Source organism: Lytechinus pictus, chromosome 3 (assembly GCF_037042905.1).
Source record: "Lytechinus pictus isolate F3 Inbred chromosome 3, Lp3.0, whole genome shotgun sequence".
NCBI classification, from domain to species: domain Eukaryota; kingdom Metazoa; phylum Echinodermata; class Echinoidea; order Temnopleuroida; family Toxopneustidae; genus Lytechinus; species Lytechinus pictus.
The window spans coordinates 59,649,912-59,722,000 of NC_087247.1; the positions used below are offsets into that span (position 1 = coordinate 59,649,912).

Below are 72,089 nucleotides of genomic sequence, written 5' to 3' on the forward strand. Positions count from 1 at the left end.
CTTTTTATCAAATTCATATTATAAAAGTGCATGTATTGCTATTCCGGTCATACTTTGATGTATAACTCATTTAGCTTTCTGTCAATTTTCTAATTATGCCACGTGAACGCACAAATTTTCAATCCAAATATGGAAGCAAGAGAGAGAGAGAGAAAGGGCATGGAGACAGAAGTAGAAATCGTTAATAAAGAATTTGTCTTTTGTTAGTGAATAAATTATACGGGGTAATTACTGCTCAAGGTCTAGTATTGTAGCTTGAAGTGTTTCTATAGCAAGAGGTCAGATAGAATTCTACAGCTTGACCCGAGGTCGGTCTCTATTCTTCTTCCTAAGCCCCCTTTCTTTTCTTCTCCCCATAGACTTGTGAGTGGTAGAAAAGCTGCCTTTTGTGCTAGCTGCCATCTTAATAGCGGCTCTGGAGTGTAAGTAACACTGGGCAGGATTGCACTATTATGCTACTTCATATTTCAATGTATTATCATATTATGCTCAACCTTCTTTGTTGTATAGAGGAGCGTAGCCAGTGGTACTGGGGCAAGCCTGTAGAGCCTCCCATCAAAATAATAACCAGAAACTTTAAAGATAGGGTGTAAACAGAATATCCATATCAAGTGCAATAAAACCAGGTCTCATTAAAATACAATTTGGGTTTTTATTTAATGAATATTTAGACAAATCTACGTAGAAATAATTTTTGGATATTTTTTTCTAGTATTGGATACCAGTGTATAATTCTGTTATAGACACTTATACAGCTCTACATTATACATGAATTTTTGTAGACTTAATTTAATTTATCTATTGTCTCTGGTAAATTTGAAGAAAAATCATGGAAAATTGTTTAGCAAGAAGCACTTATATGCTTTTCACACTGCATTTCCTTAACCCCATACTATCCTTAACCCCATACTATCTTTTTTCGATTCACACTGTCTTTCTTAACCCCATACTATTTGCTTAGCCGGGGATAACGCCTTATCCCCGGGCAATCACACAGCTCATTAATATTGATGATTTTACCATACAGAGCGTGATTAACGTGCAATTTCGACTTCTGTGATTGGCTAATGCTTAGCCCCACTTTTCTTTAGCCCGGTTTCGATTCACACTGCATCTCTTAGCACCGCAATTGTGGTGCTAGCACCGCAATATGCCGGCTAACCCTGCTTTTTTGCAGGGACAGATAATACCGTACTATTTACCGTGCTAGCCCACTTTGCTAAAACGTAGTGTGAAAACGAAGTGGGCTAAGCTTAACCCCGGGAAATTGGTGGGGCTAAGACCCCCCCTTAGCCCCACCAATTTAGGACAAAAAGTGCAGTGTGAAAAGCATATTACAGTATGAATTGATTACTGTTAATTTTGATGTTCAATTTTCATTATTGGAAATTGTACCATTTAAAGTACACGTAGGTTAGTGGCTAAGAGTTTTATGATATGCACAACTGAAAACTGATTTTTTTTTCTTAAAGCATTTTAACCTTGAAATGGACCTAAAAGAAAGCTTTTACCCTGTATGTTTGTCTGCATAAAGATATTAATGTATTTGTGCAGAGTTGAATTTCAAATATTGTGCAATACTGCCTTTTTTGTACATTACTCTCCTAAGTTTTAGTTAAATGAATTTACTGTAAAAAGTATGTCATTTTGCCAGTAGAAATGCACTTTTATTTTTAAAGATATCTGTAAAACTACATCTCCATTTCATATTCTGCCAAAATTGCAATTGTGCTCATTTGTGAAAAATGTAAATACTGAAGAACATACATTTCAATTAACTTTAGATGCGCACATCAAACTGATGGATTTTTCCATCAATATTTTAAAATTCTTTTTAATCTTGTTTATTATTCATATATATTGGTGTTTTGAATGTCTTCAATATATATGATTTAAGTGTCTTATACTAGATTTCTCCCTATTTTTGATTATCAAATTGAGAGCAATACATTGTAGTAATACAAGGGGCCAAACTGTGTGTTGCAGCTTGATTCTCATTTTTTAGAAAATCATTGGAAATTAATATATAAGTGTTAATAAAGCCTGATTATTGGATGTCTGTAATCCTATTGACTATACACCCCAAAGAGGGTGTATTGATTAAGTGTGATAATAAAGAATAACTCCATTTTGGGGTATGTTAACATTATTAGCCAAATATTTGTCTACTAATTGAACCTGATCTGAACCCATTTTCAAAGGTATTTATGCATTTGTCATGGTATTACATTTCTCATCTAATTTATTAACTTGTATATTTGTTTTGTCATTGTACAAATGAATTGTTAAGTTTATTACTTTGGCTGTTTTGCAAGGTACCTTTTTATTTTTGTATCACATGACGCGTGTTTCTAGTGCTTATTGGACCATTTATTGATCTCCTGTATATGATTTCAGAGTTCAACTATTTCTAATGTTTAAAAATCATGAACAAATAATTCAGAGATGTATTGAAATACATTTTGGTTTTAGTACATGTATATTGGAGGTGAAATCTGTCTCAAATAGTAGCTAAATAGTGCTCAGTCATTTGAGAACACCATTGCCAATTATTGAGATGGAGTACTGTTCACAAATTATTATTTTTTGACTGTACAGTTTCATATGATTGAAATTAGAAAAAAAAGACCAAACATGTACTGTATTTATTAGTATTGTTACATCAAATGGACATTTGGTACTTCTTTGTGTCACAATGTTCAAAATGTATGTTTGTATAAAATCATGGAAAATCAGATGAAAACATTTTGAAAGAAATTGTATGTGGACATAAAGAATGATTTTTGTACAATTTTAAGTGTAGATTCTAGTGAAATGTATTAGTAGATGTCATGTAGTGACAGTGGATTTTCATGTTTCAGTCACTAAATGATTATTGCATTGTGACATCTACATTGCAACCTTAATGAATGGATATGTGTAAGATTTTTGAAGAAAAAAAATGTTATAAAATGGTAGTGTTTTGGGTAGATGAATATGACATGTGAGTAGGAGTAGATAGAAACATGAACTGGTGTCATTTGTTGAACAGTGATGTGAATATGTGTCAGTTTTGAGCAATATGACAATAAAGAAAAAAAAATGTATCGGTCTTTGTCTGGATTGATTTGATTTGTGTATAAATTATGTAGGTGTTGTGTGATGGAAGGAGTGAATGTGATTGACAAAAACTAGTAAAGCCAAACCAAGGGAAGAGGGTATAAAGTTGCGAGAAGTTCAGGATATAAGCTTTTATTCACAGAAGTAAAATATTTATAATTTTTTTATTACAGTATAACACTTTCGGATAGGGTATACAGTGAACCACCTTGTTTATTTGTTGTTGTGTACTGTAATCATAACTGATTAATTAATTCATTCAATTCATCCACAAAGGAAAAGGAAAAAAAAGTAGATGTTGGCTCTAATTTACAGAAGAAAGACACCATGCGGCACATCTTGAAACCCATTCAATCCCATCCTGATATCATACAATAAACACATTAGTGTGAGCATGAAGCTGGTTTACTAAGGTTTCTTTCTCAGGTTCCTTGTGGAAAAGTATTTTGATGAATGATCAACATTTTTTGATCCAGTTTGCATATCCAATTTTTCTAGTTTTCAGGGGGAAAGTTTCTCCAGGCTTAAAATAATATCATTTGAAAAAATAATATTAGCAGACTTAAATATTTAATAAAATATCAGTTGTTTATTTTTTTCAGTGTTCCTTTGTATGTCATGAATGAACAAGGTGTGAAATGATTTCCCTTTCTTTAAAAAAATTATATGATTTCAATAATTTCAGCTTTTTCACACATTGAATCATCAATCAATCCTATTTCCACATTATTTGAGCAAAAAGTGTGATAATTGTAATATATGAAATCATTTAATAAGTTACAAAAGAAAATGTGGGAGATGATATCAAGAGCTCATCCCATTTCATATTCATAATGACCTGCATAGTATTGTTTCACCAGATTAATTCAAAATTTACGATTGTCATTGGTTTGTTTGGTTTTATAACCAGATAGTGATGAGATTTTTAGTGTTGTGCTTGTTTTGATGTTTTTCTATTTCTTCAAACCTTATCAATTTTAGCCTAGGGATGCCCTTTAAATTCAGAATGCATAAAGTTTGACTGATATTAGTAAACAATCTGACCCTTTTTCTCCTCCATCCTATCTTTTGATCCTTCTACATCTGACCTCTTGTGTTTGTTTCTACCTCTGTCTACAACTCTCTTTCTGTCCCCTCTCTTTATCTTGTCTACCTTCATATTTTCTATTTTTATTAACCTGTCTCTTCTGTCCTATCTCTCTTCATTCCCAATATCTTGCCTTTCCACCATCTCTCTACATCATATCTCTCATCTTTCTACCCCTTCCATTCTCTTTCCTTTTTTCACTCCCTAAGTTTGTTTCCTCTTTATATCTCACCTCGCTCTGTCTCCATTTCTCCCTTCTCACCCTTTCCTATCTCTCCCATGTCTCCATTTCTCCAAATCTCGCTCCTGTCTCAATTTATCTCTGCTCTCTCCTCCACTGTCACTCCTCTATCTTGCAAAATATTATCCTTCACTCCCCCCCCATATATGTCTCTTGTCTAGCTCTCTTTATCCCTTCCCTATAATACATTTCTATCTCCTTTTCTCTTATTTTAAGACTAGGATCCTAAATACCAGAACAACATGTCGCACATCACCGACTTTGTCCCAGGAAGTATATAAAAGTCAATCTGGGAGTGTATGCAATATGTCTAAACTGGGAGACTCATGGAATCATGATTCAGACCTTTGTGTTGAGTCAAACTTTTTTTCTGGTTCTGCCAAATCGCCTTTCAAATTGTATAACTTTCAGTCATTCATTAAATTTTTTTTTATTTTTATGACAAAAATTGATTAAACTCAACCATGCTTTGGACATATTCTAGGGTAAAAACATCCTCTCATTTATCACTGTCAATATCCCTTCCACCTCATCTTCTGTTTCTCTCCATCCTTCCTCCATATATGCTCCATTTTTATCTTTCATCTATTTTTGTCTCACCCCTTTCTTTCTCGTACTCCCTCCTTGTCTCTATCGGTCGTTCTCCTATATACAAATAATGCATGTTTATGAGTGATTTCATCTTTTACCGAATTAAGTATTCTGTTTATTGCACGAATGAAAAGAACATTCATTATTTGGTTTATATGACACCTAAAATAGTTTTTTTCATATGAAATTTATGAATTTCAATGCAAAATATGCTTATGCAGTGCGAGCTCGGTCTGTTGATTATCGCATACATACAACATGCATCGGTGCGCGCGTGCAATGGACAAAATCGTATGGATCCAAAATTGCATGGTTGATGACGTCATTGTAAAATGGGCTGAATGAACGATATCGAACAACCAATCAAATGACATGGATCTATCTAGGTGTCATAGATTACATAATTATATATGTCTCTCCCCTATCTCTCATCACCCTTGGTCCTACCCTTCTATCACTTCACCCCCTACCCCATACCTTCATGTCTTATTTCTCTCTCTCTCTTAATCACACATTACCTTGTTTATTGATAACTTGTGTATCAGACATTCTAAAAAAAATCATTGGTTTTACAAGTATGATTCACATATTTATTTCATTTCTTCCAAATGTACCCTTCCCTAGTAACCCCATGTACATCTAACCACATACATAACCACTAATTAAACAAGACATACATCAGCATAACAATCCGATGCACGAATCACAGTAATTGTTCTTTGGTTATAACAAAGACTCTGAACATGGGAAACATTTATATTACAAAAGCAAAAGTCAAGATATCACACGTATAGATGGACCTATGGTTACCAAAAAGTTCTCTAGAGGCAATGAAAAAGTGATATGTAAAAATCCTACAACAAAATACTTTTTTTTGTAAATACTTCAAATAACTAATAAATCATTTAAAAGGGAATGTGAATGAGATCATTTCATTACTGAATACATTTATACATATTTCTAATTGCAGTCATATTACCAGTATCTAAAATGGAAATTACAATTAGTCATTCATAAATTTATGCTTACTCATGACAGAGAGAGTCTGTCATCAAGAGTAAGATTTACAAAACTATACAAAGAGATATCAACTAAATGATAAGTAAGATAGGTTACACAAAAGCTGAGTGAGACATGCTCTACAAAGAAACTAATACAATATAGACAAGAAAACTGACAGCAAAAACCCAAACGAACTTGGACGTACTAGTTATCTAGGTACTTATTAATTTTATACAAGAAAAATAAATTGTATAGAAAAATTCACTTACACAATTACATGCACAAATAAAATAAATGATTGTTAATTCATCCTGTACAAGGAAGTCTTTCTCCAACAAGATAACAGAAATCAACATCAACATATTTCCCTGGAATGTCTCAAAAGCAGGTGAGCATTTCTATTTCTGGTTAATTTCAGGAAATTGTGATCTCAGTGTCTATTTCTGGTGAGGATGTGGTTTCAATAATATTTCACAAACACATGTCAGAAAGTAGATTTCACATTCCTTGTGTAGGTTTCCTCCTGCCTGACTTTTGGTATGAGATCTAGGACGCTGATTTCATCTCCCTTTGGGGGAAGAAGGCAGTTTGATCCCTTCATATTGTTTTGATTCTTTCAAATTGAAATAGCATGTTAACTGATCATTATCTGAGCTTGTCTCTCTCTTCAGCTCAGGTTAAATTTATCTCTGGCATACCTTGATGGATTTCTAAACCAAGCTTAATATTCAGAATTAATCTCTCTAATCTCACAAGCTTAAATCAGTTCATCACAGGTTAGATCAAAATGTTTTGTTTTCACTAATAAATCATAATTCTATCATGCAGATGAGATAGTACTTTTCTAGTGCTCTATCATCCTTTCTGCTTAATAACTTGTGACATAAGAACATTTTCAGCCAACCCACATATTCTTGACCTCATAGCTTCCTCTTTGTCTCCCTATCTTTACATATCTCTTCTAGAAATTTTATTGAACTTGACAGATTCCCCCACTGTCCTACAATTCATTGACTTAAAAATAAAAGGAAAATTGCAATTCAATATTTTTATGTGAAATATCTTTAAATAATCAACTTTGTATTTATCACATTGAACGATAATATTCTAATTCTACTTTTCAAACTGTTCAACACTTGACAAAATATCCATATGATTAGTAACATTGCTACAACCTTCTACACAACTGCTATTTTGTCCATTTAGTTTGAATTCCAGCAATTACAACGGAAGCTTTAAATTCTTGACAGCATAGCACCAAGTCTTCACATTTTAGCAAAATTAAGTTCATACCATATATTACAGATTAGAAACAAATTCACATTGTATGTATAATCAAATGCCTAAATGTTGATGTATTGTATATATTCTGATCAATCGGATTGGTAAAGATTTAGGACCATTCTGAATTTCAAAGTAATCTAATAATCAAACATCGCGAACACATCCTAGTCTAGAAGAGCATAGTATGAAATATAGACAGGCCATTATCTACAAATGCATATGACTCTTCTCTTGTAAATTGACACCTGGAAATATTAAGGTTTGAAGCAATAAATAGAAGGCAACAAGAATAATTTTGCAGCAGCTTATTCACAATGAATTGTAGCATTCATTCTTGACATTTATACATCCAAAGTGGCATTCTCTATAGGAGGGCTGTTCCGAATTCCAGGGGTTTCACTATAACATAGATAACAGAGAGAGAAAGAGAGAGGAAGAAAATTTAAATTGTTAGTGGGTTGAATCATTGCACATGTTTTACACTGTATGAAGAATATAATGAGTTTATCAGAATGAAGTCTTATTTGAGAGTATGTTTTGTTCTCACCAGCAGACCTGCCAACCTTCTACAACAACAAAAAGTATTCTTAGAAAGGAAAAAAAGTATTTTTTGACAAAAAAAGAGTATTTTTAAAAATTTGTCTCAATGTAACAATCGCCAGGCTATTGCAGTGAGACTGGTGAAAAAACGTGTGAAATGACTCTACTTGAAGTGACCAGTGCAAAGCCAGACATATGTTTCTTCACATCTTTGCACCATTACATAAGTCCCTATTAGAGCCCCATGCCCTATGATGACCATGGATGGACTGTTCTGTTTTATATGTACTTATACATTATAAGTTCACAGATAACACAAGAACTTTTGAGATAGAATCACAAAACAATGGGACAGGAAAGTAAAAATCAATATTTCTTTGTGGGGAAAGCATATACCCAGGATGTCATGTCTACTGTTATATAAAGTGTGAGTAAGTGTTAGTAGGAGAAACCCTGAGCAAAGGCCATGGGACCAGATTCAAATCAATCTTTCCTTCTCTCTTTGAATAGAATTTTATTGTCAGATTATCAAGAACTTAATATCCTTGGAAAGCTTCTTTAATTTTCTGCGCAAAGAAACCTGTAAAATAGTTTCATTTGATATCAGAGCTACCCTTGAAATGAAATAATTGATTACACACTTTTTTCATATCTGAATTCTTTTAAAATAAGAGTATATCACCATATAATTTCATTCTAAAACATGATGGGGATGTTCAATAATGTTTGATGTGTTTTACTGACATTTCCTTTCCATGAGCATTTCAGATTAGTGTGTAAATTTTGATGATTGGAGCAAGTATAATTGATAAGATACAATGCTAGAGTCAAAGTACCCTTTGTCATCTAGGTGGGGTACAATAAGGTGCATTGCAACATCTAATTGTCTTTGTACAGAAAGGGGGGGGGGCATTGTGTTGTATGTATTTTTTTTCTACATGAGTATCCTTTGTAAAGTTCTTTATATTTCAGGTGTAATATGAAATTAATTTGATCAAAGTAATAATCCATTGACTATTTATATAGGCTGTGATATTGATAGGATCTCTGCCACTTACAATTGGAATGCCTTTGACACCTGTAAAAAGTCATTCTGCATGATGTCTCTCATCTTCCAAAGAGCATTGGTAATATCATCATCATCTCCTAACACACCCTGTGCAAACCAATGACGTGGTAGACGTTGTTTCTGATTGTCAGACAATGGTACTGTTTCCTTAGTAGCGCAGAGGCTATGCTTCCAATCACTAATTGTATCAGTCCTGTTATTTAGTCCCTCTATATATCTAGTAGAAAAGGCAAATACATGTTTGTACACTTTTAATAACTTGAATAAAATTATGATCACTAGGCTGTAAAAAATATCTTTTTGAGGATCAAATTTTTCTTGGCAACATAATTTCTTATTCAAAGTTTTTGACTAGATAGATATTATGATAAAATTAAGTATCTGTGTATTTCATTAGACATTGCCAGCTCATCAACAAGGGACATGACAAGAAAGAAAATGACACTTATTTTACATAAATATATTCTAACTCCAGTAAATTCATGACAGAATTTGTATATCTTAAACATAATTCTTAGACTCAAATTTCAAAAGCATAAATAATTTTTCCACCCTGCATTCAAATGTCATCCTTCAGATTTATAGATTCACATTTCAACTAACCCTGATCCTGAAAAATTAATGGTGTATACAGAATTGTAAGTGAAATCTGTCCTCTCATACTACACAGAGCACTAAGATTTCCAGCTACTATGTACTTACTTTATATAAGCCTCTGAATGGAGTAGTCTTTGTGTCTTTGGTGGGGCGGGTACAAACATTGGTTGAGGAGGTGCCATTGGGGGGTACTGAGCTGCCATACTCTGCTGACCATGGGGTACACCACCTTTCAAAACATGACAAAAACACAACATTTTATCACTGGATTTATTAAAAAAATACATGATCAATGGTTATATTGAATTTAAAACCAAAATGAAGGAAACTTCAGAACACACATTTGATTCCATATTGCATTGATAACATTGATAGGTGGAACTAATAATTGTCCATTAGTTTTCAGCTTTCCTTAGAATTGCCATATTAAATTTCAAATTCATTTTATCCCCTCTTTCTTGCATTGCTAAATATACAAAAAGCAATATGGCTGCCTATACATGTTTAAATGAATATTGAATTCAGGGAGCTAAATTAAAATGAATAAATTTCCTAATCTAAATGAATTCATTTATGACTATGGAAAGATTATTTCTATATAAAAGGTGTTATTGATTAATATTAACCTATTCCTAACATAAAAATATGATTTCTCCCTTTACAATTCATGCTCCTTTAAACAAAAAAATCAGACCATAATAACCAAATGCAAAAGCTTTTTCACACTTTCATCATTTTCCTTTCAATTACACATAACAACATCATACCGTCAATTGACATATTTACATCATCATCTCATTGCAATTAGACACGTAATAATAATGATTGAAATTTGGAAATATAGGGATTTTTGCTTTTGCATGATTAGAGAAAATTATGCATCCATTTACACTGAAGTAAAAATAATAAAAAATCAGCAAGGACAATAATAAGACCAGTTCTAAAACATTTTGAGTTTATTAAAGGTGTAGATTGTACTAATGCCAAATCAAATGAAGTTTATTATTTTCTTATAAAATTTTGATGTGGATCCTTGATTAACTGTATTCATCCACAAACCATGACCAGCCATTGTACATTACTAATGACCTCACATCATTAGTCAAGCATTATGAATAATAATTGCTTGGTCACATGTGCAAACAACCAAACCAATCATTGGTGCAGGATTCACTTCACAATCCTATCATTTTTTCAACCAGCAATAAAATGCACAGATAAACACATATGAGCAAATGTAATGGAACTAACCTTGATAATGAGCTGGGCTGTGTGCCCCAGCATGAGGGCTCATAGCCTGACCCCTTGGCATACCATATGGGGGTTGCATCATGCCTAACACATATAACATCAATTTATCAATCAACAAGATAGAAAAAAAAACAATAATAAGCAAACAAGCAGGAAACAATAACACAATTTAGCATTTGAAACAAATATTAGACAAACATACACAAATGTGTTAGGCCAAATGAACACTGAATGCTGATATGGGGCAGATCATTATAATTATCTTATCAAGCATATTATTGTATAAATAAAAGAGTGATCTTAAAGCAACATCAGACTTTTTTCAGCATATACAAAAATGAAAAGCTTTCATTTCTCACATACGATTATCAAGGCCAATTGTGCATGGTAAATCATAGAGGCAAATTTAGGACAAATTCAAATACACACAAACTAAAAAAGGAATCCTCTTTTCAGAGATGCAAATAGAAATAAATATCCTTCCCCTCTCAAATAAATAATCTGAATAGATTCAGACTGGTATGAATATCTACTTTCAATGAATTGAAGAACAAAAAATATCATCATGTGCTGCCAAAACAAACAGTTCTTCAAAAAGATGAGGGCCATTAGTTTAAATGAGCCCTCACCTCAAACCAAATAAATGAATATAATAATATATTTTAACATCGTTAGTATTTACAGAAAAGATGATAACAGAAATTGATATAATAGAACAAGGAAAAGAGAAACTGAGAATGAAAAGGCGAGGTGAGAAAGAGAGCAAAGTACAGATAAGAATGAACTTTGGGAAACAACAGAGGAAAGGAATGAGCCATTTTGAATTTGATTTGATTTGAAATTGAAAACATATTGAAAAAAAAAGAAGAAAATTAAGACTAAAGTGAAATAATGACACTGACAATGATACAGATAGGGTATTGACGGGTATTTCTTAGATAAGCCACAAATATTCCCCTTATCTTTAGCCATCTATATATTCTCCAACCCCGACCCACAAATGAAGTGACTATAAATTGATTTTTTTAATTGAATTAAATCATATATTAAATTTGAAAGATTAGGAGCAAACTCTACAGTGATCTCCACTAATGATGGATGAGTGAATAAAATGAATGAGAGAATGACTGTTTAATTAAGTTAATGAATAACAGGGAGATGGAAGGAGTATTAAGGGGAAATGCTGTGATTGGTCCTATACAAGACTCACCCGGTGTTTGCTGATGAGGGGGTAACATGCCCATATGAGGGGTAGGAGGGGGATGCATGCCAGACGTAGGAGTATACGGCTGGCCTTGGGGATGCATGCCTGGTTGGTAGGGGGGCATGCCTTGATGGTATGGTGACCCATGAGGTCCACCAGGGGGTGCTGGCATACCCCCATTATACATATCACCTTGCATACCATAGCCGCCTGTAAGAGTGTATCAATGAGGGGGAGGAGGAGGTGGGGATAAATCAAACTCAACAAACATAAATGGTAAACCATCTGAACCTATTCAATCCATTCACCTCATTCATACATGAGTCTCCCTCCGCTATAAGTGGATGAATGAAAAACTTAATTTGTTGTCACAATTTATCCTTGTGCTAATTCAGTAATCAGGGAACATGAATTCAATCCATCACCATTTTATTATTTTTTTTCTTTCAACTTTCTTTTTAATACTTCTTTAAAGAGAATGAATGATTTTTCGATACAATTTTACTATTTTAATATTGTAGAGATTGCATATTGTATTCTAATAAAGTCTATAAAGATATTTGCATGAAAATGCAATCGGATTATGAGAGAATAGGAGCAGAGGGTACTTGAAAATAAACAGAACTAAATTAACACGAATCATGCAAATACAAAATAAAAATCAAGCAAAGATATCTTTCAGGCAAATCATTTTGAAAATGAACTCATAAAATTATACAAGTAAATTTGCCTGAATGACAATTATCCCCTTTTTAAAACCAACTGAAAAAAAGCATTGAAGCAAATAGTCAACAAAGATGTTCATGCTGCATCAGTTCATGCATGTGTAATGTTTTAGTTATGAAATATGACTGTCAATACCAAATGTGCACAGCTTTAATATTTGAACTCTCAACTTATCAGGGAAATGTCAATAAATACAGCTCAACAAAACAAAAATAGTGCAAATAATTGTTTGTTATAAAAAAAAATAATGTCAAAAGCTTGTAACTAAAAACATTCACTATAACAAATATTAGAGATATTTTCACAAGTTTAACAAGATCTGGGGTGACAATAATGTACATTTATGTTTGAAATTATAAGATCTGTCATGTCAAAAATTAAACTAAATACAAGAAATGGCTCCAACATTATCAAAGAAACATACTTGACATACATTTTTTTTTCATCTGCAGAAACAAATGCACATTAAACAGCAGTAAAAAAATACAAATATTAAGTTCCTGGTTAGACAAATATTGAAATTAACAAAGTGGAAAGCACATTGAAAATCAATTGATTGTTTATGATCTGATTGTTTCATTCTCCATCTGCAACAGCACATAACAATAATAATCAATGCAAAACAATGAAACAAAAATAATATTTCATAATCTTACACAAAATGCAAAGAAACAAAGATATTACAAAACACATGACAACATTGACATGAGAGAATACTTTACCTCCATATGATTGGTTGATCTGTTGAGTTGCCATGCCAACAGGAGTAGGTGGTCCAACCACACCCATGACTGCACTAGAGCCTGGAGTAGATGGACGTGGAGCATTAGGACCATGTAGAGCAGCATGGGAGTGATAGTTCCTGTTCAAACATTAGGATAAATAATGTTAATTGTTTGAAAGGATGTTAATTTACTCATATCACTTTCAATGTATTTTCAAATGCACCATCATTTCATGAAGAAAACATAATGAACCTTTATCAGTAAACCAGTTAAGATAACAAGCTCCTCTTAAATCAGATATAGCAATCTTCTCATCTGGTCCCATGGGACATTGAGGGGAAGCCCCAGAAGAAAAAGCAGAAGATTGTAGTTTATGTGTATGTACATCAGAAGTAATGCCGATGGAACATTCCATCTTTTAAAAATCCATTTCAGCTGGGTTAATATTGAGTTGCCTGATGTAGCTCAAAAGGAATGTCACTATATCAAATGTAAAACATCAAAGTACATTCAGACAATCTATGTATGATTGATGAAGATGATGCTTACAGAGTACAGTCTCACCAACTGATGTAAATTACAAAAATCTCAAATTATTCAAAGGGTCACCAAAAGCAGACAAAATGATACCTAAATTGACAATTTCCATTCTAATAATTTATATATCAAAGGAATTGATTCATATAAAATGACCAAACTTATGCATACCTGTGTATGCTTTAAACAAAGTGTTCAAATTGCTTGGATATAATCTGCATATAATTAGAAGAATGAATTTTATGATGTAACACACTGTTCCTTACAAACATGAAGAAATCTTACCTTGAAAGTTGATGAGGAAGTACAAATCTAGCTGCATGCTTCATATGAACTTCTTTACAATGCCTTACAAGACGAGAATACACTGGGAATGGCCTGAAATATATCGTAAAAATGAAATTAAATATCATAAAATGTAAATGATCTATTCCGAGACGTACACTAGAGAGAACAAGAGATATATATATTTATCTTGAATTCTAGATCTTGAGTTTCATGTTTAAATACTACCATCATACAATATGCACACTGTGTTATAAAGCAATTGTGATATCTTAGTGACAATAAGAGGTCAATGGCAATGAGTCGTATTGTTAATGATGTACAAATAAAGAAAATATAACCTTTTTCTCAAGATACCATGAAATGCATGGTTGATTCATGTCTAAAATTCAATCTCATATGCGCAGTGGAAATGTTTCATTCATTAAAATATCATTCTTGGATGAGTCTGATCCACTTTGCCTTTTTTTTTTACTTGAAAAATCTCTTTCATATGAACTATTAAAAAAATAGTTCAGTAAATTTTGATCATCCTTAAACTTAACTATTAACCAGCAAAAAGTTATTAAACTTTACTGTTGAGGAGAATGGAATTACTGACATTTCTTACTTAGTTGAAGTTACATATCATCACAGAGTATAATAACATTGTCTATCAACAAAAAAATTACTCACTGATTTTTCTTGAAACGTGTGCAACTCTTCCAACAGCACAGGAAATGAGTTTCACCTGTAGAGATAAAGCATACAATATTGAAAGGACACCTGTAGGAAATAACGCTAAGTAAGAATCCCAAATCAGCTTTATTTATGCTCATGGGAAATCAGGAATATTACTAGTTCTGGGCTGATGTTATCTAAACATTAGTAAATACTAACAATCATCTCAAAGACCTGTATCCAACCATCTGCTTTTAAAGGGATATATACATTTTTATCATCTACATATTCATTCCATATTAGGCTCTATCTCTCTATTTGAGTTTTAATAGTGTTCTGTTTTTAATGTGATTGTGATTTCAAGGTATATTATATATTTTGTTTTCCTCACTGCTTGGTCTCTTACAATGTTCTCTCCCTATTTTATCATAACCTTTCTTATTTTCTATAATTCAATTTATGTCAATTGTTACACAAACATCTATTAGTTTGTAATTTTAACTGTTGATCTCCTGAGGTGAAATAGAATTACATAATTATCATTTATTATTACTATTATCATTATGGATATGATTCTATACATGATAATGAAAAGAAAATTAATTTGCATCATTTAACATGCATAATTTTGTTGAATCACTCCCATTTGCAGTGAACTGTTACTAATAAACTCATGGCAGCATTCAAAATAATAACAAACACAAATTCAATCATTGCATATACTTGATGAAAATGATGTAAGATGGTGAATAATATAAACTAGTTAAATTAAAGAATATTAGAAACCTTTCAAGTCAACAAACATACCATGACTAAATTTGATACCAGCAATGCAAAACTGAAGTTATTTGTTAGTTATTCTGACAGCCAATGTTAATAGCATCTTTCTTCCCAGGAGGTCAACTATACAACATATTAGTTTACAACACTAGGCCACAGATGTGTAAGGTATTCTGAATAAAAATTATGCAAGTCAGATATATGCAATGTAAGTATATATACATTTGAATTGTCGTGAACTGTTATTACTAAATGCAGATTAACAATATGAAGATTATTTCACAATGTTACTGATAATAGGCAATTACTTTGCTTATCATTTAGGGATTAAAATATATGTATAGTATACTAGAGATTGGAGATTAAGGTATGCATAAGACATTTAAGGGATGGTCCGGGCTGAAAATATCTATATCTAAATAAATAGAGTAAAATTCACAGAGCAAAATGCTGAAAATTTCATCAAAATCGGATTACAAATAACGAAGATATTGAATTTCAAAGTTTTGTGAAAACGGTGATATGTACATCGTCATTAATATTCATTAGGTGGGGTGATGATGCCACATCACCACTTTCCTTTTTCTTATGTTATTACATGAAATCATAAATGTTTCAATTTTTTATACATGTGTAAATGATGTGTCTCCATTATGATGAAATATGTTGAGGCAATAAATAACTAATGCACTTAATCAGTTGTCAATCCAATTGTTTTAGTTCTTGGTAGAAAAATTTTGAATTAACCTAATTTCATATAATAAAATACAAAAGAACAAGTGGGGATATGACATCATCAGCCCACTTAATGAATATTCATAAAGACATGCCTAGAACTGTTTCACCGGAATAATGCAAATCTTTAAAATTCAATAACTTTGTTATTTGTTATCCGATTTTGATTAAATTTTCAGCATTTTGCTCTGTGAATTTCACTCCATTCATTGAAATATAAATATTTCCAGCCAGGACCATCCCTTTAAAAACTGGGATAGGTTAATGAATTAGCTTAGTAGGTTTGTGAATGGAAAATTCGAAAAGGGTATGCATTTCATCATCAAGCAACCACTCTCTCTATAAACCTTTTCTAGCCCTTAGTCTTATTTCTCTTAAGTATTCAAAGCAGTCTCTCTCCAAAACAAAAGCCAAACAAGGTACTCTTAAAATACAACATTTTCTCATGGCAAATAACCACTAGTTTAGCATCAATTGTAAGAGTTATTTCACTTTGAAATGAAAATGAAAGCCATGTTAAATGAAATCATAAAGAAATAATTGTATGTCAATTAATGAACTTATTCTTTTAGTGCTGGGAGAGACTTTTACACATTTACTTGATTAGAAATAAAATTGGACAGAAAAGTAATAAGAATCTTTAAACACTCATTCACAATACAACGACACAACTAATTATTTGTCACATTTTACAACAATACAAAGAATCAAACTCAGGATAATAAATACAATAATTTATTAGGGGGCAGAGAGTACAAAGAAGTGTATATTTGTCATGTTGGAGAATGTTACACTAAAACAAACCTAGGTGAGACCTATTAGAATAAGTAATTTGTTTTTGAACATCAATGGATGATGAGATAGACAAGACAAGGAAGAAATAAAATGTGAAGTTTGATAAATCTTTACCTAAAACAAAACAAATTGCAATCTGCAGCATAATTTGAATTGAAAAACAAAACTACCTGCAGAAGTTCCTTCTCAACATTTCAAGGGGAAAATTCAGGGTCCTGTTATGTAAAAATTTACACTATTATATTAACTTTGCCATCCACTGGTACCTTTCATGAAATCCTTGACACTGATTGGCTGTTGAATATTGTTACTATGGTAGTTACCATACTCATTAATTTGTTCAGTAGTCTGTGAAAGGCTCTGTTTTATTTGAGTTTGACAATTGTTGGTTTCGAGTTACATCTATATGAAGATAGAAAAGCAAGGGTGATTATTATTTTTATCAAGTGCAAAAGAAAGTTTAGTTAAAAATTGTATATGGTATTTTTTTAACTTGATAAATTGCATAAATATACATGCATAAGTTTTCATGTTCATCGACCAATCCTATTCAAGGTTTTTACTGCACTCATGCATATATAACTCAGAAGGACTGCGACATGAAATGAATACCCGATACAGTTGTTTGGTCATGAATTTAAGGGACAAGTTAAAAGTCTTTCATTCAATATTTGAAGCATTTAAAAATGTCAATACACAAAGTAGATTATGCAGTTAGGGTTTTTTTTTTAATAAAAGAAAAGAGAAGTTATTCAAGTTTGAGGAATGTGCAAACAGTTATCCATGCAATAGAAAGAGGAAGATTTTGAGCAGAGACAGATCATAACACTTCTGCATCTTAGATGGGTGTAGATGGTCAGAATAATTAACTTTGACTCAAAGACAGAGCTGATTAGCAAAGGAAGGTAATACACAGAGGACACACAAAGGACACAATGCAAAGAATGGTTACTTTAACATGCGACAAGAGACATCAAAGTCCTGTTCGTATTTGACTTGGTAAAGCTCCTCACAAAACTACCTGCAGTATTATAACAGTATATGTTTTTAGTGTCATTTGTAATATCACTGGGGACTACTGGAGGCAGCCTTGACTTTTACAATCTGCCTCTGTATTATACACATAAAGGATATTGGTAGAACCATATTATGTGGTTTATCAATCTAGTCTTGGGGTTTTCTTTGCTTTTTCATCCAAACATTATAAATTCTTCTATTTGGCGCTTTATTGTAATTGCCCAAGTTAATCTGTTTCTCTTTTTTGTCTAATAGAAGCAGTACATTAATTATATGAGGAAATTATGATTTGCAACTTTACTGTAGATGTTTATTAAGGTGGTGTACCAAGTTTTACAGGGATTTAGGTTGCACACAACATTCTCTTAGATGGGATGCACTCACGTTTGGTCTGTCCTTCACCAACTTCAACTTCAACTGTAGTGCCTGGTTCAAAACAATAAATGTCACCATGTAAAATACCAACAATCATGCCAGGTGCATATTCCAAGACTAAACTCTCATTCAGTTCTTCACAAGAACACATCAACCATAACCTCTCCCACTTCAGCATCAATTTGCTACATAGGCTTTACCAATTTTTTTTTCTTACAGAATTAAAATGTTTTTAGAATTAGAATGATATATGCAAAGTATGAAAAACATAACTTTTGAGGTTTCAGTATATAAAACTAATATATTTTTTTTATTCAGAGGAATTGATGATTGAGAATTTGGTGATATTTACACATTTATTTTTCAAAATCGCCTTCAGCCATGTGAAAATAGAATATTTCAAAAGGAAAAATACAGTAATATCTTATTTGTCACTTCAGAGAAAGATTTTTTAAAATATAAATTTCAGATCAACAATTTTCTCTGAAAACTGGCTCATCTTTAGCCATTCATGCTGGACTCTCCATTCATTAGGTAATACAGATATCATAATATATGTCTGTGTATATTATATATGATGAAAGTTAACATAATTCAAAGACAAATTTCTTGAAACCAATACGAATATTAAGGCAGTAGTAGGAACTGTAACATGCATATAGAAATTGATGAGAGTATGGATAATTTTCCCCCTGAAACAAGGCAAACTATAAGTGAGAATGAATGAATATGCAGGTTAATATCTTCTACACGTGGTCATGCTATTATGCAATTTAAAGGTTAACCTGCCATAATCCTGTTAAAAATAAAATTGACCAAAAAAAATGAAGTCATTAGATACGCCATTATACTGCACATGCACTCTAACATGCAAGCATGGTAATCTATCTACATCTATCCAGCTAAAGAAACCACATTACATATTAATAATAATCACTATGTATCTTCACTTCTATATCCATGTATGTATAAGAAGTTAATATTACATTTTAAGCCTCTTAAATACAAATTAGTAAAAGATTATATTTCCCCAGTACTTACCTCATGATTATAAATGGAAATGCTGATTACTTCAAGAAATAAATTCCCTATCTTAATCAGTTTACTCTCAGAGTAAAGAGACGAGGGTTGTAGTCATGAAATCAATTTTCATTCCATTGACAAACTGATCCATTGTTTCTGGATCAGGTAATTACCAACTGACACACCATCCGAGTGATTCGTCAAAGCTGCTTGCAAGTTACGTGTGACATTACCAATGACTGGTGACACTTTCTTAGGAAGTGAATCAACACCAATGAAATCTGGTGTGTATGATTTACCAAATGAAAGGGTCACCAGTCGCTTGGAATTTACAAACAGCTTTATGACAACACCCACTAGGTATAAACATCATCTTTGGTTGTATATTAGATGGTAAAGACCTCTTATATTTACTTACCTGGCTGATCTAAGCTATCCAGTGTTCTAGGATATCAAGGATATCCAAACCCTTCAACCAGATTATGAGGTTTGAAATTTATCCCTTATTACCCTCACTAGCTGATCAAAGATGCCCACTGCTCTTGATTAAATATTGACAAGCACATGGAGTTAGATTTAAAACTATTAATAAAATTTGGGTAAATGAACCTACCATACACACTAGCTGATCAAAGATGTCCACTGCCCTGTATCATGTGCTTTTAATTAAGGATAATTTTCATTAAAAATCAAACCTAAAATCTTGACCATAGGGTCTGATTTAACACACTACATGCTACTCACTAGAAGATCGAAGATGTCCACTGCTCTCAACAACATGGTTTACCAGATCATCCATTTCTTCAAACATGAAGTCACATCCATCCCAGCAACACTCATAGACCTGGATTCCAATCTGTTCTGCGTTTCCACCTTCTTTGTTAGCTGAATCCTTGTCTTTACTCTTCTTCTCTTCCCTCATCTTTGGAGGTCTGGTCGCTGCAATGTGGGCGGCCATGCTCTCAAATCGTTGCTTCTCTTTCTTAGAGAGATTACGCCACTGAATTACAACAAACATTGGTCAATATCAATTAGCACTATGCTTCATAGCTTACAACAGAAATGCTCAAATATAAATGTATGACTGGTGGAAACTCTGCCTTAGATAATGGCCCCAGACTGAATTTATTTTGTATTTTGAAAATCATTGATCAAATTTCCCTTGCTAGACAAGGTAAACACCCCCAAATGATATCCATTATATAATCTTTGAATGGATTTTATGAGCTCTGACATAATAAACCCTAATACTCTATGGGGGGGGGGGGGTATAATGGCCCTTCAACATTTTTCACAATAAAGTCGCCACGCAAAATTTGTTGACCGCACCGCTCTCTGACTTTTTACTTTCAAGTCTCGTGAAACTTTTGAGACCAAATTTGTGATGCCCAGGTACACAGTAAAGAAATTACATAACGTTATGTAAGTCAATGTGAGACCAAAGATTGCTCCAAATTATGATTCAAGTACAAAGTCAATACAAAAATGTGTAAAATGTGTGATTATTTCTATTAACAACGTTAATTTCATTTGATGCTATTTATGGCTGAAATAATGTCGCCAACAAATTTTATTTAAAAAAAATAATAAAAAGCACAAAAACAGGGAAATACATAAGAAAAACAACAAAATACATGAGAAATTGATTTTGGTACTGGAATTTTTCCATTTACAATTGTTAGGAATGCCATAAATGATATTTATATTTAGGAGCTTTATTAAGTGAATAATAGCAATAAGTATGAGTATGATTTCATGAATAATAAGCATAATTCATTCATTTGAAATAAAATACATAAATTAAGACGAAGTAACTGAAATTAGGTGAATTAAGTGAAATTCACCTAAATAACCAAATAGATTCCCCCCCCCCCCGGAAGTGACAAGGTTAAAAATAACCCAGGAGTATTAGGGTTAAACACATTAGAATCAAAGAATGTTAAACTTATGAACAAAAGGTCCATGTGAAAAACCGTAATGATTAATCTTACATCTTGGCCAATGCTTCTGCTGATGTCTCCAAATGTCATCTCTGGATTATTCTTCCTACAAGCTGCTCTATTCTCACTAGCAAATAGAATGAAAGCACTTGGATTCCTCACCATCTTAGACTGAAAATGAAAGGAAAAACAGATCTTTTAATAAAACAATGAAAATGTATACATGTCAATTTCTTGCTCTGTCAAACACATTCAGAATTTTTCCCATATTATCATTAAGCTGTTTCTTAAGTTTAATTTTAGAGAAGATTTGGGTTTTGTTTTTGCATCATTTTTTTACCATCTATCATTTTACAATGTTCTTCTGTCAGATATGAAATCATAAATGGATTTTGGACCACAGACAACCAATGGAATGTAACTACTACCCAAGCTAAGTCAAATACAATGATAAATAATAAAAAGACTCTTTTAGAACATACATCGTCTTTCTTTTTGCTGCTCTTTGGTGTTGATATACTAGAGGCTACTGAAGCTGAATCATCTATATCACCAAACTGTTCTGCCATCCTAATCAATTCTTCTTCAGCTTTCTGAGAATCATCATCACCCAGCTCTAAACCGATCTCCATCTCTTCCTCCTCCTTCTCTTCACTCTCCATTTCTTCTGCGTCTTCTTCCTCTTCCTCTTCTTCCTCCTCTTCTACCTGCTCTCGTAAGAGGGGAGATGGCTCTTTGACAGGAGTGATGGGTTTCTTGAAGAAGTAGATCTCATCATCAATCACTTTGTTGGAGACATTATGTCTCTTCAGACCCTTCACCTTCCGTGTAGAATGATCCACATCTTTGTACTGGGATTCACACACGTAGATATGCTTTTCAGCAAACTCAGTTGGCCGACCTGCAAAACAATCAAACAAATTAATAACATATTTGACTTGATGTCAAGAAAAGTATGGACGAAGCTTAGGCTCCGGAGTCTGCAATGTAAGCAACATTGATATATACACATAAACATACACAAATCAGGTAAGATTTTATTAGGCAATTGCACCTCTGAAAATTTTCTTTGGAAAATATTCAATGTCTTAACTTAACAACAGTTAAATCAATACAGAAAACTTGTAAAATATAGAAAAACTATACATCCTAACAGTACTTTTGGACTGGAAACCTTATCGTGATTTCATCTGGATATCATCTGTTATCATGAGAGATATACCAGACACCATATTTTAGGCATTTATGTGCAAATGTGAAACCAATTTTCATAGTAAAGTTGCCTTCATGGAACTGAACCTTTGAGCCTAGTCCCATACATAATGATTTTTGTTGGAGATTTACATCATGCACAACAACACAATTGTAAGGTAATGTATCCCAATCACCCATTTAACAATCCAGACCTATGCTGTTTGCTACACAGATGTATATGAATGGAATTCACTTAGTAATGATATTAAATCTAGTTAAACACTCTCGTTTCAGGACTTTACTATAAAAACGTTCAATATTTTCCAAAGTTTGTCCATTTTACTGAGTAGACCTCATTCCCTTTACATTCCCCCTCTCCCCTCTCTTTCCTTTTCCTCTGACTCTCCTCTCCTCTTCTCTCCTCCTGGCTTATTATTTTGTACATTTTGTGATTAATCAATGTTAATAATTTTAACATAGGACATTAATGATGCCTAAGAAAACCAAATTCTATTAAAAATAAATAAGAAATATTCTTGCAAACTTGCAGAGGGGATTGGAAGGACTAAGAAGTGAAGTTATTACTCACCTGAGATGTAATCCTTGAAGAGCATAAGGGAACATTTTCCAAGGATATGAATCATACCATAGGACTCCTCCACACAGCTAAGGAATACTTCATTCTGATAAAACATCTTGGTAGGAGGATGAACAGTCTCAGATGGATGGATGAATACAGGTCCAAAGAAAAAGGTCTCGCCACTAAGAAAATAGAAAAGTCATTGCAAGGATAAATGAAAAATGTGAAATGATCAAGAATTCGAATTATTCTCACAGGGCATCTTTTTTTAAAGTTCTCCTTCATTCAACAAGAATTTGAAGGAAAAAAATGTAACTTGAATGTATATTTTCAAGTTAACATACTGTGTATGTAAAGACACACACACACATACACATAAAAAAAATCAAAAGTGACAAACTTCTATAGTTATACAAATTAATCGTAACTGCCAGTAGTGGTAACAATAATAAAATGAGTTTGAATACAATCGAACAAAAGACCACCCAAGTGTTTGCATTCATATTTTAAATATATATGCAAGTCACAAGCAAAAGAAGCATGAAATTCTGTTTAAGCAAAAACAATACATGTGCCCATGCCTATTGTACTTGGGGAATTTCAGTGTAGATTCAATCATTCCACAACATTCAGTTTACATAAGCTAACTATGTCAAAACTTAATAGATCTTTAGCTAAATATTAACTGATAATTGACCAAGATTTGAAGACCTCTCTCTTGAAAGGATTGCTCTTTGCCACAAGAAATATTTCAGTGGATTTAAATACATTTTGGTAAAGCCAGGAACCCATTGACCATGTAAGGAATGCACACACACCTTGCAATCTTCCATATTTTATCCATCCTGCAGATATGTGGTCTTCCTTTGATAGTCTTGATATAGACAGCATCACCAAGTTTATACCATACTCCATTCCAACAGATCTGTTCATAGTACACCAGACCTCCATCACCAGCTCCTTCCTGTAGTACATCCTGTATACAAACACATCACAGTCAAGATTATACTAACATCAGAACGCCAGTAATCCAATGTAAATACTGCAAGCCTGAACAATAAAGGCAATCGACGAGTATATCCAAGAAACATGTGCAAAGTATTAATCAAATATACTATACTAAAGACATGATATATCTGATGACTGGGCAAAACTAATTTGTGAACTCCCAAAATTGCATATACAGACTTATTTATTTTGAATAAAGAAAAATTCATTTTGAATTCAATGACAATCTAAAAAGTTATTATTTGACTAACGGTCTGAAATCAGTTACCATCATAGCCACTCCAGTACAAGTATACATGTATAAAGTGAGGTTATGAAACTAGTGAAAAATGAAATCATACAAATATCAGTTTGGTTCATGATACTTGATCAAATGTAACAAAAGGCTTTCTTACTTCTCTCTCCTTGTCAAATGCTGGTAGGTTTATAGATGAACCAAATGCATCATGAGATTTATCTGGTGGTGATCCAGCAAACACTGATTCTACTCTCACTTTAGACAAAGGTTCATCACGGTTGATGATCTTAGTTGAGCTTGTAGGTACAGCCCAGATCTATATTGAAACAATTGATGGGTCAGTGGTAATATTAATGCTTCACAACTAATAGTGTTAACTTGAACTTCAATAATATAAACCTGAACTTCATAATTTCTGTAGAGCTGTATAAATATATACATCAACACTTTTATATTTTGTATGTATTCATTTCTAAATCAAAAGTGTACATTACTGTGTAACATGACTGTATCACCAGGTACTGTCATAATCCCCACTTCACTTCTTCCTCTAACAAAAGGCCTGGGTTTGATTTCATTAAGACTTATTATAACAACAAATGAACAATTTCTATGACAAATTATTAACTATCAGCCAATCAGATTGAAAGATTTCAGTAGCTTTTAACTGTTATTGCAAAATTACTTATTATAAAAAGTTTTATGAAATTGACCCCAGACTAGTATCATTACTAAAGAAGTATAAGATATGAATCACAGTCCCTTTAAGGGAGGTTAAAGCTGTCAGTCCCCTGCTTGTTTCACTAGATGTATAAACTAAATTGCTAAGCAGATTGGAATCATAATCATCAACTGAAGGGGGGTTAAACATCTTATTCAAATAAAGTTTAAGGACAATCTGTCTTGTTCAATTAAATCCTGATATACTGCAATATTTTATGGAATCCTGTCATTTTATCATCAGTGAAAGAAAAAAAAAAAAACTGTACCTGAATATTCTGAAAGATTCTTGCTATGGACTTATACAATCTGGTGTTGAATTCTTCCCAAAACACACATGAGGAACAGTGTCATTTTATATTACAAAATTCTATAGATAAGCTATACACAGAATAACTACCTTGATTTTCTTGAAAGCCTTTGCCTTGGCTGAGTAACGTGACTCACAAACAAACACATCTTCTTCTTCAAAGCTTTCTGGTTTATGCTTGAAATAATCCCGGACAAACATCACAAAGCATTTTCCAAGCACATGTTGTGAAATCTTGACTTTGTTGTAGTAATCACTCTTGAAGACTTCCTGCAAGTGTGGTGTAATCATACAAAATCACACATTTCTTTCTTTTTATTTTAAACCAAACTCTAACATTGCTACAGGCAGTTGGTGTACCCCATTCACCACAAAAAAGACACAATCATCTAATCATTATCACCAACATCTAAACATAAGGATACCATAAATCAACAAAATCTTATCTATCAAAAAAAAAAAAAACAGATCTAAGTCATTGTGAATTTTTCTGTCAATGGTTTACCACTAGTTTAAATATTGAAGTATTTGACATGTTACAGAAATTACATATAAGTTTAGTTTTCTTGAAAAATCTAAACCCTTATCTATTTCATATGTAAGCTTGATAAAAAAATGTGAATGAATCATACTCAAATGTCAATTGAAGATGTGCAAACAAAGCCTTACCATTTCAAGAAACTTCCTTGTTGCAAGATGGAATGTTTCATTTGGTCTAAGGAACCAGTTTCCATGAAGCCAGGTCTCACCATCAGCATCTCTCCATAGCTTCTCAATACATACTATATGATTCTTAAGTTGTTTCTCACTGAAATAACAAACACATTTTTACAATACGAATGAATGACCAAACTTCACATTGCCTAACTGACAATCATTATTTCAAATTTCAAGATTTTTATCTTTATAGTATCTCTCTATTTCAACATTATATTTTTGACATCTGATAACAGGACAAACACTTTATTTTAACTTATTCATCTTATACCATCAAATTATACAGAGCCAGTTGAAAGTAAATGTGCTCCTAGTTGTGATAATTATCTGCACCATATTGAAACAAATCCTTGAGCATCCAGTCAATGTGAATGAAAAGAAAATATATGAAAACAAATCACAAATAGAATATATATTGACTCACCTGGGTTCAACATAGACAAAATCACCAACTCTGTAAGTGACTCCATTCACAACCAGACCATCATCATTCTCCTAATAATCATGAAAATAGAGCAAAGATGTCAAAGTAGTTCATATAGGTAATGCAGAAAAGACAGGAACAAATTTATCTAATGTACCAAAGACAAGTTCAACTCCAAAATATGCGTGTTAGCTCACCTCCAGAAATTAATTCTTATTGGGGACAAGATATTGATCAACATTTCAAGTGTAATGGCCACAAAGAAAATAGGCAGAAAGAAAAGGATATTGTTAATGGTATTCCTAAAGACAGTATGGAAATATGTAGCCTTGAATGCCACAGCATCATGTTTTTTATTACACACTTACATATAAATTCAGTTGTAATATTTCTTTGGCCTTTGAAATTAACAATTCATATAATGAATAAAATCATTTCATACATTATCTTGTTTATCTCCTGGTTTGACTTCCTGATGTTCTTCCATACTTGAGTCCTTCTTCGATTCCTCATCTTCTTTCTTCTCACTATCCTCTTTCATCTAAAATAACATCAGAAGAAAATAAATAAGCTTCAGCACCATCTATAATGGGTGGAGGCATAAAAGTGATTTAATTAAACTTCAAATATTATCGTCAGATAACTCCCTTATTCCTATTTTACTTATTCTACTCAATTTTTCCTCCATCCTCTTTACCACAATACGAATATGAATTCATGCTGTCTGCCGGCATTGAGTACACAAGACAAAGAGACAAATTGAATATTACAATTATGACAATTACCATCAGCCTAATATCATCTACCTTGAAAATTGCTACAGTATTGTTTTCTTCCAAAGTTGATTATTCACACAGAAAACTGTCATTCTAGTCCTAATTTTATCTGATAATCTATTACCAAACCATCTCAAAGGTTTTATTTTCTCATTTCTCAAGGATCACAGACTTGACTCTAGTCCTCACCTCCTTTGGTATCTTTTCTTTCTTCTGTATATCCAATGCATTCTGTAGATGACGATGGGTGTAACTAAGAGCAGGAGACAGAAGAATCTCTCCATTCTTACAAATTTCATCTCGAATTTGGATGAAGAAACGCTGCAGCTCTATTGAGTCTTCATATACCTTGAAATATAAAAAAAAATACAAAGACCAGATGTATCAACTATTCCAGAATCTATAAAATCAAATTGTACATATTTATTCACGTAATCTACAAAAATCTAACAGCAAGAATACTAATTATACATGTATTTAAAAATGATAGTAATCTCCAAAGAGTCAATCCATGCAAGGTTTTATGTTTGTGCGTATATTATTGCTAATCTATATACTAAATTTAACTACCCAATTCGTGTGTTTCAGAATACACACGCCGATGATGTTTATCATTTTGAGAGGCCTACCTCTCATTGTGAGTCAACACCTTTTTCCTATATAGTAGTAAAACATACAAGAGAGAATCAAACATTAAAGAAATATTTAACTGTACAATGAATTCCAAGCGCAGCAAAGAATACAAATCGATCAGTTGAACTACAAGTGATCCTAGAAAAACAATAGTCCTGTTCAAATAAGGTTTGTAATCACTTTGAAGAAAAACACTGTGGTTAATGTATGGTGTTAAATACACTGATGTCAACCAATCTGTCAGGTTTAACACACAGGAATGTCATTGCAATAAGGGTGCAACTTCTGTGCATGAAGGATGAGATGAATTTTACCTGTGAGTCAGTTCTGCTGAGTTGTCTAGCCCTTTCAAGAACAAAGAAGATGTGATCTTGGAAGCAATCCAGTCGCCGATAGCAACCACGATCAAGGTAACGGCGAATAGTATCTAGATCAAGAGGTTTCCTGGAAGACAATGAAATCAAGGCATATTAAACTTGAAATGTGGTTTATCCATATTGTAAGGGAAATTATATTACATCTTGTTAAACCTCAGGTCAGTTATAGAAAGAGTTCCAATCAAGTGCTAAATACAAAACAATATTGAATGAAAGTCTTACATGCATGCTTCTGATGAAGCTGTCTGATTTTTTTTAGATACATTTGAGAAGGAATCTGCTCAAATTTAAATTTTACCATCACACACATGTATTTATAATTGTCAATTGTAACTTTAAGATATATATTAATATTTTACATTTTTTAATACAATTATTCTTACAGTATATTGTAAGCTTTGGATCATTAATTGAAATGAATGTGATGCTACATTGTCAGTCAACACTTCGCTATACAGATGATGACATCAAAGTAGCATTTTAAAACAAAACAAAGTAAACACTTTATCCTAAATATCAATACCGATTAGAAACAACTGAACCATGTTTACTTTTGTAGGTTTGGATCATCCACAGTGACTTCCTTATCAACTGGTATCTCAGCTAATGAGTCGCTATAGCAACGCCCCTCCTCATCCTGATGATTGGCTACTGATACAAAGAGACTGGTAAGAATCTCTCTGACTAATCCCTGTATATCAGGGACACCAGAGGTCTCATCTCCCATCAGTTCTGTCTTGGTTTGGAGGAGGATACGCTGAAGGGTCAAGGCATCCTGTAGAAAGCAATGTAGGTATACTTAGTAAATGTTTTAGCTTCCAACTTAGAACCTGGACTCCATCCTAGTTTTGTGTAGTAAACACTATTTTAATTTCAATTTCAATCTTTATTTCCAATTTCAAACATACATTTACATTAAAAAAATACATATACACTAGTCAGAATATGGTGAAAATAAACTTAATTACTTTATGTACAAAACCACATGATAAAAACAGGGAGAACTGATAATCATTTTGGGGGTCTAAAGGGATTAGTTTATTCTAAAATTAGAGAATAATCTCACTCCAAATCTAGGGTAGTAAGTTGGGGAGAACAGACTTAAATTGGAGGGGGAAAACCTCACCTTATGGCATTGTACCAACAGCTCTAAAATAATATGAGCACTGTTTATTCTGAATAGTTTTTTTTTTTTAAGTGAATGCACTTGAATCCTTTCGGTTAGAAAAGAATGCAGAGAGACAATGTTAGGCTGATGAGTACATACCTTGTAAATGAGTGAGTCTGGTTCATTGAACTTGCATGCATTGTCAAACATAAGAAGGAAATCATTGACCATATCTTCTAGTTGCTCATACCCTCTAGATATTATCTTCTGTTGGATACGTTGCATGTCCATAGGCCGCTTGATCACCTGATAGTACTCAGGATATTCCTATGGTGGGTAAACAGGACATTTTAATTAATGTATCACAAATGTTCTTGTTTGGGTAAATAATAGTAGTACAATGTATATCTATTTAATTAATGGTTGCATAAAGGCGACCGCACACCTTACGATTGGTCTGCGACCCGATTTCAGAATAAAATGTAGTAGAATTTGTTTCTAATATTGAGACTTGGAATATCTTACTGTATAATGTTCGAAATCTTCGTACGAATACAATGTTCAAATCTGTGACTATGCTATCATCCTTCTTAGAATAAAAGTGAATTTATTATCTAGTTGTAATGACGTCATAGCAGTCGTACGATTTGAAACTAATTTGGCCTTTAGTCTAAAATATAGGCTTGCAATAATTTCAAAATGGTTATATAAGTATTCTTTCAATTAATTTTAACCTCAAATAAAATGATATATTCCATTCACATTTTAAGAAAATGAGCAAAATGCTATTTGTTAAAAAATCGGATCGTGAACATTCGTAAGGTGTGCGATGGCCTTAAGAAAATGAGCAGAATGCTATTTGTTCAAAAATCGGATCGTCAACAGTCGTAAGGAGGCGCGATAGCTCAGTCGGTAGAGCGGGGGTTTCGGATTCCGGTGACCCGGGTTCGATTCCCAAGTGGTGCGCTAGTGCCCTTTGGTAAGGCATTTATCCTCATTACCAGGTCCCTCGGAGAGGACCTTAAGCCGTTGGTCCCCTGGTTGCTTGCTCACAGGCATTCGTGCTTTCTTAGCAGTCAGGTAAAAAAACAAGTGGAACGCCTCTGGCAGTCTCGCCTGCATTACCTAATTTAATATAGCAGCAGTGCTAACTTTGAAAACTACTATAAAATAATCATTCACAAAAACATCATTCATATAATGACATAATACCACGTTCATTGACCATAAATGACATTTGAACGGAGACTTAAGACTGTCAACTACACCCATGTCCACATTTCATTCACTCTATCCATAAACTTTCAAAGTTATGATGGCACTACAACAATTACCCCAACATGGCCTAAGTTTATTGACCTTAACTGACCTTTGACTTGGTTTTGTGACCTGAAACTCACAGGGGATGTTCAGTGATGCTTGATTACTCTTATATCCCAAGTTTTATGAACTAGATCCATAAACTTTCAGAGCTAGGATGGTAATTTAACATATATCCCCAACACGGCCAAAGTTCATTGACCTTAGATGACCATTGACCATGGTCATGTGACCTGAAACTCGCACAGGATATTCAGTGGTACTTGATTAACCTAATGTCCAAGTTTCATGAACTAAATCCATAAATTTTCAAAGTTATGATGGTAATTCAACAAATACCCCCAACTTGGCCAAAGTTCATTGACCCTAAATGACCTTTGACCTTGGTCATGTGACCTGAAACTCAGACAGGATGTTCACTAATACTTCATTAATCTTATGTCCAAGTTTCATGGACTAGATCCATAAATTTTCAAAGTTATGATAGTAATTCAACAAATACCCCCAACTTGACCAAAGTTCATTGACCCTAAATGACCTTTGACCTTGGTCACGTGACCTGAAACTCAAGCAGGATGTTAACTAATACTTGATTAACCTTATGCCCAAGTTTCATGAACTAGGTCCATATACTTTCTAAGTTTTGATGTCATTTCAAAAACTTAACCTTCGGTTAAGATTTTGAAAATAATTTTCCCAACATGGTCTAAGTTCATTGACCCTAAATGACCTTTGACCTTGGTCATGTGACCTGAAACTCAGGCAGAATGTTCAGTAATACTTGATTAACCTTATGTCCAAGTTTCATGAACTAGGTCCATATACTTTCTATGTTATGCTGTCATTTCAAAAACTTAACCTTAGGTTAAGATTTGATGTTGACGCCGCCGCCGTCGGAAAAGCGGCGCCTATAGTCTCGCTCTGCTATGCAGGCAAGACAAAAACCCTCGGTATAACCATACGTATAACCTTGATAAATTGTGAAATTACATAAGAGCAATTCCATGAAATAATCAACATGTTGGTATTTCCGACACCCATTACTCTCAATTCTTAATTCACTTTGAAAACTACTCATTCCAAGCTATAATTCGAGAAGAGTACACCTTTTTATCTGGTCCCTCATATAAAGGTTTGGTGGTACATAATGCTATGGAATTCATTATATCATTCACTTTCCAACATTAACATGAAAAAAAAAACAACCTTTAGATACTCTCAACAGAGAGATTGATTCTACTGTCCTACATGATACAATAAATCTTTGGAACAACCCCCTTCCCAAAGTTTTAATTCCTTATATGAAATGGAGGGGTGGGGATAATACAATTTTGGTTAGATGTGACTTTATCATTTATCATAGAAATACTTTTGAGAATCAGAATTATGCCAGTTTTGACTTTTACCACAAAAAAATTTGCGAGGAGAGTTTGCACGATAAAATACACTAAACTCAATCATAATCTGCAAAGAAAAATTTAAACAGCTTCCAAGTCACTAAACCTAAATAAACTGACTGTTTTTAAGTTGTACAATGTTGAGTGCCCTGCCATGAAGCTACAGCGTCATATTTCTGCTGTAGTCATAGTTACTTACATTCTTAGATGGGAGTCTAATAAATGGAGGTGATAACTCTCTTCCATGTTGGTCAGTGTAGTTCTTGATAGCATTAAAAAGCTCATTCAGTTTCTGGGCTAGAGGACTCAATGTCTTGGCTGGAGATCGTTTGACTGGAGTCCTCTTCTGACCAATTGATTTAGGTGTACCACGACCACCGTCAACTGTTTAGTAATAGAGAAACAAATAATTTTCATATATCAAGACTATCATTATGGCATGTAAAAGGCAGGGAAAGATATGAAAAGAATGAAGGCTCTTAACATAATACCAAGGACACTTTGTTATAATTTGATACAAAATTGTTTTTGACACAAGGAGGCTTATGTATTTGACATACATATTTACACAATTTATATGCCCATGCAGAGTTTTTAAAAGGAAAACCAGTAATCATTTGGGTTTTTTCTTGACATTCTAGAAGCACTCAAAATGTTCTGAGGCAACCTAAGTCAAGAGTAGACTGGAATGTCTTTTCTTGAGAGAAAAAGATAGAAAGAGTGAAAGAAAGTCTGGACTCTCATTGCAGCACTAGGTAACGAGCAGAATTCATTGGTTTGCGTGCCAGTGAATTTCTCTCCTTACCTGGCCCTGAAGACAGACCAATTTCATTACACTTGTCTTTCAGAAGTACTTCCAATAGATTAGCATCCTCATAGACCATAGAGCCTTCCTCGTTGTAATGACGGGCATTTTCAAACATCAAGGCAAAGTCCTTCATCAAAGCTTCCTCAGTTTGGTACTGTAAAAGAAAGAACAATAGCAAACTACATCAATGCAATAAAAGTGTTTGCAGATTTATATTGGAATATTTTCCTTCCATTATTCAATTTGAAATAAGATTGAAGATCAGAAAATAATACAATTTGATCAAAGCAAACAATTTGTATAGTTGCATTACCATTGTACTTACCTTGTCATTCTTAATGTGGCTTTCGATAGTCTTCATATCAATTGGTTCAGTGATGATGTGATAATAGTCTGGATACTCCTTCTTAGAAGGCTTCTCCATAAATAGGGCAATGGGACTACGTCCTGATTCCTCCTGTATAGATAAACATATATCATTCATGACATAGCCCTTTTCACATGCTACAAGAGAATTAAGAGAACAAGATCATCTTTGAATAGAGATACAATCTTGTTCTGATCTCTTCACTTGCTATTCATTTATTCAGCTCCTATCCTACCAGTTAACCATATTCAAGAATATTTTGGAGGAAATCAACCAAGTACCAAGTAAAATGATGTTTCTATACTACAGGGCAGCTTCACAAAAGCATTCACAACTTTGTGTGATGCAAGACAAGGTGCAGGCTTACATTCAACAATGACAGGAATCTAACCATCAGATCCTGGTGTCCATTGTGCTTCATTGTCAATCTAAATAAAGGAATTGGGCACACTGGTAAACACAGAAAGGTGCCGAACAAAGGGTTACTAGTACTGATATACTGGCTCTCACAGACACTTTACCTTGTATTGTACCAGGGTTTGATACAGAGCCATCATCTTGGGTTTCTGAGTCGAGTCCACATCTGAACGTCTAGTCTTCCAGAGCGGTACTCCACTTCTTCGTCTTCTTCCGCCCTTTTCACTCCCTTCATCTTCACTTTCATGTTCCTTCTGCAAATATAATGTAATGCCTTGTTGATGCCTGAAAAAACTCTCATATGTTCTCAAAGCAGATTCCTCTGTAACATTTTATATACATGTATGCATTTAAACACACTTTACAAAATCTAAAGTAAGTCTTGAAATTAAGTAACTTGGCATTCTAGACATAGAATGTTTAGTATCATTATTTCTATTTGATTTCAGATCTACATCTATAAACAAATCAGACACATCTCTTTTGTTTACCTTTAATAATGACAACAAACAACTATTCATCAGCCATTAAAAACATGGCCTCTATGCACTTACAGGTGTGGTCTTAATCAGTATTGCCTTGCATACAATTAGTGCACATGTTTTTAATACTATAAGTGATGATGTAATCTAATCCTCTACACTGTAAACAGATAGACTTACTAATTGTCTGTACCTATCTCATGACTACTTGATTTTCACGATACACATTCACAACACATTCAGTAATTATTTTTCCTCAATGAGTCCTAAATCCTAACTTATGCTTTATGATGCAGCAATGAATACCTTCAAGATAGGTGATGTTGAAGGGACCTCTTCTTCTTGAGGTAGTGGTAAAGGTGATGCTTTTATACCGTCTCCCTTTTCAACCTCTCTCTTCTTATGCTGCATGGCTTTATGTAACTTCTCTGCATCTTTGTACAGCTGGGAGGAGGGCATGTTGTAATGGTAGGCATTCTGAAACATCAGTTCCATGTCAGCTACTAAGTCGTCTAGACCCTTGTATTTGTTGTTCTTGAAGAAAATAGATTAATAGAGGATGAAATAAACCTACGTTACCAGTTTAGATGGCTCAGAGTCATAGGACTTGTCAAAATTATAACAAAAATTATTCACACTTTACCATAATCATAAGAATGTATCAATGTGTTTTGAAATGTACGGCTAAATATCATCTGATATATTAAATGCTACCAAGCTCAATGAAATTTCAATCCAGGAAATATATCAGGTTTTCAGAAAATGCAAAAAATTGATTGTACGATATATTCTCTAGTAGCAACTGCCTCTATAGAAACTCTAGGCAAAATATATAACCAAAAGCCAACATCAACCATAATTCTTATCCTCTCATTACTAGAATTCTGAAAAATAATATCCTATCACACCCCCAAAACGTACCCTATTTCTAGACAAATCAAAGCAATTGTCAGAGGAGAAAATGTTAATTAATTGCAGCAATGTACTCGGACATTTTTTTAAGCATACATCATATGTGTAATGACAGTCTTACCTTGAGTTTTGATCTGATTTTAGTGAGTGCAATAGGTTTTTTTATCTCTCTGTAGTAGTCTGGATAGATCCGACTGTTTGGTAATCTCATGAAAGGCTCAGAAAGCAGCTGTCCTAGATTGTTTCGGAAATTCAGCACAAAATTAAAGAGCACATGGCGAGGATCCGCACTGTCTGCTGAGAAACCCTCATCATCATCGTCATTATCATCACCATCGGTGGATGAAGGGACATCAGAGCTTTTAGCAACTGAAGTGGCAGTAGAGACAGAGAGGGGATGGGCTGGAGGAGGAAGGGGAGGGGGTGAACTAAGGCCTGGATGTTTGTTGTCTACTCCAGAGTAACCAGCAAGATTTAGAGCTTCAGTAATGGCAGATTGACCATGGGCCGATGGGCGTCTAGAGGACAAGAAAATGAAAACAAAACAAAACAATAAAAACAAGGTGTAAAAAAAGGGAATAAAGAACAACATCTCTAGATGAAATTTTTAATCAAGGAAAGAATTATCTCACAAACTGACAATCTCAGACTGCATACTTGTATGTTACATAAATGTTCTTGCAGAAATGAATTTCATATATTTAAGGAGCAGTCATGATCAGTGATGATTATAAAAGGATTCTTACCTCTGTTTTTTATTAATCCCTTCTCTACTCTGTCTCTCTAACTCTGATTTCTTAGAAGTCATGACTTTCCTGAGTGTGACAGCATCTTTGTAGATCTGAGAGCCAGGTTCATTGAACTGTTTGGCATTCTTCACCATCAGAGAAAGATCCTTGTCTAAATCGGTAAGACGGTCATATTTCTTGTTCTGCAAGGGAAGGAATAGGTGCAGCAGGTTACACGAGACACGTTTTGGTGCTAAAAGCTTCACAATCATACCAACCCTAATCTTCACATCAACTCTAATCTAAAGATAACATGTATCTAAACTAATCTCAACTGCAACATTTACTATCATTCTTAACAATTAAGAATATAGAGTCAGGATTTATATCACACCAGTGATTGTCAGTGGAAAACAAAAATATCCTTATTTAAACATAACGGTTGTATTATTTCAGGTGAAAGTGATGTATATTTCTTCATTAAGAAAATATGGGGGTATAATTTTTAAAAATTAGAATTCCATGATTTAAGTACACTAAACAATGATCAACACCTTGCTTGGAAAAAATATATTTGGCAGGTTTTACTGTATTTGTTTGATAAGTATAATTATCATTGGCCTTACCTTAATCTTGATAGCAATATCACAGAGATCGATAGGATTATCAATGATCTCATAATAGGCAGGAAATTCTTGTTGTCTTGGTAACTTGCGGAACATCAAACTAACGATACGCCCTGTGACATCTCTATGACCCATCACAGCACTGAAGAGGATTTCACAGGGATCATTTGGATCATCTATGATATACCCACTTTCTTCTACTTGTCCTCCACTATTTTCCTCTTCTATTGCTGCATCATCACCCATCTCACTGGTTCTTGCTTCTTCCTGTAAACATCAATATATTACAAAGATGTTCAATAATTATTCATCTCAATAATGACATTTGAATAACAAGCCAAAACAAGCCATACTTGCAATACAGCTAATGGATTCACTGCAATTTTTGGCAACCCCTTGACCAGTTTATTGCAAATACAAATTAGCATTAAAGACCTTACCAGGAATATTCAAGGGACATAATCTTCAAACGTCATTAACAAGAGAAGAAAACAGGACAGATTTACAAATGAACCCAAATTCACATCTAACAGTAGATGAGAAACCTAATATGACATACAAACAACAATGGTCTTCATCTCTCTCAGAAATCATTAAACAAATGAATTTACCATGGTGTTTTTATGTGTGATTACTCATCACATGTAATAGAAATTATAATATAAACAAGCAGTGATACTTATTTATAAAAATTATCTATATATTAAATATGGATTTAAACTTAACTGCCCTTACAGTTTAACTACACATACATTAAAGCTTAACAGTTATTATCCAGAGAAGAAAATTCAATAGAGAAAAAGTTCAAGTCTAGTTTTGATTAAAATAGAAATTCATTGCCTTTTTGCTTTAATACTTAAGTTTTACTTTAATACAAAAGTTTTGACAGAAAAGAGCTTTATAGAATTGATTTTGTAATGTATTACAAAATGTCCAGAGGTAACATCCATGCAGAAACCACAGCCAATAGTTTTTTTCCCCAGCTCAGTACAATGGCATGACAAAGCACAAAAAGGGGGTAAGACATGGTTGATAACATAGACAATGAAATGAGAATGTACATGTGGATTAACAAAAAAAAAATACTGCACCATGAGAGTTTGCATAAATGTAGCTGAAATAATTTGACTGAATCTTAAGCCAATATTTAAGCAGCTTGATACACATTTCTTTTAATCTATAAATGTATTTCATCAATAGGACATGATTTTCTCATCCTGCAGCAAATATAAAAATACAGGACCCTATAGCATGAAGAGAATTCAACCTCCCATTTGATATGGAAACCATATACTGAAGATTTACAAGATCAGTAAGAGTACAGTCCACTGCATTTTCATATGAAAGATGAAAGGTCTATATTAATACAAGTATTGTACAAATGTGTATAAATTTCACATTTAAGGACAAGTCCACCCCAACAAAAAGTTAATTTGAATAAACAAGAGTGTCGCTAAGACGAGCACATAATATGCCCGCCTGTAACGCGGAAAATGGAGTTATTGGTCAAGCAAGAAAAGTTGAAGGTGGCAACTTTACCTTTGACCTTCTGACCTCAAAATCAATAGAATTCCTGGGATCTATGCAACTAATGGTAGTATCATACACATCAAATTATAAGAGGCTAGGTTAAGTTCAACTGAAGTTATCGCGTTAACAAGGACTGCAGAAGGGTAAGATGAAAACACGTCACTGTGACCTTGACCTTTGACCTCAAAATCAATAGGCTTCCTGGGATCCATGCTAGTATCATACACACTAAATTATATGAGCTTAGGTTAAGTTAAACTGAAGTTATCGCGTTTACAAGGAAAAGTTAACAGACGGTCAGACGTACGGACACCAAGCATGATACCACAATACCCGTAGGACGGGCGTATACAAAAAAAGAGTGTCGCTAAGGCGGGCACATAATACGCCCGCCTGTAAAACGGAAATTTGAGTTATTGGTCAAGCAAGGAAAGTGGAAGGTTAAGTTAAACTTGAAGTTATTGTGTTTACAAGGACTGCAGAAGGGTAAGATGAAAACATGTAACTGTGACCTTGACCTTTGGACCTCAAAATCAATAGACTTCCTGGGATCCATACCAGTATCATACACATCAAATTATATGAGGTTAGTTAAACTCAAGTTATCGCGTTTACAAAGAAAAGTTAACAGACGGACAGACAGACAGACACAGAGCGTGATACCGTAATACGTCCCGTAGGACAGGTGTATAACAAATAGTGAGTGAGGAACTTCATCGATTGTCTCATTTGCATGCTACTGAGTTGTGCCTAACTGTTTTGTGAAAAAAATGTCATAACTTTCTTATTTTACATCCAATTTTGATGAAATTTTCAGCGTTATTCTAGTTTGATTTTACTCTGTTTATTCAAATAAAAAAATTTCTAGGGTGGATTCGATCTTTAAACACTATAAAAAGTCTTGGTAATTCCCCGAGGGAACAGTGTTATTCTCTGTTCCAATTTATTCCAACATTGAATTAATTTATCTGTCCTAAAACTGTGGTGTGGATGATAAACAAAACAAGAAACAGGAGAATTGAACCTTTGACCTATATACCCCAAACTAATCATCATCACTCCTATAATGATTCATATTTTAAGTTGATCAATCTGAAGTTCTTTCATTTGAGAATGGAAACAGGATGGATGGGGGCTAACCCTAAACACATAAACATTAATGTGAGAAGGTGCTAATTATCATTCAATACAACATTTCAAATTTCTCAAAGAATTAACAGATGAAAAGATATTACAGTTACTACCATTTTGGAACATTAGAATGTCTGAAGATGCAAGATATTTCACAATATTGCATCTAGTTTACCAGAGCTTTAGGCTATAAATACATATTACACAGTATTTTTTTTTTTTTTTTTTTTTTTGGGGGGGGGGGGGGGTTCTCTACTTCTCTTTCCTATTTGTTAAATAACATTTCATAGTATTTTCAAGAAAATTAAATATATAAATGTACATGTACATCAACAAGATTTTGAACTGTTTGTTTGGACATTCATTTCAAATTAAATGGCACAGTGTTGTGGACACTAACAGTGAATGTTTGTTCTTACATAAAAACAAAACAGGAGAAACACATGCACATTCAAATTGCAACATTATTCACAATCTTTTCATACAGGACCACTTGACCACTTGCTAATAACATGTACTAGATGTCATTTTCTTTTTTTATTCAATCAACTGAAAATGAAGACAAAACTCATGTGCAATGTGTAAACAAGATTCAAATTGGGGGGGGGGGCATTATATTGGTATACACACACTCGGGCAGAAAAATGAAAAAAAAAAAACGAAGTCCAAACAAGGGGTTTATGTGTTTAGTAATAAAAATCTCTCCCAATTGGTCTACATTTCGATGCAATGTTTAATAGATTCTTGGTTAGGGACATGTTTTACAGCATTTATGCTTGATTAAAAGTAAAGTGTATACAGGAAGCGCATGGAAATAAATGTATCACTTTGACAAATGAAAAAGTGTATATGTATGTATCTATTGATTGTTCAGGAACCTGTGGTTGCACATTTCTACAGCCAAATGGTAGAGTGGGCTCCCTCACCCCCTGGATTTACGTTCAATAAATATCTTTGGCACTTTCATACATTAATTCATCATTTCTTTAGATTTTAATATTTTGTCAAATATTATATTTATAATAACTGCTTATGCCTGTTCAATTATAAATGGGAGCTACTAATTTTGTTATGTAAAAATAACCTCTTAAAAAGTAAGCCCTTGCCACCATGCTCGTGAGGATCATATTAACACACAATGAAGTCCCTTTCAGCCTGTACAGAAAATGCATCTCAAAGCAGTCCATGTCAACTCATATTTGCTCTGCAAGAAAATATGTAAATCAATCTATTCTTTATGGATTAATACATATTTAAAGATGTTAAATTTTCTTAGTGTCTTCAAATGGCTGAATCATAATTTTCCAAAAGCACCAATTTTTTCCTCATTATTCAGATATAGGTTGATAGAGATACTTTTTATGATAGTTTAGTAAACACCTTATCCCCACTAGAAAAGAGCAATGTTTGCAAAGAAGAATAAAAACAAAACCTCAAGTGAAATCAATTTTTAAAAACAAATAGGATTTCCAAATATGACATTGCAATTTTTTTTCAAATATAATGTTTAAAAACCCATGCTATTCCATTTATTCATTGGAGTTTCATAAACAGGGTACAGGCATTGCAATATTACAAACTGTCTTAAAAGGGGAATCCAACCCAATTGCACCTCTAAAAACTTGTTTTTAGGGGAAAAGGAAAAATCAGACAAGTTGATAGGTGAAAATTTGAATATCAGACAAACAATAAGAAAGTTACGAATTTTTAAAAGTTGTAAAAATGGGTAATTACTATACCCATGGAGACTTTAAATTGGCCGCATATGTGATGTCATAGTGATGTAAGGCAAAGACTTCTCTTCAATGTACTCCAATACATAAAATGGCTAAAATTTCTTTTTTTTCCAAACATTTTTCTTCAAATAACATTTTTCTTTCATGTGAACATATAACAATATGGGGATTATATTTAGATTACTGCCCCAGGGGAATTGGTACTTAGGAGAAAACCACAAATCCCTGATAATTAAGTACATGGCCTAAGGGAAAGTTGTCCTTGCCCCTTGTCATAATTTACTTACCAAGTTGCCAATTTAAAATCTACATAGTCTTAGGGATCTCAATTTTAATGCAGCAATTACTTTCTTATTTCTTGTCCTATTTCTTTCAATCTTTCACCAATCTGTTTTATTTATATCTCTCCTTTTGAACATAACATTTTATGACCAAAGGCTGGATTCCTCTTTAATGAAAGGAGAGTAGGCCCAAGTCATGACAGTATTTTTTGGGGTCACGATGATTTTTCTTTACGATCAGAATGGTCAAATATTAGGATATCGGGACGGGATAATTTTGTTTTTTAACATTACAAAATCACAGATTTCCATGTTCTGGAACAGATGAAATGATACAGAGATCCCATCAAACTGTACAGATTCCAGCATGCTGGCATGACAGAGTCATGTTTATTTGATATTTCACCCACCCCTTCATTTTTGTAGCAAATATAGGGCAAAGTATATATGCACATCAAGGATTTTTTGTGTATATAATGTATCTTGAATAAGCAAATAAATAGCCACATACCTATAACATACATTTTTTTTAGTGGTACAGCACCTAAAAATGAATGAGTGAAGCCCATTGTCCAAAGTTTTGGTAATTTTGATTTGTTGGGTCTTATTCATTTTTTATTTTATTTTTTCATTTCATTTCATTTTGTTTCATTATTTATTATTATTATTATCATTATTATTTTTTTTTTTTTGGGGGGGTGATAGCTTTATGGCTAAAACTAATATAACAATAAGTGCACTAAATGTTCAATTAACTGGACATGTGATACTCATAAATTTTAAGGTGTTGGTCAAACGTGGACAGCGGGTCAACGATATATAACAACCAAATGACTTCACAATATACATGTACCTGTTTGACATAGTTACTACTCATACCAGCCAGCTGAAATGCTGGTATGTGGGGAAAGTCCTGTTTCTTTAAGAGGACTATGGGTGATTTCTGGGGCTCCATCTGTCTGTAGGAGCCATGAGACTCAACACATACACTCAGACGATGCAGCTGTAATACAGTCACCCAGTACACATACGAGTTAGACAAATGAAAGCCTATTTTGCACAAAGAGATGCTTATTTTGTATACAAAGTATTTTGATTGCACAACTAATATTTTTTCTCATCCATCTAAATGCATGATACCTCATTATTTTGACAGTGCTAAGGCAGTCTAATAATTACTATGGATTACAAACCTTAATAAAAATAGCTGAACCAAACATAGAGTAAGGTCCTGTGTAGTACTGTAAACAGTTTGACAAAATATGAGTTTGCAGTGAAAATTTTAGACTTTTCTTACATATCAATAATCATTTTCTCTCATGTCTACAAGAAACTAATGAACAAATCTTGAATTCAAATTAACCATTTAAACAATGAAATGACATCAAAAGACATTTCCTTTTTTGGAAAAATGTATAATGATGGCTTTTTGGGACACATTTTGATAAGATCTGACAATTCAATCAAAAAAAATATTTAAGGCTTTACAAAAAACAAACAAATGTTCTCATTTGAGTCACTCAAATCTAACAATACAGAAACTTGCAACAGTCATTTATTCATCTTTTCCTGGTACTTACTAGTTTTAATGCGGCATGTAGGTTAGACTATTATTCTTTATATGATTTAAATGTTATATTTTGTAAATATGTATATTGAACTATCATTGTAAATGTAAAAAGATTGAAAGAGAAAATAAATGAATTGAATTGAATTATATAAAAATCTATAATTTCCAAAAATTAATTTTAAGTTGATTTTGTAACCTATTAAAAAACTCAATCATATGCCTACATGGCATGCTTGTTAAAATGTATATATTGATAAGGATCACTTTACTTATGAATTTATCCAAAATTGATATGCACACTGCATTATTAATTCTGTTTGTTTTGTTTAAATGGTTTTACCTGATTGTCCTCATTGTTTGGTGCTGAAGCTTCTTTAGGATCAGGACCATCCAACAGTTCTCTACGAGATTGTAAAAACACTGTCCACAGCTCTACAGCATCTTTGTGTTCCTTGGAAGTTTTCTGTTTCAAGACACAGAGACTTTTATTCTAAGATGTCTACATGCATAAAAATATCAACTATCATTTGATTCACTGCCAAACAATGTATATTAGTTATTTATTTATTTACGGATTAGCACTTTGGCATTAAAACCGTAATAGATTTCATATTCTACTTAGAACCTTCTACTTCACAACAACTCAAGTACTACTGATGTATTCACTGGAACCTCTGCATGATGACTCATTCCTTTAACAGTAATATACTATGCATCAACATTAAACTACTGTATAAGCTGTTATTTTCACGAGGGTTTTATTTTCAAGGATTTCGCAAATTGCTGATCGGCCATAAATTTAACAACACGCGAAAATATTGACACATTTATTAGTCAGTGCCAATATCCCCAACAGCAAAGCTTTCCTATTGAAAATCTCCTCTGTAGAGAAAATGAAATATGCACCTCATATGTACAAAAAATAAGTTTTAGAAAGTACAGTTAGTGATTCAAAAAGTTAGCTAGAATTTCACTTTTTTTTATTTCTCAAACAAAATCAGAGCCTAAATTATTTTCTCACATAATTCTATCGATATTTATTCACTCACTGTAATAATAAAATGTATTTTCCATAAAATAATTTGATTTCATTGTCATCCGATTCTGATATATACACACGTATTGGCAGCTATTTGCATACTCATTAATATTCATAAGTCACATGACCAGAGCTTTTAAAGGTGTAACATTGTGTTCACAAAATTGAACATTTTTGCACTGAAACCATCTTTTTAAAAAGTGAATCTAACAAAACACCACTTCAAAAGATTACTCTTACAGATCAAACTGTGACATGATGAATTTTCAGATCTAAAGGTACAAAAAAGTGAAATTTAAGCCACTTTTTTCCACATTTTGTAACTGTTTTTACATGGACATATTTATGTACAAAAGACACATCAGCTTGGGAACTTTGAAGAGTATAGTTTTGCACATGATTTGCACTAGTTTTGATTCTTTGAAATGCTGTGTAAGTGTTTCATACATTTTCCAATCGCAAATTTAACCTGCGAAACACGTACGTGCATAGCGCCAACTTAATGTGTTCCGCCATCTTGCTTGTTGGTTGCCGATAAAATGCGCATTTTCAGATTTTTTTACACTCAGTCATTAGCCGTGACTGAAACATTGACCAATCAAAAACTAAGATTCTACAAGAAATATGAATATTCATATACGAAAGTATAAACATAGATAATTCAGTTTTATGTGAAATTTAAACCCAATACTTCAAAATAGGGTAAGTTTTATGTCTCTAAAATGACCCTTAAAACCAGAATTTTATTCTTAAAAAATAAGGATTTTTCAAAGTTGCCATGGTAACGCGGCCTGAGATAAAAAATCTTAGCAAATACTTCATTTTAGTGATCGAGGATGCATTTGTTCACGGTATATGTCTACATAAGTTATAACATTTTTTTCCAGACCATGGATGAACTTTCAAAAAGAGAAATTTTAGGCAAGTTTTTACGATTTTCGGCAATTTTCTGACACAGGTACATTGAAGACGTAATTTTTACAGAATTAGAAGAAGACATTGTGGATTTTCCTAATTATCACGACGGATTTGCAACTTACTTGTAAACAAACCAAACAAAGTCTATGATACATTTTCGATAATGCGAAAAGAGACATTCAAGTCTCTGATTGAGAGCCGTAGATTGAACATTCGCACGGCGCAATGGTAACGTTTTCGCCGAATTCGTCGGGGCGAAAACTCCAAGCGAGCCGTACCACTCACCAGTCCCGAACGCTGCGCTGTATGTTTGATGATATATCTGGTGCCATTTCGTGCTTATAAATTTGTTTTTTCTACAATGCCACTATCTCATTAAAATTGTTTGTCATGATAACATTGGAAATATTATCGTTTAATGGCCCAAAGGATCGACTGTCATAAAAGATACTTTGAAATATTGTCAGAGAGTGATTAGTTAGGTGATGTTTATGGTCAGAATTTAGTCGTGGCTTCGGGTGAACTTACGCGAACGCGGTCACTTGCTCACGGGGCGAGTCGGCCTGGCCCTTTGGTGGAAGGCCGTTGGGCAACGTGCAGTGCAGCTAGAGCAGAGTTAGGGAGTTAGGTAAAAATACTTTGAAATAAGAAATCTGCAAATATTTTTGTCTTATCCCTTTGGATTAGAAATTCAAATTCTCAAAGTTGAAATCCAATTTTAGACAGTGACATAACAAAGAGTGGTGCTGTTAGGGGGGTGGGGGGGGGGGTCTTGCATGCCCCCAATTCACGAACAAGAAAAAAAAAAGGAAAAGGAAAGAATCTTGCGAAATTGTTTAATTGGATTTTTGTAACAAAAACGTCAAAATTATGCTCATGTCGCTTGCTTGCAACTATATACTTTTATAAATTTTGCCCGATATGCCATATCGTATACTGGTATTGGTAACCCTCAATTTTTTTCGCCCGTTACGCCACTGATATAAAAGCTACTTTAGTCTTTATGCTAACATTATTTGGTTGCGGGATCAAAGCATCAGCTACAGCTAAACATACTTTATGCCTGTTCAACTTCCAATACAGGTTTAGGTCTGTATTTATGGGTGCCTTTATTATTTTCATTTTCAATTAAAACAATTATCATTAATTATGTATTAATTTAGTATTAACCTCCATAATACATTTTATTGTGTTAAAACCATACAATTTCTGTTATATTAAGCCCTTTTAAAAACATGCTCAATAGCAGACCCCCCCCATATATAAACACAATAGAAGTGTATATAGAATTAATTGACCCCCCCCCTAGCTCCCCTATTGAGGACAAAATGAAAAAAATGCTCAAAATAATCGACCGCCCCCCTTTTACGAGGCAGCTGAGCTGTCGGTGGCATGATGTCTTCATTGACTTTTTTTTTGCTTGTAAAAAAATATTGAAGAAATAGGGGCTACTCTAAGTGTCCCCTATGAAAATCGATCTGGATCTGCAAGTGCATGGGGCTGCGCCCTCTCCAACGTCATAGCTACCCCATATCTTTAGGTTCTAGCTCTCATCTTTTTCAGCTCCCTGATTTTTTGGAAGAAAAAAAAAATGGGGCGAAAGAAAAGAGTGAAATAAATCAAATACGATTAATCAAAATTTGAGTTGTTTGAAAGAACTAAATTAAATTCTACAACCATGAAGAATAACAGCAATCTTGATTAATTCTGTTTGAATTTTTTTTTTTTTTTCAAAATCAGAACCAATCAACCTTTTTCTGATTATTCTGTCACTTTCCATATTTTGGAGAAAAAAATTAAGGTGTTCATCGACGCCCTGTACTGCATGATGAAACTGTATCCCCACTCGGCCCTCTTCCCCCCCCCCCCACTCGCCCTCTTAACTCCCCCCTCTCTCTCTCTCTCTCTCCCTCTCCCCCCCCCCACCACAAAGCCCCTTGCTCATTTCTCTTATCTCACCTTGACCTTAATTAATTAATCTTAACTATCTGGCGGTACAGTCAAACGTGACTGGTCGCCATCATAGTTTCATCCCCAACAAACACGGAACAAACAATAACAACAATTCTGTTTTTCGACCCAACATCATTCCTTTCAATACGCGTAAGGCCATACGTGGGCATGCACAAACAACGTGGGTTCACAAAACCAGACCCGCTTTCGGACTGAAATTGTGATTAAAATAAAAATGTTATAAATATAACAAAAATATTGGTATAATAAAAGATATTTGATTAACGGAAAAACATCCATCACTAATTCATAGGAACTCTGGAAAAGATTTGAACGAGGTTTTTATCAACGGTAATCAAGAGGAATTAGTGTATGGATGAATGGCGTTCGAGCGTTAGCCGGTGAGGGCGCGGGCCAAATCTGGCAGTATGGCGTCGTCCATTAAGCTGACGTTAGCCAGCGGCGACTGCACGTACGTGGAAAATGTCGGGACCCCCGCAATTCGCGAAAATTTCTGTACGCGAAAATAACAGCTTGTACAGTACTGAAAACTGTCACAGAATATCGGATCAAGAATCAAGGATGTATGACAAAATGTATTCTTGAATAATGTATAAACACATTACTCAGTTTCTTTATTTTTTTCTCATACCTCTCAGAGCCTTTTTACCTAATGAAAATCTAACAATGGGATATAAGAATGGAGACCTTGAGAATTTTTGTGAATTTTTTGTTGCACAATAGCACAAAATTAATATTTATCCAGTTTAATAATAACCACATCAATTTTGAAAAGTTCTGCAATATGGTCTGTAGTATAAATGTGGTACAACATAAATACAGCTGAAACACATGAGCACAAACAAGTTGCATCGGGCTTTGTGTGGGAAGCAGGGTTTTAAAACTTGTTTTAGCCGTGTATGCAATCACCCTAATATAAGGAAAAAACAAAATAAACAAGTTGTCAAATTCTTAAATCATCCAGAAAGGGAAGTTCTGACATCTCATTTAACAAACTCTCATCTAGTTTTCAGTAAAATGTAAATATCTTACCTCATAGTAAGCCTGTGCATTATTAACCATGAGCTCAACATCAGCCACCATTTCATCCACTGTGTCGTATTCTTCTGTTTTCATACGCTGCTGAATCTTCAGCATATCAATGGGGTTAGAAACCACTTCATAATATTCTGGTGTAGTCCTGTCAAAATAGACATATGAAATGCTCATCCACCTCATAAAAATGTTGATTTGAATCAAAAGAAAAAAATTAGACAAGCATAATGCTGAAAATTTCATCAAAATCGGATGTAAAATAAGAAAGTTATGACATTTCAAAGTTTGGCTTATTTTTCACAAAATAGTTATATGCAAAATTTAGTCACATGCAAATGAGAAAATCGATGATGTCCCTCACTCACTATTTCTTGTTTTTTATTGTTTGAATTATACAATATTTCAATTTTTATAGATTTGACAATAAGGACCAACTCGACAGAACCATATAACGTTAAACATTGGTAATTCCACATGTTCAGTGAGAAATAAAACTTTGTTTCACAGGACAAAGAGGAGAAAATAAGAATACACGTATTTCATATTTCTTATAATAAAATACAAAAGAAAAAGTGAGTGAGTGCTGTCATCAGTTCCCTCATTCATCTTAAAGTTGTTCTAGTTTCAATCCAAGAGAACTTCACACAAATGTCTTATTCATGGTAACGCTATTATGAATTATCTTTAAAAAACAGGCCATATACTGTTATACAACTTGAGACACTTCAAAATCAAACAATTAAATAAGCTCTTCTACACCGAAACAACTGTTCATGTCAATAGACAGTCAACATTAAAATGAGGATTTTTCAAAGAAATTAAATGTAACCTTTTCTTATAAAGCAATGTAGTTAATTTGCAGATATGTTCACCGCTTTCACTAAAAGATAGAACCAGTGATATAATAAATTTAATATCAGGAACTCATTATATTTACCTCCTTTTGGGAATTCTGATAAGAGCTTCACATATAACTCTACCATCTTCATTCTTGTAGTTTCTGATGATGTCATATAACTCCTGAATTACTTCACCCTGTATTTTAAAAAAAAAAATCAAATATATAAATTTTTCACGCTGTAATTTCGCATTTGTAGGATGAATAATATAAATTCCTTTATAATCATACTTTTGTTTGTCTGTTTTAAATGTATTGTATAATTGTTCACCATCTTTTTTCTATGTTTTCGCATCCTATGTGTGTTTCATATGTTTGTAATGCTGGTGGAAAGCACATTTCCATGAAATTGGACTACATTAAATATGAACTTATAAAGGAGAACCTCACTATAAACCATAAATTTAAGGATATTCATATTAAGTTTACAAGCTGTACAGCAAGCTTGAATGACATTAAAAAAGGAACACTTCCTGAGTATTTAAAGCAAACTTTGGGTGAGAAAAAATCAAGTTTGTTCTTATGTCAAATTTCCTTGACTGCCATCAGAAAAGGCATTTGGCTATGCGACACTTCCCAGTACGGTACTCTATATAAAGGGTGGAAGGACTGAAAAAAATATATTCCCATCTTGATATTTTAAGGAAGATATTCTTTCGGGAAAAACATTGAAAAGGAGGAAAAAGGTGAGACTGCAAACAGCTGGACTGCAAGTGTGTCATTAAATGAATATGTGACATGAGAATTGGGACTATTACCTGTATTCTGGTCTAAGTTGTGGTTTAACTATGGATAGACAAATGTGACATAAACAGTAGAGGTTCAAATTATTAGCTCATTTTACTCTCAAAACATTCTTAACAGAGAGGGTAAATAGCATAGTTGCCTTCACCATTAAAGAATTAAGAGAGAACATGGTAAACATGAGAAAAATACAATGTAAACAATATTTTTGGCTTCCCATAATATTACTACAGGGTTGGACCATGGTCTAAGTAAAACTCTACTTCAGAATACGGGCTTATGAGTCTAGATAGCCACGGACATCTCTTCCACTTTTGGAAACAAACAATTAAATATTCATCAAATTGTTATTGTTAACAAAGAAACAAATAAACTAAATAAAGAATATCCGTACCTCCATGAAGCTTTGACAGATCATACTTCAAGATGAAATCATATACTTACAGCATCATTGACATTGACGGACCTCTTTCTTCTTTTGATAGCAACAGACGTTGGAGAAGTGTGGAGATCATCATCATCTTTAACATCAGTAGTGGTTGACCTTCTTCGCTTTGACATACTTCTTAAGATATATTCTTCTTTGTTTCATGTAAGACAAAACAAAAGAAATATTGAAAGATCAAAACACAGAGGATCCTGATTACCAATAAAAATTTTGAGCATAAACAAATTTACAACAAAATTTTGAAAAAGTTCCAGGACTAAGATTTATAATTAACAACGAAGAACAGTGAAGAGCAAATATGGAAATGCACCTTCATTAACATTTCAAAGTTCAAGGTGTATTTTTCCACATTTCCATAAAAACGTAAAAACAATTTACAATATAAGCACATATCAAATCACAACAAATATAATGTATACAAAGGAAGGATGAACAAAAGACAAACAGAGAATACCAAATACATTTTTAAAGAAGAGTGTCGCTGGGGCTTAGCGAGCACATAATATATATATATATATATATATATATATATGCAGTATAATTATTAAATCAATTAATCAAATAAAAACACATTTTTATGATGTAGTTGATCTAGTAGGCCTAAAAAATATCAAAGTCAAACTCTATTAAACATTTAATTTTCTGGTGTAAATAATTTATTTGTATCTGCGGAGAGAAAAAGAAAACACTAATCTGAATGAAATCATGATGAAGATTATTATTTATAAAAGCCTTATAAAACATGTATTCTTGACAATCGATTGATATATTACCATCTAAAAATATAGAACTTAAAATAAAGTAATAAAATCTACGGCAAAGTTTATGTGTTTCTTGATGATCATTAGGGCATTTTCACCACAGATGGACACAGAGGCAAAAAAATCAAATTGATATTCATGTCAAATGAATTATGTTTTATAATAATACAAGACCTGAAGTTTCTGGGACAATTTTTTTTTCCGACTCTGGCAGCCATTTTTTATTTCAAAATGGCCGCCAAAGTATGCATACAAATTAGTGTTGAAAATGGTATATTGATACATATTTTGTTTTGACAGATTTTTAAAGAACAGGTTTGATCATGTTTTCCCTTTGCCTTAGCTTGCTATTATAACACTTTATCAAATCCCATCTAGAAAGAAACACCAGTAATTAATTTGTCTGATAAAGAAATATTGATGAAGTATGTGATAGGGTATGTAACGTCAGTTACCAAAAACATGATTTTTTTTCTCATTTCCCAGAAAAGAGGATATATTATATGAAACTTGGTAGATTTCCTCCTTAGGTAACACCCCTCCCTTCTACACCAAAATTAAAGATAATCAATTAACAATCAAGCCATAGGATGATAGGGTACCATTAAATATGTGTAACGTCAGTTACCAAGTGGAAAATGTAACGTCAGTTACCAAGTGGAAAATGTAATGTCAGTTACCGAGATGTAATGTCAGTTACCATGATAAAATGTTGGTTACCAATAGTGAAATGCAAATGTGGTCAATTTTATGTGAAGAAATATTGTATACATGTACTTGTTATTTAAGTCTTTCACTTAGTTTAAATCACACCAGAAGGAGCTTGCTATTGACTTTTAAAAGGTACAGTGTAGTTCACAAGGAATACTAAATAAAATTATGAAGGAAGTTGCATTCCCATTGTGCAAAAAAATACACTGAAATTGTTTTGCATACGTACATGTACTTACTAAGTATATAATTGTTTTTTTTTTTTGAGGGGGAGGGGGTACTTTTCCGAACCTATTAGCTTAATATAGCACTGATAAATGTTAATGTGTAATGTCAGTTACCAACAAGTAATAATAAAAATGTTCAAGTCAAAGAAAAGGAATCATTGAAATGTTCCTAAAAACTCAGGTATACTTCCACATCAAGCTCACTTTCATGTGAAGCCCTGCACAGAAGATACAATGCAATGATTCCACACATTTGACTTCCATGTGTTATCTCTATGGCAAATTAAGTGTAGGCTAACGTCAGTTACCAGCATGGTCGTGGAAAAATTATCATAGCCCTAAAAAGACAAAAACAAATTATTCTATATTTTGACATATCTTAACCTAGTAACAGAGGTATATTTACATATTCAAATTATTACTCTATCTACTCAGGGACACGGGATATTTCAATTTTACTGAACACCCTGAAATTGCATGTATTTTTTGCGTAACGTCAGTTACCGACACATTTTTGCTTGCTGATGCGTAAAAAAATGTGGTTACACAGAAAAACTTAGTATCAGAGTATAAAGCAAGGTTCACTTTATTGACTCTATCAAAAGCAAACTCCCATCAATTGTTGTTTTGGAGATACACACAATGAAAGGTGTGAAAAATTGTGCCATGTAACATCAGTTAGAGTGAAAATGCCCAATAGCTTATTTTGCTTCCGGGACTTTCCTCCACCTCGCTGGCATACTGGGCTGAGAGTGCAAGACAGTCCGCAGTCTGTGCATACGAAGAGCATTTTGCTCAGTCACAGCTGCACAGCTCAGAATCACCCACAGACAGTGCACAAAAATTAAAAAAAAATTGCACTTGTCTTCATGATATTCTTACAGTAATTGACAGCACATCTATCTCAGCCACCCATGATTAAGAAGAAAAGTGATATTAGATTCTGGAACAAATATGACGAGGCGTTTACTGGAAGTTAGCAAAATGTTATCTGCGGGCATCGATCGTAGTTTGATACAAGATGGAAATCATACACTGAAATCATACACAATAGCGGCGCTAATGCCCCCTTTTCGATCCCGCGATACTTTGCGTGAATCTATTTGCGATAAGGTCTATTGAAATTATTTTCTGACGCGTGTGATGCTCGTGTTCGGTAATCATAATAAGCTAGGTCTATCAAGTAGTCAATCACTAAGGTTAGGCCCATACAATTATGTTGATTAAAGCTGATTTTGTATGAACTGTGAGGATTTTTTTATTGAAGATCAACTTCCAAAAAGGTCTTCATGATATCATGATAATGCGGGGTCCATCTGGCTTTCCCCCATTGGGTGATAGTCAACAGTCAAAAAAGTAAATGACTTTCCATACAAATGTGATTGTAAATATGTTAGTTATTGTAAATGTGTCAGTATTGTAAATGCATTGGTGCTTATATTCAGTCAATCCGTTGTGAGGTGTTCCCAGCAACACGTTAGAGCTAATGTAAGAATTCAAGATACAAAAGATGTTCCAGAATCGTTATTGCCACCCCTAAATACAGTTGATTGATGACACAAGTTTACTTGAAAATCCAACTCATGATACACTCTTAAGTACACAATCAATTGATGATAAACTCTCACTCTCAGAAAATACCAGAAATATTCTAAGACAGGGTGCGACATAAGCGCTTGCCCGATTGCCCGGGGGAAGTAAAAGTTAGAGTCGGGCAAGTGTTTTGAAGTAAAGACAAAAACTACTTGCCCGAATCGGGCAAGCAAAATTTTCACTGTGAAATGAAATTTTACAAAGTTTCCCCATACTTCACACTCAAAAATACAGAAGAGAGAGAGAAAAAAAACAAAGTTAACAACCTCCCTCAATTCAAATTGCAAGCCAGTTTGCGACATTTTTTGTGATCTACACACAAAAACACACACACAGTCAGCATACATACATGTGGCTGGTGCGTCCAGCTCAGATTCCAGCCTATGTGGCAGGCATGCATGGATCTCCATGCTGCTGTGCATACCTGTACTATCCCCGATCAAACTCCGAATCAAAGTGACCAAGCTCACATGAAAAATAGTTTTTCCAACAAAATAATCACAAAATCGGCGAAAAATTGTTATACTTATATGGATTCTCAGATTACTGATTTGGTGATGTGATCGGAGGAGCAAGTTATTGAGTTTTCATAACCAGTTTCGGCCGTTGTTTTGAGTGTTTTGATCGGTGTAGTGGGAAGAAAGATGCGTGCAAATCCACGATGCCGCGATGATTCATTTGATTTTTAAGTTTGTCAATGTTTCTCTGTGAAATGTTTTTAATTTCTAAAACTTTTATTTTTCCAACAATTTTTAAAATATATTTCAAACAAATATCAGCAAGATTTTTGTTAGATGATTGCATTTTTTGTTTTGTTTCAAATTTGAGCTTTCTTCCTCTTTCTTTCTTTTTCTTCCTTCCTTCCTTCCTTAATCCTTACTTCCTTTCTTTCTTTCTTTCTTTCTTTTTCTTTTCTTTCTTTCTTTTCTATCCTTTCTTCTATCTTTCCCGATTGCCTTTTTTTGTTCCATCTATCTTTTCAATCTTTCCTAGCTTTCTTTCCTGATCTTTTTTTTTTCTCTCTCTGTTCATTATTCTTTGTTTCCTTTGTTTTCTTACATGTACTTTCCTTCTTTCTTTAAATTTCTTCATTTTTTCTTTCCTCTAATTTTTCTTTGCTTCCTTTTCCCTTCCTCTCCTTTTTCTTTTTGTTCTGTCTTTTCCTTCTGCCATTATTTTCTTCTTTTTTTAATTCTCTCTTCACTTCATTCTTTCCTTCCACTAAAGTTTTATCCTTTTTTAAATTCTTTATTTTCTTCTTTCCTTCTCTTTTTCCTTATTCTTTCTTTCCTTTTTTGCTATTTCCTTCCTTCCTGAAATTCCCCTTTCTTTCTTTCTTTATTTTCTTTTCTTTCTTTCAAAAAATGCAGGAAATCTTTTTTCTTCATTCTCTCATTCTTCCCTTTTTCTTACTTTCTTTTCCCTCCGGCTTTTTTATTTCTTTCCATTCTTTTCTTTCCCTTTTTCTTTATTAATTTCAAAGAATGAAGGAAACCTTTTTTTTTCTTTCCTTTATTCTTTCTTTCTTCTCCATTCATCTCTTTTCTTTCCATTTTTTCTCTCTCTCCTTCACCCATTCGTTCACATTCCCTCTTTCTTTCTTTCTTTCTTTCTTTTTTCCTTCCTTCCTTCCTTCCTTTCCTTCCTTCCTTCTTCGTTATTTTCAGTGATTCCCCTTTTTATTTTGTGTCACGGTCACATACAAATGCACATGAAAATATATGAGAGAGAAAATTAATCAAATGGTGTATTGACACCAATTTCGGTCATAGGAGGTAAAATAACTTTGAAAAAAAAATATTACAAGGTACAATAGTTCACGTTAAAAAGAGAGGAAAGGGGCAATGGTATATAAAACCGTAGTACTTACTTTGAAGTGGTAAAACATTATTTTGAAGGATTTTCTTCGGGCAAGTATTTTCCAACTATTTTAGAAATTCACTTGCCCGACCGGGCAAGTGCTTCTAAAAAGTTATGTAGCACCTTGTCTAAGAGTTTAAGAAAATATTCCACTGATTCTTGGAATATTTTCTTAAACTCTTAGAATATTTCTGGTATTTTCTGAGCCATCCAATATATTATAAATATTCATGCTGTTTGACCTGCGACCGATCGCATGCGATTTTTTGGAATCGGCCGTGAATAATACGTGCGAGGAATTAGATACTGGCCCAAAATCACAAATTTTGAGGATAACCGGAGGATGGACACAGAGTGAAATACAGGTGAAGAGTAAGAAATAAAGCTATTTTTCTTTCTCGTTATATTTTTTTTCTTTGATTTTTACAATAAACCCCTTTTTGATCCCACCTTTGTCACTCAGAATATCCGATCGAGTTCACAGTCCCGAAGTTCGGGAAGGTGGAGCGTAGTGTAGCGGTAGTGAAGTGGAGCCTGCACGAATGATGATGGTGGTGGTGATGATAATTATCTTGGTGATGATGATGGTGGTGGTGATGGTGGCGGTGATGATGATGATGTGATTATAATGATGGTGGTAGTGGTGATGATGATGAGAATGAAGTTGGTGATGATGCTGATGATGATGACTAGATGTAATTTTGTTATTTTGTCGCACCTTGTCTAAGAGTTTAAGAAAATATTCCACTGATTCTTGGAATATTTTCTTAAACTCTTAGAATATTTCTGGTATTTTCTGAGCCATCCAATATATTATAAATATTCATGCTGTTTGACCTGCGACCGATCGCATGCGATTTTTTGGAATCGGCCGTGAATAATACGTGCGAGGAATTAGATACTGGCCCAAAATCACAAATTTTGAGGATAACCGGAGGATGGACACAGAGTGAAATACAGGTGAAGAGTAAGAAATTAAGCTATTTTTCTTTCTCGTTAAATTTTTTTTCTTTGATTTTTACAATAAACCCCTTTTTGATCCCACCTTTGTCACTCAGAATATCCGATCGAGTTCACAGTCCCGAAGTTCGGGAAGGTGGAGCGTAGTGTAGCGGTAGTGAAGTGGAGCCTGCACGAACTTCACCCGAGGTAAATACTAACCACTCCTAGTACCAATGAGGTCCAAACATTACATGTATGGACCTCATAGGCGACATCACTAGTATTTTTGGTTAGAAATCTTTGGGAAGATGATATTTCTATATTATATTACAAGTACGAGCTATATTGTTATCTAATCATTAAATTTTAGTTTAAGAGTGTAAATGCATTGTTAGCAATGACAAAAAATTGAAAGAAATTAAGGGGAACTTACATTTTGACGACTTTTTCCTGATTTTCTTGGCAGTTGCTCTTCACTTCTGACTCGCGATCGAAGCTGATATGCAGATCACGTGATACGCGTTCTCGTCAGCTGATCGGTTGGTTATTCTTTTCGCCAGACGTTGATAATTATATATTTCATAAAGCTAGCATTCATCGCAAACTTAGGTGAAAGAGATTGAAGTTAAACAGTGCAAGCTTTAATTTTTTCAAAAATAATGTTTAATTGATTGCACAAGTTTCGCCTCGGACATGTAGGATCATTTGGTCCCATATTGGCGTAATGCGTAACTACGGGGGGGGGGGGGGGGGGGTGTCCCTACCACTACACCCACTAGCCAGCAATTATCTTTTTTTCTCTCTTTTTTTTAAACCAAAATCCCCCCCCCCAAAAAAAAAGGAACCAGGGTTAAAGAGAAAGAGAATTACGATAGAGGAACACAAAATACTTTATTTTTTCCGCTTTTACTGTTTAACGCGACTTATAATAAAATATTAAATGGGGCTTAGAACAGTTTTTTTTTGAGTCAGTTAATAAAAAATATTCCTCCTCGGGATTTGAGCTTTCATAAAATATCAATCTTTTTCATGATTACCGAAAATACTTAAAATGTCCAAATTTTTTATTGGTATATAAAGCTTTAGCTCATGCGTTGCGCCCGCCTTATTTTAAGGTTGAGATACAATTTTATGCTTTTAATGAATTCCTAAAAACACTAAATTCTCAGATCCTGTCGCAATCGAATGATTCGATTGGTAAGCTAATGAATGATTAATAAGTTTCATGAATTGTTTAAAATGTGTCTCTCTATCAGTTTTGAATATTTAAAAAAATGTCAGCTCGTGCTTTTTGCTCGCAATATTTTGATTAGTAAGATTCTTCTCTTGTATATGCGAGTTTGATAGATAGATAGATAACTAGAGAGAGAGGGGGGAGTCCCTCAGCTACTTGTCCTCGCTTATTCCCAATTTTTTATTATGCTCGTGTTGTGAGTGTTTTTTTGTTTTTTTTCACCCTTTTTATTGTCTCGGAGCTTCCCTCTATTTCTTTTAACTATGATGTAGCCCTTTTTACTTGTTTCAATTCTTTTATGTTCTCATTTCAATGAAAACATAAATATTAAACTGACGTAGAAGACTTTATTACAAAATTTTGATATTGTTTTGTCTTGTTTGTTTGGCTTTCTTATTTTCTTCTTCTTCTTACTTTTTCCCTTTCCTTATTTTCTCTTTTATTTCATTTCATGAGGTATCCGCCAATTTATACAACAAACATATATAGAGGCAGATATCCAGTGAGGGGGCGTGGTGGTGTGCCCCTCTAAAAAAAGGAGGAAAATAGGAAGAAAAAAAAAGAAGAAGGGAAGGGGAAAAAATAAGAAAAAAAGAAAGATGATGATGGCAATGATGATGATGGTGGTGGTGATGATAATTATCTTGGTGATGATGATGGTGGTGGTGATGGTGGCGGTGATGATGATGATGTGATTATAATGATGGTGGTAGTGGTGATGATGATGAGAATGAAGTTGGTGATGATGCTGATGATGATGACTAGATGTAATTTTGTTATTTTGTCGCACCTTGTCTAAGAGTTTAAGAAAATATTCCACTGATTCTTGGAATATTTTCTTAAACTCTTAGAATATTTCTGGTATTTTCTGAGCCATCCAATATATTATAAATATTCATGCTGTTTGACCTGCGACCGATCGCATGCGATTTTTTGGAATCGGCCGTGAATAATACGTGCGAGGAATTAGATACTGGCCCAAAATCACAAATTTTGAGGATAACCGGAGGATGGACACAGAGTGAAATACAGGTGAAGAGTAAGAAATTAAGCTATTTTTCTTTCTCGTTAAATTTTTTTTCTTTGATTTTTACAATAAACCCCTTTTTGATCCCACCTTTGTCACTCAGAATATCCGATCGAGTTCACAGTCCCGAAGTTCGGGAAGGTGGAGCGTAGTGTAGCGGTAGTGAAGTGGAGCCTGCACGAACTTCACCCGAGGTAAATACTAACCACTCCTAGTACCAATGAGGTCCAAACATTACATGTATGGACCTCATAGGCGACATCACTAGTATTTTTGGTTAGAAATCTTTGGGAAGATGATATTTCTATATTATATTACAAGTACGAGCTATATTGTTATCTAATCATTAAATTTTAGTTTAAGAGTGTAAATGCATTGTTAGCAATGACAAAAAATTGAAAGAAATTAAGGGGAACTTACATTTTGACGACTTTTTCCTGATTTTCTTGGCAGTTGCTCTTCACTTCTGACTCGCGATCGAAGCTGATATGCAGATCACGTGATACGCGTTCTCGTCAGCTGATCGGTTGGTTATTCTTTTCGCCAGACGTTGATAATTATATATTTCATAAAGCTAGCATTCATCGCAAACTTAGGTGAAAGAGATTGAAGTTAAACAGTGCAAGCTTTAATTTTTTCAAAAATAATGTTTAATTGATTGCACAAGTTTCGCCTCGGACATGTAGGATCATTTGGTCCCATATTGGCGTAATGCGTAACTACGGGGGGGGGGGGGGGGGGGTGTCCCTACCACTACACCCACTAGCCAGCAATTATCTTTTTTTCTCTCTTTTTTTTAAACCAAAATCCCCCCCCCCAAAAAAAAAGGAACCAGGGTTAAAGAGAAAGAGAATTACGATAGAGGAACACAAAATACTTTATTTTTTCCGCTTTTACTGTTTAACGCGACTTATAATAAAATATTAAATGGGGCTTAGAACAGTTTTTTTTTGAGTCAGTTAATAAAAAATATTCCTCCTCGGGATTTGAGCTTTCATAAAATATCAATCTTTTTCATGATTACCGAAAATACTTAAAATGTCCAAATTTTTTATTGGTATATAAAGCTTTAGCTCATGCGTTGCGCCCGCCTTATTTTAAGGTTGAGATACAATTTTATGCTTTTAATGAATTCCTAAAAACACTAAATTCTCAGATCCTGTCGCAATCGAATGATTCGATTGGTAAGCTAATGAATGATTAATAAGTTTCATGAATTGTTTAAAATGTGTCTCTCTATCAGTTTTGAATATTTAAAAAAATGTCAGCTCGTGCTTTTTGCTCGCAATATTTTGATTAGTAAGATTCTTCTCTTGTATATGCGAGTTTGATAGATAGATAGATAACTAGAGAGAGAGGGGGGAGTCCCTCAGCTACTTGTCCTCGCTTATTCCCAATTTTTTATTATGCTCGTGTTGTGAGTGTTTTTTTGTTTTTTTTCACCCTTTTTATTGTCTCGGAGCTTCCCTCTATTTCTTTTAACTATGATGTAGCCCTTTTTACTTGTTTCAATTCTTTTATGTTCTCATTTCAATGAAAACATAAATATTAAACTGACGTAGAAGACTTTATTACAAAATTTTGATATTGTTTTGTCTTGTTTGTTTGGCTTTCTTATTTTCTTCTTCTTCTTACTTTTTCCCTTTCCTTATTTTCTCTTTTATTTCATTTCATGAGGTATCCGCCAATTTATACAACAAACATATATAGAGGCAGATATCCAGTGAGGGGGCGTGGTGGTGTGCCCCTCTAAAAAAAGGAGGAAAATAGGAAGAAAAAAAAAGAAGAAGGGAAGGGGAAAAAATAAGAAAAAAAGAAAGATGATGATGGCAATGATGATGATGGTGGTGGTGATGATAATTATCTTGGTGATGATGATGGTGGTGGTGATGGTGGCGGTGATGATGATGATGTGATTATAATGATGGTGGTAGTGGTGATGATGATGAGAATGAAGTTGGTGATGATGCTGATGATGATGACTAGATGTAATTTTGTTATTTTGTCTTTGAAAAAATTAAGTAGTGCAAAGTTGAATTCATTTAAAGTTTATTATGAAAATAGCAGAAAAAAATAATTAAAAAAATTGGTATGCGTTCGAGGAAAGTCCATTCCCCACCCAAAAATAAAATTAAAAAAGGTGAGATTTTTAAAAAATTATTTGTGACGGCGTAGGCCTTTGCGAGCAGCTATATCGGATATAATTATGGTAAAAAAAAAGTAAATGAAATGTCAAGAAATACATGATAATGACTTTTATTGTACATTCAGTATATCAATAGATAACTTCATACTCGTTCCAAAAAGAAAAAAAGTGGGTCATTACGGACTATTAAAAATTGGAAATTTTGGCATTTTATATTACATAGAATATAGAGCAACTGCTCGTTTATGACGTCACAAATCAAGCATTCGAAATTCTATTAACTCCAATTTTTTAAAAAAATACTCCTTCACCGATATTTTGAAATGATTTTTCTTATATTTTCACAATCTTTTTATCAGGGTGAAATTCCCCTTTAATTTACAAAACAGTATCAGCATGATCAGTGTGAAGCGGTAAATTATTCACCTGATAATTAGACCTGTTTATAATTCATGCGGCGTGCAGCGCGTGCGGCAATGTTTAATAATATATTGCTGTGAAGCGTAAAATAGAATGCGGTTCAAGGGTCGACTCTATTGTACTTACGTTGTTTACATGTGGATCGAGGGGTCTACTCGGCATCAGTTAGGTAAGAAACCTTAATTTTTTCACATTTTTATATTATAATTTTTAAAACCTTCCTACGCATTAAGCGTAGGAACTAGGAAGGTGTAAAAATCAATGAAATTCATAAAATTCAAGTGATTTCTGTTTCAAAAGATGGATTTCCGAGGGAAATACATCTTTGTTTTGGTCCTTCTCTTCTGCGACTAAGGGAAGAGTGTCAAGTCTCAAGACGTCAATGATGAGTATATCATTATTTTAAAATTTATCATCATTGCGTCCTCAAGACTAGGCGAGGACCACTCACACGTATTGCGAGGTTAGTATTAGTATACTAACCTCGCACCACGAACCGCGTTTGGCAGTGGATTTCTAACTAGTGGGTCGCGCGTGCTGGGATCTCACTTCTTGGGTCCACAACACACGACTTCTATGGCTTGATTTTTCTATGCGCGGCGGCATGTAATGAACCCTTGGGTGGGCGAGGCCTACCTACATGACCTACGATGCTGGAAAAATGAGCCAATAAAATATAACTACGAAAGCCCTGTTGCCGGAAGTGAGCCAGCCATCTTGAGGAGGAAAAACCTAGAACTGAATACAGAGGCATAAGTTACATGCCTACATTCAGAAACATCCTAAAGTATACTCCTAGTACCGGTGAGGTCCAAACATTACATGTATGGACCTCATAGGCGACATCAGTAGTATTTTGTGTTAGAAATCTTTGTGAAGATGATTATTTGTGTATTATAACACAAGTACGAGCTATCGTACTGTCTATTCATTAAATTTTTGTTTAAGAAAGTTAAAGCATTGTTAGCAATAAAAAAAAATTGAAAGAAATGAAGGGGAACTTACATTTTGACGACTTTTTCCAGATTTTATTGCCAGTTGCTCTTCACTTCTGACTCGCGATCGAAGCTGATATGCAGATCACGTGATACGCGTTCTCGTCAGCTGATCGGTTGGTTATTCTTTTCGCCAGACGTTGATAATTATATATTTCATAAAGCTAGCATTCATCGCAAACTTAGGTGAAAGAGATTGAATTTAAACAGCGCAAGCTTTAATTTTCTCAAAAATAACATTTAATTGATTGCACAAGTTTCGCCTTGGAACAAGTAGGATCATTTGGTCCCATGTTTGCGTAACTACGGGGGGGGGGGGGGGTGGAGGCGGGGTGTCCCTACCACTACACCCACTAGCCAGCAATTATTGTTTTTTCTCTTCTTTTTTTTATAACCAAAATACCTCCCCCCCCAAAAAAAAAAAAAAAAAAAAAAAAATGGGGTTAAAGAGAAAGAGAATTGAGGAACACCATATGCTTTATTTTTTCCTCTTTTACTGTTTAACGAGACTTGTAATCAAATATTAAATGGGGCTTAATTATAATAGCCTTTTTTTAAAGTCAATTAATAAAAAATATTCCTCCTCGGGATTTGAGCTTTCATGAAATATCAATCTTCTTCATGACTACCGAAAACGCTAAAAATGTCCAAATTTTTAATTGGTATATAAAGCTTTAGCTCATGCGTTGCGCCCGTCTTATTTTAATGTTATACAATTTTATGCTTTTAATGAATTTCTAATTCTCAGATCTTGTCGCAATCCGATTGGTAGCTATAATGAATGATTATTATGTTTCATGAATTGTTCAAAATGTGTCTCTCTATCAGTTTTGAATATTTAAAAAAATGTCAGCTCATGCTTTTTGCTCGCAATATTTTGATTAGTAAGAATTTCTTCTCTTGTACATGCGAGTTTGAGTAAATAACTAGAGAGAGAGGGGGGGGGGGGTCCCTCAGCTACTTGTCCTCGCTTATTCCCAATTTTTTTTTTATATTATACTCGTGTTCAGAGTGTTTCAAAGTCTTTTCTGATTTTTTTAAACACTTTTTATTGTCTCGGAGCTTCCCTCTATTTCTTGTAACTATGATGTAGCCCTTTTTACTTGTTTCAATTCTTTTATGTCTCATTTTATTGAAAACATAATTATTAAACTGACTGACTTTATTACGAAATTTTGATATTATTTTGTCTTGTTTGTTTGGCTTTCTTTTTTTCTTCTTATCCTTCTTCTTACTTTTTCCCTTTCCTTATTTTCTCTTTTATTTCATTTCATGAGGCATCCGCATATACAACAACAAACATATTTATTTGGTGGTGTGCCTCTCTAAAACGGGAGGAAAATAGGAAGGAAAAAAGAAGAAGGGAAGGGGAAAAAATAAGAAAAAAAAGAAAGATGATGATGAAAATTATCTTGGTGATGATGATGGTGGTGGTGATGGTGGCGGTGATGATGATGATGATGATGATAATGATGGTGGTAGTGGTGATGATGATGATGAGAATGAAGTTGGTGATGATGGTGATGATGATGACTAGATGTAATTTTGTTATTTTGTCTTTGAAAAAATTAAGTAGAGCATAGCTGAATTTATTTAAAGTTAATTATGAAAATAGCAGAAAAAATAATTTGAAAAATTGGTATGCGTTCAGGAAAAATCCATCCCCCACCAAAAAAAAATTAAAGGTGAGATTTTTTAAATAATTATTTGTGATGGCGTAGGCCTTTGCGAGCAGCTATATCGGATATAATTATGGTAAAAAGTAAATGAAATGTCAAGAAATACGTGATAATGACTTTTATTGTACATTCAGTATATCAATAGATAACTTCATACTCTCTCCAAAAAGAAAAAAGTGGGTCATTACGGACCATTAAAAATGGGAAATTTTGGCATTTTATATTACATAGAATATAGAGCAACTGCTCGTTTATGACGTCACAAATCAAGCATTTGAAATTCTACTAACTCCATTTTTTTTAAATAACACCTCCACCGATATTTTGAAATTATTTTTCTTTGGCCTATATTTTCACAATCTTTTTATCAAGGTGAAATTCCCCTTTACAAAACAGTATCCGCATGATCAGTGTGTAGCGGTAAATTATTCACCTGATAACTATAGACCTGTCTATAATTCATGCGGCTATGTTTAATAATATATTGCTGTGAATAGAATGAATGTCATTAAAAACATAATCTCACTGATCACTAATGCCAGCTCGACGCGCGAACTGAAAAAATATATTTTCTGCCCTGATAATTTGATAACCCTAACCTAACCCAATTTCTAAGTATTTTTATCATAAACAGGATAACTATAGACAATTAATTGAAAACTTGATATTCTTTTGCGAAAATGAATATGAAGGAAATCTTTTTAATAAAGAACAGTTTTAGAGCGTGATTTATACCTACAACCGCTTAATCCTGTCACTGTTGGTATGACATGAAGCAGTTGGAACTTTCTGATTCCATCAGCTTAATAATTTTTGCAACAGGCGACAGTCCAACAAACAGACAGACATTTGCCCAAACAGACAACATCTCAACCTCTGCTCATTTCTTTTTGCACGGACACCTAAAATCTCGACCTACCCATCACTTTTCTCACTATTTTCTCCTCCCTTTTATTTTCCATTAATTTTTCTTTCGTTCACTTTTTTTCTGTCCTCTTTTTCCTTCTATTTTTTTTTCTCGTCTCACCGCTTTTCCTCATCCCCCAGCCCCCGACGCCCACGTTGATTCGCAAACAATATCAAGTGTACTGTTAGGCAAGGGCGGAATCTCTCCCCAAAGGTAGCCGGGACCAGGGGCTGGAAAATTTGACAAGCAAAAAACAAACAAACAAAAACAAAAAAGAAGGTTTATCACCCCAAAAAGAAGGTCATCTTGACCAAAAGAAATTTGATAAGCAAACAAGCAAAAAAAAGGGCACCCCAAAAGTAAGATCGTCTCTTCCAAAATCCATATTTTACTTCGATTTTTAATGAAAAGACCAAAAATAGTAGGGGGATGACATTTCATAATGTGCCCCCCCCTACTATTTTAGGTGAGGGGGACATGTCCCCCTGGAATTTGCGCCCATGTGGGTGGGGGGTGTTGCGCCTCCCTTTCGGAATCATTATGGAAGAGTGTAAATACTCGCTGTGATTTCGATCTCATACCTATAAAAAAAAATAGAACAGCTACGCCTTGAACACAGGCCAAAATGCCTAACGATTTCTCCGCGGCATTAACAACTATCGTAAAGGGCGCTCCATTTATAAATAAAGATGGACGTGTAGCTGTCTATGCCTATGGCGACAAGATTTGTCGCGAATATTTCCCAAGAATTGTGAGAATTGGGCTGAAAATGCAACAAAAGAACCGGTGAGTACCGATTAAACAGTATCAACTAATCAATAGGCACTTCAGGTGAAAATTAGGAAAGGCTGTTCCAGCATATTTGATGGGCTCACAATGAGGCTCAATATCTACGATTCACAAAACTGTTTGAATTTTCAAATTCCGATATCTAGAAGTCGAGTTATTGTCATCTTTGTGATGAAAAAACAGGCCTTTTTGTGGACAAAAGAAGATTGCGAAATCTTATTATTCTCTTTGTTTTGGGCATGGCACATTTATAATACATAGCTTATGAGGAATTGTACAAGCTTTTTATTTAAATCTTAAAGTACTCAGATTGATTTGACATATTGGCATATGATTTCTTTGGTTCAAGGGCAACTACCCCTGGACGATAACCCCCCACCCCCACCCTCGGACAATTCCCCTCCCCCCACCCCCCACCCACCCTGGACAATTACCCCCCCCCCCCCCGGACAACTACACTGTACCCCTATCCAAAAATCTACACCTAACCTAACCCTATTTCGGGGGTAATTGCCCTGTGGTAGGTTTGTGCACAGGGTAAACATGACTTGATATTGATTTTCTTTGCTTGAACATTAGAAATTAAGTTTTCAATGAATATAATTTGTAATCAAAGAAAGAGAATTAAAATAATTATCTTAGGATTTCTAGAAAAAAAAAAAACAGATTGATTTCAATTGTCTATTATCTCATTATTGTCTTGTTATTATGGTCTCAATAAAATGGTTGATATTATTATTGTCTCATCATCGTTTCATTATTGTCCCAATTAGTATTATAATTATAATAATTATTATTATGATAATTATTTTTGTTTCATTAATATTATTTTCTAAATAATTATTACAATTATAATTATTATCATAGTAATTATTGTTATAATTATTTCATAATAATAATTATTATTGAAATAATAATTATTGTCTCAATAATTATAAGACCTATAATTATAATTATGATTGTTTTTATGATTATAATTATAATAATTTTTATAATAATAATAATTATTGATGACTTATCAATATTACTGTCTCAGTAATTATTACAAGTACAATTACTTTCATTATAATTGTTATCATTATAATTATTTTATAATTATTATTATTGTAATAATAGTTATTTGTCTCAATAATTATAAGGCCTTTAATTATAATTATGATTATTTTTATAATCATAATAATTTTTATAATAATAATTATTGATGACCTATCAATATTACTGTCTCAGTAATTATTACAATTATAATTACTTTCATTATAATTGTTATCATTATAATTATTTTATAATAATTAGTATTATTGTAATAATAGTTATTATTGTCTCATTAATTATAAGGCCTATAATTATAATTACTATAATTATAATTGTTTCTACAATTATATTTATTTTAATTATATGTATTATTATTATGATTATTATAGATATCTCATTAATATTATTGTCTCAGTAATTATTACAATTCAAAGTACATCATTATAATTGTTATTACAATTATTTTATTATAATAATGATTACTGTAATAATTATTATTGTCAATAAATACTAGAATTGATGTCTCAATAATTATTACAATTATAATTATTATCATTATAATTATAATTGTTATCATTATAATCATAATAATTATTATAATTGTCTCAATGTTTATTGTCTCATATTATTAATGTCTCATCATCACTGTTAATTGCCTCATTATTGTCTTCTCTTACTTTTTCATATCTTCAAATTAATAATTAACACCATAACAAAGGTCCATAATAAATCAGATATCAAATTCATGAAACACATCTCATGTATGTAAACCTATTTCTAAATTAAATTCATGCAAGGAGCTTTCTGTGCCATTCAAAAATACGACTTTCATTAACAATACCATATTCTAGACATTCAGACGCATTCCAACAAAAAATCACATATCAAACAAAATTCTTGAAGTTTACTTGCAGTTTTGCTCTTAATACTTATTTCACACGAATTCTACAAAATTATTTTCAAAATAACAATTTGATTTTCATAATTAACAGAGCTCAAATCGTAATTAAAAAAAATATACAACGGCTGAAACATACTGTGTCTGAATACCAAGACTAATCTCAGGCCCAACGCAGTGGGGATGACGTCACTCACAGCTGTTCGTATACGCTCAAAACAACCCTGCTCGATCGGCCGAGTCAGATTCACAAACACCTCATGACACTCAAAACTGAAGCTCATATTCGCAAACTCTCTATGGACCAAATTTGATTAGAATTTCACAAAATGTTCTCAAATATACAATTTTATTACTGACCGAGTTTACAAGGGATCCGATGATTACAAGAAGGTGATTTCAAGCAAAGAAAAATAAATACCTGAATATTAGGTCCTTCCCTCGCATGAAGGTAAGTTAAACTCCGTCTTGTATATTTCCGATGTTTACCGAAGATGTACGAAGCAACCGCGGGAATTTTTGACCAATCAAAATCAGCGGAATAAAGGAAGAAACTGACTCTGTCTTTTCGAGCAATGCCGAATGCAACTCCAGCGCTCGGCCAAAGTACCGAGCGGAGCGAACTGTGTGTGTTAGATAGGCGCTCGCCATTCACTGCAATGCAAAAATCTACGTCTAGCGCTGTGTCCGCGCGATCGCCCGCCCGACTGAAGTGCCTATAATCAAGCTAATTTAATGAAACATATTTTATCAGTACCGGTATAGTTTAACAATTTCTAGATAATAAACTTTAGTTCTAAGCTAGGGCGGCCCAAATGCGCGTGAGTGGAGTCCCAGTTTATTAACACGGGTAAGTATTGCGGTGTCGCCTAGAGTGCCTAGTTTAGCCTAAAGTGTGCGCAAATTAGAATAGATCTAGTATGGTCACCCCATCATACATTTTAATATGTGGGACTGTACTCTGTAGGCCTAGCCCTAAGCCTAAGGCTAAGCCCGCTACGGCGCGCTCGCAAGCTGTCGCCGATCCCCAAATAGCGTCTCTTAATCCGCTCATATTACATTCTCTCTTTACATTCATTGCATACACACTTTTCTATCAACTGTTTCATGTTTTTAAATTGTCAGTTATAGAACAGAAAATATTATTACCTCTCTCTAGCAAGTTTCGGAGAATCGTCAGACAAAGAAAAATACAGATTGTGAACGCAGAGGGCGCGCGGCACGACTTGTGCCACAGCAGAGATACGATCTTACGGCGGGTGAATGCTAGTCTACAACTGTAGACCCATATCTGCAGTGTGTGTATCACAGCTGATTCAAGGAGTCTGCATAGCAGACTAGGTCTACTAGAGCCTGCAGATCTGGGTCTACAACATGTTTGACCAATGTACACGAAACGTGTACACAAGGCGGAGCTTGCTGAAACCCTCCGTTGCCAGTAGATACCCATGATTGACAGCAGATTTGTGGAAGTAGGGGCAAGAGAGGGATTAGGATCCAGCTGTTCTGACCATTACTTATCTTGTGGAATTTAAACAAATAGGGTATACTCCTCTTTCACTTTTGGGGCTTGCTACATACACATAGGATCCATATACATGCATAGATACATATATGAATGTACTTGAGTAGTCAGGAGATGGAATGGTTTGGATGATAGGTCCATGATGATACCAAAGTCTGTAATAGCTCATGGTTATAATAGCATAGGGCATATTTTGAAATATTTTTGTTACAGCAAGGAACGTGTATGGAACTAATACAGTATATGAATGTGTAGAAGATGCCCTGATCACCCCCCCCCCCGGGTCTTTTATAAGTGACATGGAATAAACCTTGTCTTTTTCTCTCTTTCTCTTCCTTTCTTTCCTTTTTTTCTTTTTTCCTCTTTTCATTCTTCTTGATTTTTTTTTTCTTTTCCTCTTTTCTTCTCTTTTGTTTTCTTTCTTTTTTCTCTCTTCTTTTTCTCTTTATATCTTCCTTTCTTTCCTTTCCTTTCTTCCTTTTTCTTTCTTTCATTCATTCATTTTTTCCTTCCTTTTTTTCATTTTTATCTCTTTCTCTCTCTCTCTCTTTCTTTCTTTCATTCTTTCCCTTCCTCCTCCTTTCTTATTTTTTCTAATTTTATTTTCATTTTTATTTCATTTGCTCTCTCATTCTTCTTCCTTTCCTCCAATGTCCTGTTTTTTTTTAATGTTATTTATCATCCTACGTGTATCTTTATCATTTCTACAATATAATGGAACTGATTGATTAAAGGACAAGTCCACCCCAACAAAACTTGATTTGAATAAAAAGAGAAAAATTCAACAAGCATAACACTGAAAATTTCATCAAAATCGGATGTAAAATAAGAAAGTTATGACATTTAAAGTTTCGCTTCATTTCACAAAACAGTTTGATATGCACATCTCGGTCGGTATGCAAATGAGGGAACTGATGACATCACTCACTCACTATTTCTTTTGTATTTTATTATATGAAATGTGAAATATTTTATATTTTCTTGTCATTGTCATGGTGAAATGAAGTTTCATTCCTCCCTGAACACGTTTAACATTTTATGCTTCAGGCAATGAGGTCCTAATCATCAAATTCGTAAAAATTGAAATATTGTGTAATTCAAACAATAAAAAACAAAAGAAATATTGAGTGAGTGACATCATCGACTCTCTCATTTGGATGTAACTGGCTCGTTCATATAACTATTTTGTTAAAAATAAGCGAAACTTGGAAATGTCATAACTTTCTTATTTTACATCCGATTTTGATGAAATTTTCAGCATTGTGCTTGTCTGATCTTTCTCTATTGATTCAAATCAACATTTTTCTGAGGTAGACTTGACCTTTAATGAACCAAACCGTTTTCTAAAGTACAAAATAAGAAATTATATGAAATTTTAGCGTGCAACATTAACCTTATGTACTACTCACATAAGATATGACTTGTTCTCCTTTCTTATACCCTCTTTATTTCTTCCCCTTCCTTTCCTTCTTGTTATCTTTTCTTTCTCTTTCTCTTTGTCTCTTTTCTTCTTTTCCGTTCCTTCTTCTTACATCTTAATAAATTAAGTTTTGTTTGCCCTGCCATTAGCATTTAGTTTCACATTTTCTTTATAATTCTATTCTTTCGACTTCAATGTTTCCTTCTTCATTAAGCCTATTGTGAATGTTTTGATGTTTTGTTTTATGGCTAATATCAAATAAAGATAAATTATATATATTTCATTTACAGATGAGATTCAGACATCCCCATTGCACATGAAATACAGGGGCCGCGGAAGCGGGGGGGGGGGGGGTGACCCCACTTTCAAAGCCGTGTACATAATCGTAAAAATGACCATATGATTGTGATTTTTTGCGTCATCAGCCCCCCCCCCCCCCCTACTTTGAAAACCATTTCCACGGCCCCTGAAATATACACTGTTCATCATCACACCGGACACCTCGGGCCCACCCTGGATCCGCCTATGAAATGCATTTTTTTTTAGAAGAAGTAGCATACACTACAGCAGTGGCGTACCTAGGATTTTCCACAGGAGGGGAAAATTTGCCCGCCAAAAAATTTGACAAGCAAAAAAAAAAAGAAAGAAAAGGTCCTCAATCGAAAATAAAGGTTTTCGTACCAGAAAAAATATTGACATGCAAAAAAAAGAAAAAGGCCTTCAAGTTTGTCAGGGGGGGGGGGGCAATAAAGGTCTTTCAAGCTCGTCAGGGGGGGGGGGCAGATTGCCCCCCCCCCCGTAGGTACGCTAGTGCACTACAGCCAATATAACTGGTAAGCACATATTTAACAGACAACAAAAAAAAATTACCTACTTTCCACAATTCAAATCCAACAAATTAATATTTTGAAACAAAATAATTATCCTTCAAAGCAATGGGGCATAGTACATGTAAGCAGTTTGCACTAATGAGTAAAGCATCAAGGCATATAGCTCCCGGGCATACCAATATGCAACTTTCACATCTTTGGCATCGACATTGCATGTGTTGACAAAGCTAATTGTTTTCATATTCAGTTCATTCAGCAGGATTGGCTGATTTAAATCACGTTGATTTTAATCGCGATTTAAATCACTGTGATCATTTTTTTCAAATCATTGATTTAAAGGTCATATCCACCCCAGAAAAAAAGAGTTTAATTGAATAAACATAGAGAAAAATCAAACAAGAATAACGCTGGAAACTACATCAAAATCGGATGTAAAATAGTTTATGATAACATTTTAAAGTTTCGCTTATTTTTCACAAAACAGATGGGTGTTTTATAAGGCTGTTCGTAAGTTAAGAGCGACTTTAAGAACGATTTGAGATCCTTTCTTGTGGTAAATTGTATATACATTGGCGATGGTTTATCGCATAAGAAGTGTTCACCAGTCGTTCTTTAAGTCGCTCTTAACTTGTGAACAGCTTTATGAAACGGCCCCCAGTTATAATGACAATTCAGTGATATGAAAATTAGAGAGTCGATGATGTCACTCACTCACTCTTGCTTTTGCATTTTTACTGTTTGAATTATACAACATTTCAATTTTTACGAATTTAACAAATAGGACCCTCTTGTTTGAACTACAAAATGTTAAAACAATGTAATCCCACATGGTCAGGGAGGAATGATTTTTTTTCATAAAAATATTTCATATTTCACATAATAAAATACCAAAAAAAATGAGTGATGTCATCGCCCTAATTTGCATACCGACAAGGATTTGCATATAACCACGGTTTTGTGAAATTAAGCAAAAATTTTAAACGTCATTACTTTCTTCTTTTAGATCGGATTTTGATGAAATTTTCAGCGTTATGCTTGTCTGATTTTCTCTTACTATTCAAAGCAGCTTTTTGTTGGGGTGCAT

General features: G+C 33.7%; 1 protein-coding gene across 12 annotated transcripts; it reads right to left on the reverse strand.

The window, feature by feature from the left end:
- Window positions 1–5,594: 5,594 nt before the first annotated feature.
- LOC129256882 (protein polybromo-1-like) lies at window positions 5,595–50,149 on the reverse strand. 12 transcript variants are annotated; one of them, XM_054895089.2, is made up of 35 exons: window positions 50,006–50,149; window positions 48,857–48,954; window positions 47,917–48,064; window positions 43,294–43,416; window positions 36,706–36,972; window positions 36,098–36,282; window positions 35,473–35,869; window positions 34,746–34,973; window positions 34,062–34,211; window positions 33,499–33,630; window positions 33,201–33,327; window positions 32,565–32,749; window positions 29,808–29,975; window positions 29,092–29,315; window positions 28,478–28,607; window positions 27,720–27,878; window positions 27,197–27,295; window positions 26,755–26,825; window positions 26,283–26,421; window positions 25,704–25,883; window positions 24,741–24,899; window positions 24,156–24,313; window positions 23,347–23,519; window positions 22,046–22,464; window positions 21,615–21,734; window positions 20,368–20,623; window positions 18,610–18,651; window positions 14,914–14,968; window positions 14,239–14,331; window positions 13,414–13,553; window positions 11,972–12,175; window positions 10,762–10,845; window positions 9,616–9,739; window positions 8,903–9,130; window positions 5,595–7,703 (listed from the first exon to the last, which is right to left on the reverse strand). In XM_054895089.2, the coding sequence occupies exons 1-35, from the start codon at window positions 50,120–50,122 to the stop codon at window positions 7,646–7,648; spliced, it is 5,640 nt and encodes a 1,879-aa protein (XP_054751064.2). In that variant the 5' UTR covers window positions 50,123–50,149; the 3' UTR covers window positions 5,595–7,645. The 12 variants fall into 12 exon arrangements, with proteins under 12 accessions (XP_054751064.2, XP_054751063.2, XP_063953561.1 ...); XM_054895088.2 differs by having other exon boundaries at window positions 33,171–33,327; window positions 50,006–50,138; XM_064097491.1 differs by lacking the exon at window positions 11,972–12,175 and having other exon boundaries at window positions 50,006–50,140.
- Between the last annotated feature and the right edge of the window lie 21,940 nt (window positions 50,150–72,089).

Excerpts from the sequence above, each read along its gene's own strand:
- LOC129256882 (XM_054895088.2), bottom strand. The coding sequence starts at position 50,122 with ATGTCAAAGCGAAGAAGGTCAACCACTACTGATGTTAAAGATGATGAT. Across the intron at positions 26,826-27,196 it reads CAGGAGATAAACAAGATAAT|GAGAATGATGATGGTCTGGT; the intron begins GTATGAAATGAT and ends CATGATTATTAG. Across the intron at positions 9,740-10,761 it reads CAGCCCAGCTCATTATCAAG|GTGGTGTACCCCATGGTCAG; the intron begins GTTAGTTCCATT and ends ATGTTTTGAAAG.